A 72,089-nucleotide genomic window follows, 5' to 3' on the forward strand; every position below is an offset into this window, starting at 1 on the left:
ATTATTACAACATTGTATTATCATGCATTCATCTCCTGAGGTATATTCGAAGAGCCTCGGGTCTCGTGATAGGGGTCAATTTTTCATCATAGTCAATACTTTCTTGTTATGAATATCCTTTAACAATCATCCTTGATTTGTTTCGAACAACATTACCTTCTTTGTCAGTTTTATTTTAAAAAATCCATTATAAGCCTATGACCGAAACATCATCAGGTTTTGGAACTAGTCTCCAAACCTTATTTATTTCAAATTCATCAAGTTCATATTGCATAGAAACAATTCAATCAGGATCTTCCAAAGCAACCTTAACTATTTTCGGTTCTATTTTCAAAATGAAAACATTAAACATGCAATATTGTTGGTGCACATTCAGTACCTCATTTTTAGAACGAAGTTGAGCCATTGTAAAAACTATGGCTTGAGGATCACCAAGAACTTGTTCTTTAGGATGATTTTGTGTCCATCTGTCTAGTGGTGGATATGCAAGATCGAAATCTAAAGGTTCATCGTCGAACATTTCATCCATTTCAGAACCTTCACCTACATGGACACATTATCAGACATATCATGAAAAATGTCAGTTTGTGCACTAGAAACATTAGGTATGAATCCATTTTGCTCCCCCCTTAACAATTGGATCTGGATTGTGATGCTCCCCCTCGACATCAGCATTCGAATTTCCATTCTCCCCTCAACATCAGCATTAAAATATCAATACTCCCCATTGGATGAATGGTTAGTTGGACCATGCTCCCCCTCAACATTAGACTAATTAAAATGATTTTGTGATATTAAATTTAAGCGCTCCCCTTTCACTTGATCACCTTGTAACACAGGTTAACTTTCGACATGTACTTGAGAATTTGAGGTAGAATGAGAATCATCATCTTCCCTAGTCACCGTTGAACCATCAAAATGTTTTGATGCTTCAGGAGATGAAAAAATATGCACAATCCCAAGATCTGCCAAAAATGAATCAAGAACATGATTCTTGAATTCGAATCCATTATCGCTTATGATCCTTCTAACTTTCTTTTGCATAATAAGTTCAATCTGCTTGATGAAATCGATCATTACGTGAGTAGTTTCAGACTTGTGGAGAAGAAATTAAACCCAAGTAAATCATGAAAAATCATCAACAATGACAAATATGTATCTCTTCTTGTTGAGAGTCTCAACAACCGAAGGTCCACAAAGGTCAATGTGAAGAAGTTCTAGAGGTTCAATGATCTTCGAGTCAATGATGATAGAATGACCTTGATGATGTTGCTTGCCTTGTTCACATGCTACAGATAAAAATTGTTATCAAATTTCAAAATAGGTAAGCCTTGAATAAGATCATTCACCACCAATTTTTTTAGATTCTTGAAAATCAGTTGGTAAAGTCGTCATTGCCACAGCCAACTTAGTTCAGATGATGACTTCAAAAGTAAGCAAACAGAGGGAACTCCAACAACTAGCTTGATGTCAAGTCTAAACATATCACCTTTCCTCTTAGACTTAAGCATGACCTATTTTGTTTCTTTTTTCGAAATGAAACTACCCTCCTCATCGAAGACTACTTGATTACCAGTGCCCACAACAAGTTGTGACACACTTATCAAGTTGTGTTGAAGACCATCGATGTATGCCACCCGGTTGACCATAAATTTTCAATTTGTAACCTTCCCATAGTATTTAACCTTTCATTTTTGGTTATTTCCAAACTTCACAACTCCAACATTTTCCAAACTTCTAAAATCACATAAATTTTCCTTCCGACTTGTCATGAGACGAGAGCAACTACTGTCGATATACCAATGTTCATCGTATTGCTTATCACACAATACTTGTGATCAATAAAAATTTTAGGTCCCCAAGGATTTTTGGGTCCTTGGTTATTAGAGTGAAATAAATTGTGAAAAGAAGATCCTAACACCCAACTTCGAACCTTTGATTTCGGACTATCGTTTAAGTCAACTTCCACAGACTTAGGTATCGAAATGAAATCATTCATTGGACTGGATTCGACACTGACTTTCTTATTTCCATCATCAATTCATCGTGCCTCCATCATTGCTTTCAGTACTTCTTTCAATTTTCGAACTGAAGGATTCGATTCCAATGATGAAGAACTTCCAGTTTGTGACTCGTTCAAGTAGCTTTCGTAATTATACCTGATTTCCTCTTGAGAAAACTTCCCTGATTCGTATTGCTTTCCTTTGCCTTCGAGCCTATGGTTTATATTCTTCATTTCAATTTTCGCTTTGAAAAATGAAGCTTTGACTTTCTGCTTCGAATCCGGATTTGGAAAGTGAGGTTGTGTTGGCTTAAAAGGTTCATTTCTATTTCTTTTAACTTCCAACTTTACAAAATCTCTTTTTGGAAATGATGGTTTTTGAGGGGTTTGATATCGATTTTGAAAATGTTTGTTATAACCGACCGATGTTCGATTAAAAACGTGTTGTACATTCAAAAATCTTCTTTGACCATGAGATTGATGAAAATGTGTTTGTTCTTTATGTTGAAAACCATTTCTTTAAAAATTGTTTTGTGAAAACCTTTCATTTTGAAAATTGGGAATAAAACTCCTTGGACGTTGGTTTTGGGCAAAATTTTCATTTCTTTGTTTTTAAACAATTGGTTTTCTGGTTTTTGAACTTCAGATCGACCCTTTGACAAATCATTTTATTAGTGGTTTTATTTTGGTCAAATGTCTTATTTTGTGAAAAAATCTTAACTTGTTTAGTCGATTTTTGTTCAGATGATTTTTGTGAAAAAAACATTTTGTTTCTTAAAAGACTTGACATTTTTCCAATCGACTTTGTTTCGTGCTTTTGACATTGAAACTCCTTATTCTTTTGAAACTTTTGAATTTATTCATTGAAAATTTGTGCTTTTGTCTTTTGATTTTGAGAAATGGTTCATTTGTTTGTTCATCAGCTTTTGCTTTTTTTGTTTTTACTTCCCAGATTCTTTTTGGTTTTTTCCTTTGAAAAGTAAAAGAGTTCTTGTTTAGGGTATTTTCGACCGTGCATTGATTTGACAAAAACCCTTCTTTTGTTACTCTTTTATTGTCTTCATCAACAATTTTGTTGATTTCAAGATTCACTTTTTCTCCATTTCCTGTAGTGACAACACCTAATTGGGAAAGACCAAATCATCGGTGCATTTGAAAGACGGATATACGACTGAGTTTGATTCGAGATAATAAATACCTTTTTCTTTCATCAATTTTTTCAAATTTCTCTGTTTCATCATAAACTTGATCAACAACAACTCTGGGAATAGTTGGTTCGTCCTCATCATTATCATTGCCATAGTCTTTGACTTCCACATGATCATAATCATGAGCTTTCTATGTTTAGGGTTAGTCAGTGATAACCTTTGCCAACGAATCATTACAAATTTCTTTACCCTTAGCCATCGAAGAGACATTAATGATAGATAACTGACAACAGTCAACAGTTTACTCTTCCTTAATCTCACTGATATTGTCAAAATTATCTTCGATATCAGCAAAATTGTGTTGAGAGTCAAATGTCGAATTCTCAGTCTTTTTCAAAATTTTGATTTTTTCAGTCTTAGTTAACGTCTCATTTACAATATGTACCAAATTATTAGCATCTAACCATTCACCTATTTTAACAATCCCACATGCATAATAATCATTCGGAACTTTATCAAATTCAGAGATCTTTTACTCACAATCATAGGATGACGAATCTATTTTATCCATTTCGAATTCCAAGAAAGGAAATAGTTTCCTATGTTGTTCTATACTAATATCAGAAGAATGATGAAGATATTTTAGTTTATCATACAATCGTTTTGCACTATTGTAGTAAATATTATCTTGTTTTATTAACACGCAATTGTCTGCTCTAACATCATCCCTACATTTTTATGCTTCTAGCAACAAAGATTTTGATTTTTTAGGTTCGCTACCAACAGAAATAAGCATGTCATTAACATAAGATAGAATATCCTCGAAGTCAGATAAAACAGTATTATAAGAACCGAAAGGAATATCAAAGGATTCGAGAAGAGAATGTACCTTTGAAGTCATTGCAGATTTTTCTGCTCCAGTCAACACAAAGACCCTCCGGTCAATAATGTACTAAGCCCTTTAGTAAATAATGTACTAAGACCCTCTAGTTAATAGTGTAAACAAGACCTTCCGGTCAGTAACAAGAATAAGACCCTCCAGTCACACATAAATTACCTCACATGTAAGTATAGTAAGAATACTCACCTCAAATAACAAACATATCCTATAAATGTTGCTGCTGTACTCCGGCTTCTAACACTGAGCAAAATCCTCAAGTAATCCCCATTAGGATCTAAGACCAAACCTTCACATATTAGGTCTAAATATGTCCACCAACCCATCCCATAAATAACCCAAGCCTATTGGGCCCACTAAAGCCCAATACCAAATGGGTCCTCAAAGGTTCACTAATGGCCCAACTATGGCTCAATTTTCCAAATTGGGCCCAAACCCTCATATGGGCCTTAATTTAAAACCCATTTAAATATCCTAGTCCACATGACTGCTATTGGATGGCTCATCAGTGGCCCAAACACCAAAGCCCAATAGAAAGGCCCAACTCAAGGCCCAAGCAAAATTAGGGTTTTTGTATAAAATGACTATTATGGTTAAGTGTTCTCACTTAACCCATTAAGGAGTTAACTCCACTATGCCATTCACACATTGAAATCGTACACAATTCACAATATTAATTTAACAGTCTAACCATGGGTCCTGACAAAAATCCAAATTGACAAACCCAAAATTAGGGTTTTCTAACCCAATCACGAGCCATCCCAGCCCAAGATTAAATTTTTAGGTCCATTATGGTTCTACCAGGCCGGGCACCACACACTGCCACCTCGGGCGGTGGTGATCGGCGGTGGCTCATGGCGGCAGGCGGCGACAACCACCATTTCTAATGGTGGTGGTGGTGGTTCCTGTCCAAAAATTGCACATAAAACATCACACATCATTAACACACACACACACATAGCCACCTCCTACGGTGGCTGATGGTGGCAAAAGGTGGCAGAAATGGTGGCAGCCACCACCATGAGGTGATGACAGCGAGTCTCTTGCCAAAAACACACGCATATCCACGCACTCAGCTCGTAACAACCACACAACACACAAATGACACGAGACCTAAGCTCCCAACCACCGAATAGGAGGTTGTGGTCGTCGGAACAAGCAAAAATGGCGGTCCAAGGGTCGTCGGTATCCACAGCCGTCATACACGGCGTCAAACCACTGAAAAGAACGAAGGAGATGAGACAGAGAAGTGACAGATGACCTTACCAACAACTTCTCGGTAGCTCGCGACCACGGAATCGTTAATATTTGTAGTCACCAGAAACGACAGTGTGCAAGATTGGCCCCGGGCTTCCGGCTTCGTCGGCAGTGGGTGTCGCTGTAGGTACTCAACTGCTCATGGCGTCACCGGCAGCAGGTGTGGCGGTCGATCTATGTTAGGCGACGGCTGAAGAGGTTTGCAGCTGGAGGTTACGATCTTGGTTTAGGGTTTTTCTCATGATCATGCGACGAGGAATGGACGGCTTAGATGACGAGGGAGGGAGTACTAGGTATAACTCGCACTTCCTTCAAAAATTTGAGCCTCTTTACAAGATCAGTCCCTCCTCACCCAATCTTCTTCAACTTTAATCCAACATTTACCCTTTAGCCCCTGATTCCATAAACTTGTTTCATTTTAGTTCCAAAACTTACCAAACTACCCCTTAGGCTCCAAAATCTCTTCAAATTAAGTCCCAATAATTTACCAAGCAGCCCCCTGCCTTCATAAATATTTGCAAACCACTCCGGAACTTACATTTTTAACCCCCAACCTCCAAAATCATGAAATTTAACTCCTTGAGGCCAACACTTTGTTGTATTATTATTGATTTTAGGGTTTCTACTCATATTAACCCTTATCTATTTATTTATTTAATAAACGGGGTGTTACAACTCTCCCCCCACTTAAATTAGATTTTGTCCTCGAAATATTTCCTCACCATCCCCTACATGCTCGACAACTTGAACGACATGGCCACAAGCCCGAGCATAACCCCAACCATTCAATCCAACAGAGCTATCTCAACCAACCACATGCACATGCAACCATTAAGTTCGCTTTACTCCAAGCTATATTACAACCGATCTGTAGCCACACATCATTTCCGACCTCTGACATCTAATACTCACTAACTTCATGCATGTTGCGGTCCTTCTCAAACCAAACGAACCGACCCTCCAAGGTCCAGAACATCAGATGCAACCCATAACCACTCGAAAATGAAATCCACCGGAATCTGAAATCTCAACTCGTCTACCCTTTATACACATAGGGCCAGACTCAAACTCGAGAGTCTGGATCGACAACAGAACTGGAACCACTCATCTCCGATCTGATACTCAACTTATAACCCGCGATCCGCGAATCTACGTGTACATCACTACTCCAATTCCTTCGGATTGCGATAACCCTTCCCTAACTCGAGATAAAACGATTTCCGACCATCACGGAGACCTCAGTCTCGCCCCTAGTCCGACCAATACGTTACCAATGACTTAATTGGTAAGGCTACCCAAGCCTATGAACTCCTCTGCGCTATGCTCTGACTATGAAATACTACAGCTCCCCGTAGTTACAACCTTCTCTCTCTGACTCACCCCTAGGTTTTCCCCTGATAGTCCCAAGTGATTACTCCCACCGGATCCTTCCACTCTCTTATCACCCCATAATATTATCATTAAGCCATCACCATAATGCGTTCACTAAACTCATGCTCTACGACCCATCATGGAAAGGTGCACACACCCACCCAGATTAAGCATCACCACCCCTAACAACAATCGTTGATACAAAACACTTTCCCTTGATACAATTCACATTTTGGACAATCTCCATTCGATAACAATTACATGATGGGTTCCCACTGGAACAATTGTCACTCGATACTCCAATTGCCGTCTCACAAACCTCTGTCTCAAATAATCCAACAATTCAGGGCATCATACTCGAATACCTCGATACACCATCAAGAATCTCAGGCTAGCTTGCCATTACCTCGGATCTTCAGCTTCCACCACTGGGAACCCTTGAAGCACTTTAACTCATACTTGAAGCACGGAGGAATCGTTGGTGACTGAGAACGTGTGGACGATAATCCAAAATCATATACTCTAATGATCAATCCCATGCGAAACAACTCATATTGAAGCTGAAGTTGATTGACAAATCAACTGCTGCCCCTCCTAGAGTATAGATTACAATCTATACATCATACTAGAAAATCTCAACTATCGGAAATAGATCTCAATGAACCAACTGCCTTGAACTCAACCCTTGAAAACCCAAAGAGTCCCTGACCAACGGCTACTCATCGTGAATACACTCGTTCTTTCCTGAACACATACAATATGCATCACCTCGCTCTGCACCTTACCCCGTCAACCAATAAACCCAAATCTCATATGTCCGTACCACAGATTACCGACACCCAATCCTCTAATCCCGACTTGAGTAGATTGATGATCCTCCCAACAAAATACCTTGTTCTCCTCCACTTAGGGTTCGAACCATCGCTCAATGCCATACCCAAACAACCACACTATGGACTGGCTCTCCATATATACCATTCCCGACTCAGGGGATGTACCACGCAACACTCGATGATTTCTGGAAAATGACCCAATAACTCCAAGTACCCCGAATCCCATATGAAAGCCTTGGAATCCTACCAATGTGACTATCTCTTAGTCACCCAAAATCTCATACCGACACACCACCAGACATCCCGGCTGTCTCGTATTAGTTACGACCCTCAATCTGAAAATAGTGAACTATTATACACACGTCATCCCAGATTCCTCTACCAAAATTCCATCGCCCGAACTATCATAGAAGCCCGAACTATCATAGTGAACTATTATACACACGTCTTTTCTATCTCTTTTACTCACACTTCTTATTCTGATATAACATATTACAATCTTTCTTCGAAGCAAGTCTTTTGTAACTTAATCACTAAGTTTTATCTCACTTATTAACTTGGCTTGAATGCATTCCTTGTTATGAATCAACTTATGTGTATACTTGATATAACAATTGTTGTCATTTCATTTCTTTACTTTTCCGCAACTAACTCTCTAACTATCTAACTCTAAATATTATTGTTGAGCTTTAGATCCTTCGAGATTAACTATTCCGCAATATACTTGTTCTAACATTTGTTCAAGTGTGTCTCAAAGTTTTTCTCTCAACAAAAGTCAATATTATAGATTTCTTTTAGCGTTGTGTGTAACTATGAGGCATGTTATGCTTCAATATAAGCTACATTTATTTTTAGGGAAATTGAGTAATCTAACCCTTATAAATAACCATTTTAATTAAAATAACCAACAATATTTTTTATTGGAAAAATGACCACTTGATTCGGAATACCATATTCTCGAGCACGATGTTTTGTTCCGGAGGTGTATTCCAGAATATGATATTCCAGAGTATTTATGATATTCTTCCGGAGGGGTTGCCAGTTGGTGGAGATGAGGTTTGGAATCTGACACTTCGTATATTTCGGAGTGGTGTTCTGGAGAGATAGAATTAGGGTTTTTCTATGTTTTTCTTCCAAATATGCATTACATTCATGTTCTTAATATATTTGTGTGTTCGATACTTTCAAAAGACGTTCCAGAATGAGTACATATATGGGTTTTTTCTAAGTTCAAGTTTCTAATGGAGGGTAATGGCAGTGTATCGACGTATGTATGTAGTATCTTACTCCAGATTACACATGCTTTGGTGTAGATATAACCAACGATATCAACATTGTTGGGTTAGTTACATTGGCTGATTCCAATTCTAGGTTACACACAAATCAAATTCATTTATCTTTTCAATGTCTTGGATCAAATATAGTTATGCAAATTTTTGATGATAGTGATGTTAGATAATTTTTTTAGTTTTGTTACTACTACGGCTCCTAACATAGTATAATTCTTTGTTGTTAATAATGTTATGAATAGTGGTACTAATCAATTTCCCGAGGAAAACGTTCTGGAAATGGTTCATTCGGTGTTGGAAGTAACCAAATTTGTAATTTATTACCTATGACAACAAACCATGTTCCTTCTTACATGGTCCCTATATATAGGGGTGATTATAGGTCTAAAGGTAAGGTTGTTGTTCAAGATGAACTTACTGTTGATGTTGATGAATCTACAGATGATAAGGCAAAACTAAGGATGTTGGTTGATGATGGTAATATAGTTCCACATGGAGAGCCAGTGGAACATTTTAGAGTTGCAATAAATTTAATGGGGATGGTCATGAAGATGGAGAAGATGAAACTGATCCCTTGCCACAACCCCAAACAGCACAACACGAAAAATTCTGAAGAAACACAACCCACCCATTAGGGTATCCCTAATCCTTTACCACTGCCCAAATTGGCTAAAAAATTGTAAAGGGGTCACAACACACAACCATTATTCCCATGTTAAGTTATTCCAACTCTTCAAAAACAAAGAACTTAAGCTTAATTTAAGAAAGAAAAGTGTTGGTGAAGCTTTCCAATAAAAAGTGAAAAAAATCTATAAAAGATAGGTTTGAAGCTGTTTGCTATATGGATAATTGTGACTGGAAGATTAGGGTAACAAAACATAATACTACTGATTCATTTCAAGTGGTTAAACTATCAAATAAACACACTTTCTCAAACACACAACTACATCCCCATCACCGACAAGCCAACAAAAAGTTATTGGTTCACTTCTTCAAGGGCATATTAGCTGATAATACCAGTAATATGTTGACGGGGAAACAGATTCAACCAACTTTAAATGACCATATTTGTGTACATGATTCATACTGGCAAGCATGGAATGCTAAAATGTATTCTCTAAATGTATTGAGAGGGACCCCTAAAGAAAGCTTTATTAGACTACCTGTATATTGTTACAACTTGGAGAAGAAGAATCCAGGTACGGTTACACATATAAAGACCAGTGATGACAAACAATTTGAATACTTTTTCATGTCTATAGGTTGCGTGGTAATATATTTTATATACCTACTTCTTTATATTTAATGTCCATACACAAGCGTTTGATTTAATTAGATTATTAATTACTTTTTAGATTCGAGGGTTTCAAAGATGTTTGCGTCCTATTATTATCATTGATGTCGCACACCTTAAAGGAAAATACTTACGCACCATGTTCCTAGCAATAGGCATGGATGGTAATAATTAAATACTTCTTGTTAGATTTGGTGTTGGAAAAACTAGGGACATGCCATCTTTGGCTATCATATAAGATAGAGCCAATTCAATTAAAATGGTCATTCAAGCCGTGTTCTTGAATGCATATCACGGACTATGTTGTCGCCATTTGTTGATGAATATGAGAACACATATCGGCAAGTAAGAAAGAACAAAGATTTTGTTTTAGGAGGATGCAAAGGCATACCGAGAGTCTGATTTCAAAGAAAGCTTGAGTAGGCTACGTCGTGCACTAAACATTGATTGTCAGACATGGCTAGACAGAATCAGTAACAAGAGATGGGCAAGGTCGTGTTTCCCCATGGTTCAGTACAATATTATGACATCAAACAGTGCCAAGTCTATCAATGCATTATCAAGAGACGCAAGGAAACTACCAATAACAATGTTGATCGATATCTTTCAAACAAGTATGAAACAATGGTGGTGCAAGCGACATAATGTTGGAGGTAAGTGTTTCCCTATATTGTAATAGTTCAATGATGATTATAGTGTAATTTACTATGCATAACAACGTATACGTAATTTTTTGTTATAGCTGAAAGAAAAAAGATGTTACTGAGTATGCTGATAAGGTCATCGTTAAGAGGATCAACAAATCACTGGTTTTAGGATATACCACATTGATCAAAGAAGATATGAGGTGACTGACCAAATGAAAATGGTATAATAAGCTTGGAAAGTCGTTACCACACGTATGGGAAATGGAAATTGTCGAGTATACCTTGTACTCATGTTATGGCGGTATTCAGGAACTGAGATATCAGCACTATAGTGCATGGGTGTCATCGTAATTCATAATGGAAACATATCGTTCAACATATGTAGAGGTTGTGTTTCTTGTCCCAGTCCCAGCTGAATACGAAGAACCGGATGAAGTCATGGTTGTTTTGCCACCATTGATGGACAAATGACAAACCGGATGACCTAAAAACCATAACAGTATTCCATCCTAAGGTGAAGGTCCGATTTAGAAAAAAAAAATGTAGTTGTTGCCAAAGGATCGGTCACACAAGCAGAAACTCTAACGCTCTATTTCCCACAGAGTCAACAAAATGTGAATCTTCAATTAGGACCAAGTCAAGTGACAAAAATAATGTTCGGTCTATGAGTAAACATACTAGTTAAAAAGGTAGCCAACAGTATGATATTGTTGATTTAAAAACTCGTAGTGATGTATGTGTGATATCATAATATTCTACAAAATGTTGTTCGGAAGGATAAAAGTGCTTTTGCTACATCTTCAAAAGACAATTGTTTAAAACATTAACAAAGAAAACAATAACTCAAATATTAGCGTAATATGCAACATCTATCAACTGGACACTCTCAATCCACCAACTAGCAGCACATTCATGCATAGTAGGCTGAAACAACTCTTGGGGGGGGGGGGGACGTTGCATTATATATATATATATATATATATATATATATATATATATATATATACACACACACACACACACAAAGGTTAATTGTAAGTTATTTTTGTCATATCAACTTATAAAATATAAGGTGGACTAAACTACATACATTAGTAGCATCGAGAATACGTTCACAATCAGGTGCATGCAAACGCCTCATCCTAGGGTATGCAATTGCCCGAGGGATAACACCGGATATAGGGGAACCAATAATACTATTGTTGGAAAATGTCTCGAAGATCTAAATCTATAAAATTAAGATGACAAACAACTTACCAAGTTAACAAATTTACAATACTTGTTATTTAAAAAACTCTTATTAAATATAGTGTACAAATACATAGACAAATCCCTGCAGAGTATATGTGTGTCTAATGTCGATTCTTGCCGCAATTGGGTTCAAATGGTCCTTAATCTTATCAAACACAATAAACAGTTGTTTGTAAGTGAAATCACATATCAATATGCCCCATGGGTACCTAGTTAAAAAATTACACTTAATAAGTATATGTATCATTTTGATATAATGTGGGTAAAAAACTCTTATACCTGTTAAATTCTTGTATATTAGAGATGAGTGTCATACGTTCATTAGTAACTCGATGTTGCGGGTATTTCTCCAAAAATCTGTTATAGCATATACAACAGGGAGACTCTCACCACGTCTTCATTGCTTAATTGATGAAGTGAATTATTGAACACGTTTGTAAGGTCATCCATACTCACCGAACGTGAAAGCGGCACAAATGGAAAGACACGTGTTCTCTGAATGCTACAAAATTATAATTGGGATGGAAATAATCTCCGAACCGCAAGTCGGTGACCAAGCATAATGCTTTCCTGTGAAAGCAAACCTGATAGTCGCCAACCAAAAATAGAAGTTCTTCTAGGTCAATTGAATCAAAAGTAGTAACTTTTTTGCACATAAGATAGTGGCATAGTAAAGGGTGACATTCAATACTCATCGGCGTGTTCACGTAATCACCAAAACATGATTGCCTAAACATTGCCGCACAAATTCGTCGGTTTTGTAAGCGTATCATGATTTCGCGCCTAAGTTCAAGTCTACAGGTTGTAGTAACAGTCGTTGTGTATGTTCTATCGTGCTACAATCAAAATAATTATTAGTTAGAGATTTTTTATGTATGTTTCAGAGCGGAATTAGGGTTTTTGATTTTATTCCGGAATTAGAGTTTTTTTATTGTATTCCAGAATTAGGATTTGTATATGTATGTTCTGGAATCCGAAAATCAAATACGGTATTTCAGACCAAAATTCCAGACCCAGTTCAATGTATTCCGGATATGATTTTTGGATTCTGGACTTGATTTTCAAATTCCAAACATGTTTCGGACTAACAAAAATTAGGGTTTTTGATTACGATGTATCATGTATAAAGTTCACAGAAACCTCTATAATATCTATATAATTGCGTAAACTATTTTTTTTAACGTATAATAAAAAATAATTGCATTTAATTAGAAAAAAAATTTAAACTTACAAATAAAAATTGTATTTCTTCACTTTCGGAAAACATTTTCAGTTGTAGATTTGTCCGTAATTGAATATCGAAGTGTGATCCGAAAGAAGGGATGTTAAAGTGTAGACTGAAACATGTTAAATTGTATTTATAGAAGAACTAGATTACTAGATTACCTGGTCAGAATTTATCTACCCGTTTATCCGAATTTAAAATTGGATCCGAAACAACCAATTACGGACTAAGGGTCAGTTTGCAAAAATAATAATAATAATAATAATAATTAGATTATTCAATTTCAGTATTGTGTTGATCGATCGATCGATCGATCTATCGATCATTCTCCCATTATTAAAATAACATGTACACCCCTCCCTTATCAGTTATCACTCAGTGACTACCACTGGAATCTGCTGCTATTCCTTTTACATCTTTTCTCTTTGCTCTTTACTTGACTTCCTGTTTGGGAAGAAAAAGCAAAACAAAAAGAAATTTTGAATTCACACTCCATTACACCCACCCAGTTTGTAAATGCTGAGAATTTGGTTGTGGGTTTTATTCCTCCACAAATAATAGAAGGGAATGAATCAATTCCAAGTCGCCTGGCTTCCCCCTCAAGTTTTCATCTTTCTTCCGTTGCTTATTTGACCACTTCCCTGGCCTCAAGTAAAAAGAAAATCCAAAGATTCCTATTCTTCTCTTGAGCTGCTAAACTAAACATACCCCTCCCTTTCCACAGTACTGATGCTTTGGTAACTCGGCATTTTCTTGGATTAATGTTTTCAACTGTTTCTGTTTGTTATCAAGCCTCTCGTTGTTTCTTCTTCTGCTTCTTCTCTCTCTGAAGAGCATTTTTCCCTCGTAGCTTGTTTGCATCTGTATTCTGATGAAAAATGGAATCTTTGAGCAGGTTTTCAGATTTTTCTTTTTAGGTCCTACTGACCGACTGACTGACCGAGAGCTCCAGGGCTTGATAGACTTGTATGCTTATTAGTTTCCATGGAGAAGAAGAGCAGTGTATATATAGTATTCGTGAAGCTTGTGTTTGTGTTGTCGTATTGTGTGGAATGCCATGGTGCAACGATAAAGCGAATCCCGGCGGCGCCTCCGGCCTCAGAGCGGAGTCCAGAATTTAGGGGCAAGTTACAAAGAGTTGTGTTGAGCATCTTGTTGGGAAGCATAACCGGATTAGTTTGTGCTGTTGTTTGTGCTTGCCTTGTAAGATGCGTGTTCATATATATGAAAAGAGTTCCTATCCTCAAGGGCCCGGTTGTATTTTCACCTGAAATCTCTCCGAAGACCCTACAATCAGCTGTAGCAAATGAAAATGAAAGCCAGGTGCTTGGTTCGAATCCAAATGGAAAATACTATATGGCCGTACTCGACAATGGGTTGAGAATTGCAGTGAAGAAGGTTGAGCCTTTTGTAATCGGGTCCGGGTCCGGGTCCCCAGAAGCTCATAGACGGATACAGAGGGAGCTGGAGATACTGGCGAACTTGAGGCACAGGCATTTGATGATGTTAAGGGCATATCTTTGTGAATCTGTTAGGTTTTGTTTGATTTATGATTACATTCCGACGGGTAGCCTTGAGGATGCCATGAAGAGAGCAAGGGAAAATGAGTTGCAACTTGGGTGGGATGCCAGGCTACGAATTGCAGTAGGCATTATCAAAGGCCTTCAGTATCTTCATTTTACTTGCACGCCTAGAATCTTGCACTATAACTTGAAGCCTTCAAATGTGATGTTAGATGCTGACTTTGAACCCAGACTCGGGGATTGTGGTTTGGCTAGGATCATGCACACTTTTGATGGAAGGTCATCAGCCTATAATGCCCCTGAATCTTGGCCAAATTTCAGGTATTTCAAGTCTTCAAGTGTGTGTTTAATGTTTTATCTTTTGATGCTTGTGTGTAGCTAGGGTGGGGTTGCTGACAGAAGTAGCTGTTGTGAATGTGTTTGTTGTATTGGGCAATTGATACTGTTATTCTAATAACCAGGTTGTGAATGGTTGGGTTGTGCAGTATATACACGGAGAAGAGTGACATCTTCAGCTTTGGGGTGATATTGGGGATTCTGTTAACAGGTAAAGATCCAAGCGATCCCTTGTTTGGGGAAGCTGCAACAAGTACAGGTAGTGGTGATATGGGGATGTGGTTCAGACAGCTGCTTGAGAATGGGGATGATGCTCGTGAAGCGCTTGATAAGAGTCTCCTTGGAGAAGAAATGGAGGAAGACGAGATGTTGATGGCTGTAAGAATAGCTGCAGTTTGTCTCTCAGATATGCCTGCTGATCGACCTTCCAGTGATGAACTTGTTCCCATGCTCACCCAACTCCACAGTTTTTGAATTTTTGATTTTTTTTGATTTTTTTTGATTTTTTTTTATTTTTTAAATTTGATGCTATCGCTCTCTGTACATGGAAAGCAACCAAAATGGCTTCCCCCTAATGATTTGTTTTTGTTCATGCTACTTACTAGTGATTCACGGGAGATGTTGTATGCAATTCAATTATGGATGGATTGGTGGTGGTGCCTGTGTTAGGTTTTGCTTATTTTCATTACATTTCAACTTTTCCTATTCACACCAGATTCTCTTTACCTTACAATCAAAAGTCTGTCTGTGTCTTTTCTTGATTGCTTTCTTGACCAAACCATTCCTTGCATCCTATTTATAGGAGCATACAATTTTCCTTGCTAATATATAAAAGACTTAGTGGAATTTGATTCACCCTTTGACGCTATAGCCGCTAGGACTGGATCAAAGGAGAGCCGTCTTTAGTTCCTTTTTCTGTTGGTGTTTTTGGGCTTGGCATCATTGACCCTAGGTTTTAGGTTAACTTACTAGTATATATATATATATATATATATATATATATACTAGCCGCCTACCCTCGTAAAGCGGCGGGCGGCGAATAATTTAATCTCTTTAGAGTTAAAACCATTTTGCGTTCACTTTAAGAAATGAATATTATATGACATCTATTTTTCAAGAGCATTACCATACCATATTAAGGGGGTGTTTGACTAAGCTTTTCTAAAACAGCTTATTAGGTTCCACATCACTATAAGTTAAAAAAGTGTTTGGATTAAAATAACTTATTCCGGTGGGGAACCTCTAATACGTTATTTTTTCATAAGTTACTCTACACTTACTTATTAACTTATAAGCTAATAAACTAATAAGCAATAAGTTTTTTTGCCAAACACCCCCTAAATGGTTATTACTTCCATTTATACATACCCAAACCATTTGTAGTGTTTATCGTTATTTTTTTTTTTTTTTTCGTTTTCCTTAATTCCTTTATTAATTTAATGTCCTACTAAGTAAAATGTTAAAATATATAAATAATAGTTTATAAAAATAAACCTTTAGAATATCAGGTGTTATGATTTAAAAGTCGATAAATAGGCCTTTAAGAATGCCAAAATACTCAGGTATCAACTTGTTCATTGTGATTTTAAACAAAGTTTGGTCACAAATTAAAACATTTTCAACGATGGTATGTAATTCAAGGATTCATATTGATTTAGGTTCTCGAAACCTTAAAATATTGAACAAAATCTATACAGAACCTTATAATAAGGACAATAATCACCGTAATCAGGAAGTCTATATGATGAAACTTGATATTATAAGGACCAATGATGTAAAAGGTTTCATTTTTAGACTAAACAAGATGAAAAATATACAAACTACCTTAATCATGTCAAATCTTGTGTTTAACCGTTCTTTATTGCAAAAGATCCAAAATATACAAACAAATGATAATACAATACTCTAACTGGCTCTCTTGGTTGAGTTCTTTGAACCTGCAAAACCAACACATTAAAGAAACATAGTAAAAACCTTATTAGGAACAAACCTGATGTAATAAAGCCTTCACCCAATATATTTATAAGATAAAAATACAAAAAGTTAAAAATGATGAAATCAATTACAAGTAAGGATTAAAATAAAAACCTGTTAAGAAAGAACCATCTGCAGGAGGGATATTTGAATCCACATGTATTTTCTAATGGTTTAAAATTTTGAATCATCCGAAATTCAAGGAAGGAGATAGAATTTGTTGAGAAATATAAGGATTCAAAACACAAGTTAAAATTTAATATTATTTTATTGATGACTCCTTGTACTATTAGCTTAATGAGTTGAACGTCTTAAAAAATAATATTATTATATTCAATTTATTTTTAGAAATAGTAAGATTTCTTTTATAAGATAGTAAAGATATATATATATATATATATATATATATATATATATATATATATATATATATATATTTTTTAAATTCTGTTGGTAAGTTAGTACTAGGTCTATTTACTAGTATATATATTTTTTAAAATTCGTGTAATCTGTTGGTAAATTAGTACTAGGTCAACTTACTACACAAAATTATCCAATTGGTCCATATGGTTTGTTAAAACATGCATGGTGATGACAATTATGATATTCCTAACCTCGAAGTATTTGGTTTCCGTGGTTTGATTTCATGTGTGGTTTGTTTTTATCATTTTTATATATTTTTAACTAAATTAAATTCTTAAAAAAATAATTAATAAACGTTAACATCCCTACCCAACACGGCAACACCTTCGAGCCCACTTACCCTCTATCCCACTTATGCCACTTACCTCTTTTATCAGCCTCTCATTCTTCTTCCCTTGCATCATAGTCACCAGCAGCATGACCGAGTTTCGGCCGTTGTCGCTGGAGTAGAAGAAATTGGTATTGTTCTCCTTCACCACCACCAATGTCATGGTCCTCCGATGAAAACAACTAGTGTCGATCTATAGGACATTGATCAAGGGCTTCACAATGCATCACTAACATCATCCTCCTTTCCCAAATCATAACACACATGCATTAGTTCTAAACAAGAAGTATACATTATCTCTCTCTCTCTCTCTCTCTCTCTCTCTCTCTCTCTCTCTCTCTCTCTCTCTCTCTCTCTGTGTATCTATCTCTCAAATCGGAATTGGCATAGTCTTTCTTCAAATTCATAAGGTGTGTGGTATTTGAATCTAGGTTTGAAATCACTTGAGAGGTATGTGTGAATATGAAATCAAATTCGTAAGGTGTGTGATATCTAAATCTAGGTTTGAAATCACTTCAGATGTATGTGTAAATATGAAATCGTGTTTGTGTGTGTATTATGGCTTGAAATCAGTTCAAGGTCTATTTGTGAAGCTAGTGACAGTGGGGGTGGAGGAGGGTTTTTTTTTAATTTAATAATGTTAAAATTAATAAAAAATAAATTACAAAAAAGATAAATACCATGTTTCAAACATAAATGACTAAATCAAACAATAAATAAAACGACAACAACCAAACACATAAATAATTAAATATTATCGTGATAAGAAATTAAATATCCTTCTAACCAAAAGTGATATTTTTTTTTTTCTTATTCATATAAAATGGTAACAAGTTTTATATTTTAACTAGGGAAGGTTCCCGCTTTGCGGGATTGGATCCGCCATAGGAATGCACAAAAGGAAAGCATTTTGTCTTGTCTTGTATTTACTTGTTTTTTTTAACTGACAAATCATACCAATTTGAAGTTCATTGTCAGGAGTTTCAAGTTCACTGTCAGCAGGTAATTATTTTTAGGATGTTAAAGTTGATACCCTTAGGAACAGTGATTTGTTCCTAATGGACCACTTATACTTTTCTTTTAATCCTTTGCTACGTGTTATGTTCTGCCACATAGAATTGGTACGTGTCATCTTATGCTGCCACCTTTCACCGCCTCCGCATCTTTGAAGTTGAAACAAAGCATGATCTAACTATAAGTATAGTGTGTTTCAGATAAAGATGCTTGTAAGTAAATTGATTTGAGATCTAGATACCTGAAAATTAGAAATCAATGGGAAATTGTTACACTTTTCAGCTGTGAGTGAGAGATTAGGAGAAATGAACATATACTTACAGGTAAGTCAACGTTGGTATCTGAGCATGTCTAAATGGAAGTATCCCAGACATTTTATTGGATTGAAAATATATATATATATATATATATATATATATATATATATATATATATATATATATATATATATATATATATACACAAATGAACATATACTTACAGGTAAGTCAACGTTGGTATCTGAGCATGTCTAAATGGAAGTATCCCAGACATTTTATTGGATTGAAAAAATATATATATATATATATATATATATATATATATATATATATATATATACACACACACACATTACAATTTGTTTTAAAAAATACCTTTTGTTTATGAAAAATTGAAAATAAGTATCAACATTGAATACTCACAGAATATCCAGATGTTTGGGCAACTAAAGAACACTAAAATATTAAAAATTGATGTTACAGAAAACCCTAATCCAAATTCTACAAATTGGGATAATGAAGCAGAAAGGTAATCAGAGGAAAGATAACAACTTATCGCAACATAGCTACCCTCCTTTTGTTCTTGTTCCGTATCTGTGAACAGTACGTCGGTCATCAATCGAAAGTCATGTAGGATTCTTACCTGATTTTGTTAAAAGGGTACATGTTAGCTGAAGATTCAGACAACGATGAGCAGAGAGTGCCCGGAAACATTGTTACTCAATTAATAGGATCTATTACATGATTGGATGGAATTTCATCATGGGGAATTGTATTGAACATGGTTACATCAAGTCTGGAAACATAATGTTCCATTACCTGATCATTTAAAATTTCAAGGATATTAATGAAATTGATGACAATTTATTTCATTCATTTCAGTAGCATCAACAACTATTTATCTTCTAAAAAAGTCATCCGAACTTGCCATTCTTGCCAAAAATGAGAGGCAACCACATTCATGCCCCCCTGCACGAACAGGACAAACTCTCTTGAAAGCATCATGAAGAGCATTTTGACATAGATTAGTGGAAAAGTCTCCATGTAACTTTGCATTTGCTTCATTTGTAAGCATTTTAGGATTCAAAGTCTGCACCCACATCCATAAGATCACAAGAACTTACTAACAACCTTAATGCCAATTTTGTCACAAATTATTGTATATAATGAAAAAAGACTTTGTACCTGGCACCAAATAGACTCAATGATTCGTGAAAAGATCCCTGACTCGATTTTCTCAAGTTGAGATGTGAATGTTCTTGTTTCTTGTCAATCGTCAACTAAATTCGTGACATCCGACTTATTGGATTGTTTATTTCCAAAGGCTTGGGTAATCATATCCCTCAGTACAACAATGTTTGACCACCAAAAAGTCAACCTGCAAATGCAAAGTAGGTACTCGATATGAATCCACAATATCAAGAAGCAAAGATAACAAATCAACGCAAAGTGAAGTAAGTACCTTGAAACATCATTCCCACAAGACATGGAAATCATATTAAGCCCTGATACAATGTTTCTAGCAACAGACAACCGCTTGCTTGCATACCAACATCTGAAAAGTGGGATTCCCTAATTGCCCCAGTGAAACACGCCTTTTTCCAATTACCTACTCATAAAAATGATCAAATTAAAATAAACTTCAAAATAGAAGTTTCTTCTGTGTAAACCTTACAGAAAACATGAACCAACCGATAGTAGTTTTTTTGAAAATTCGTAGGGGCATTCCATCGAACACCTAGACTGCGTTGCTCTAGCAATGATATGAAAACACTTACAACTTCAAACCAAACCTTCACCCATTCAATTGAACATAAAATATGACATAACAATCAGACTAAAGCTTTAAAAAAAGACCAATACTCAGAATTAGAAGATGCTTCATATATGTATTAAAATCGGGTTAAATTTACATAGAACATGAGAAGAAATCTACTGGTGGTTAACTAAAATTTAGAATTATGGAATTAGGGTTGGATTTGTGTGTCTAATTGAACAGGTTGGAACATAATACACACAAATCTTAGTGGATCCGTACCTACACTGATTCCAGAAACAACACTGATGTCGATCTCTTTCATCAGCCTCAACCGACCGCCTCAACTGGTCAACTAAAGCAATCAAGCAGCTCTCGTCGCTGATTTTTGTTCGGTTGGTAAACAATCCCGATACACCTGAAATTGAAAAATCCTAGCACTTGTTGAGGTAGTTACCTGGAAAGATTAGAATTAGCAGTGAACGGTCCATCATGTAAGAACGAAAATAACAAATGGTTTGTCGCCTCTGGTAGTATTCGACATATGACAGGACTTTGGAAGAAGCTGGTAGCATGAGTGAACCGGAGATGAAGCAGTGGAGAAATCAATTGATTACTTGAATGCTTTTGGGAGCGGCTAACCAATTTAGGGAAATTAGAATGCGAATGTTTACCTTTGATTTGGAATTGTCGATTCCATGCATACGATTGCGATGAACAACAACGTCAAGCCCATCCCCCTAAATCAAACCCTAGAACCCATCGACTGAGGCGGTAGAAGAGAAAGAAGATGAAATGGAAGGGAGGATAAAGATCTTATTTCCGAAGCGTTCGTCACCAACAGGAGGAATGAGATCGGGCAGAGCCTGGGTAACAGTGGTTCGTCGTAAGGAAGAGGAGCCGGCTTGAGAGAAAATTAGAGCAAAAGGCAGAGAAGAATGTAGAACGGTGGATTATAGAATGGGAGGCGTTGGAAACATAGAAAAAAGTGTCATGGGGGCGGTGAGTTGTCTATGGGGGTGGTAAGTTGTCTGAGGAGGAGATAACACGTAGTAGTGTGCCCTGGCCTTCACGTGGAAACCACACTCTTAAAGAACGGAAAAGGATAAAAAAAAATCGAAAAAAAACCCATAAAACCAAAAAGAAAAAAGAAAAAAAAATCTCTACCGATCATAAAAGAGTACTATTCATCTTGTACTTTAAAATTAGTATATATATAAATAAATAAGATAATATTCTAAGACACCATTTTATCTTTTAACATGGATAAAAAATAAATAGGAACAAAAATATATCATAATTGTCCTCAAGATATCGCATCATACTCGTTTTGTCAAACTACAAGGACCCATTACATAATTTTATCAAAAAATATCTTCACTAGAATCCAAATCAAACTTCATCCTTATCCCATTAAAAAAAAAAAAAAAAAACCTTAGCCATGAGGCCCCGGCTATATATCTGGAACCACTACTATATCATCCTCCATTCCATCAACACATACACAATTCAATCAACCAAAATGCAGGCTTCCATCTACTTGCCTTCAACATCGTTCCTCTCATTGCCATCTACCAAAGCCTCAAGTTTCTCAAAGACATTATTGCATACTACTACACTTACCAAACGTCAACTTCGTCAAACATCATCATCTCTCTCAAATTCAATCAAAGCAGCACCATCTGACAATAATTCTCAGTTCGATTACAGCTCCATGGCCTCATCGTACGTATGCTGCCTCCCTATCCCTCAATTTGTTAAATAGTAATGAATCCATATGGATTTATGTTTCTTCAATGCACAGAGTTTTCCCAGCAGAAGCATGCGAGACTCTAGGTGGTGATGCTTGTGATGTTGAGATGTTCCCGGAGACCAAGATCAAACAACAACCCGACCCCAAGCTTGATCCTCCCACTTCAGAACAAGTTGATAGAGAGTATCTCGAGTACAACAGTCCCAACACGTAACATCGATCTGTGATTCTCAACTCTTTAATTGTGTCAATGTTTATATATAAATGGACCTTAATATTCTTTTTCTACAGGGTGTTTATTGCAGAGGCTTGCGATGATCTTGGAGGGGAGTTCTGTGACCCGGCGTATCAGAGTGGAGTTAACTAACTAAATCAACATCAGTATTTAATTCTCAATATTGTAAATTATATAATCAACTGTGGGATTTGTCATCTTTTGATCGGTAGATTCGACTTGCCTTCATTTTCATTATACATTTTTAGAAGTGCAATGCTGGGCGGAATCGATCAGTTGAAAAAAGAGTTCACAAAACCAACTAATATTTTAGTTCAGCAGATTACTGTTCTAACTGGGTTCTTTATAGGTGTAATATTAATCCAAAGAAGTTTGGAGAAAAAAAGAACCAAGGGGTGTTTGGCTAAACTTATCAAGTGGCTTATCTTGCCAGCTTATTTTTTATAAGTTTTTCAGGAGATGGGTTTTTCAACCTTAATTTTTTTAAGTTATAAGTTTTGCATGAGATGGGTTTATTTTTAAGTCATAATAAGTCTTAAATTGAAAAATAAGTCTGAGCTTATAAGAAATAAGCTTAGCCAAACACACCTAAATAATAAGTAAATCCGATAGAATCGTTCATTCCCAAAAGGAGTTCAATAAATTCCCAAAAAAATGAATTCGATAGAATTGTGCCACAGAAGGAGTTCAATAAATTCTCAAAAAATTACCCCAGAAGGAATTTAATAAATTTCCAAAAAAGTTATATACAATGTGGATTGTAGTTCACGGAGTAGATGTTGCACAAAATATTAAAAATAGACGTGAATCAAATTGGTAAAAACATAAAATCGAGAAGACTGCAAACTCGAAGAATCAAAAAGCCATAAGCGTCAAAGGGCTAGACCATTTTCGACTCTCTGTTCACTGTACAGCTACTTCTCAGCCACCACTCGTCTTCAGTCTCTCCTCAATTGTGCTGTGTTGCGCCACCGCCTCATGGCGTTCGCCCTCTTCGGCTCTCGTCTGTCATCACATTGCTTGCCGACGGTTAGCTCTCGGCGTCTCCCAACCTTATTTCATGTTTGTGTTCTTGCCCACCTTTTTAACTTTCTCCACCGACCGGCTCATAACTTTGAAATTGGGTGATTTATCGCTTTTGTTAACCTAAATTTTTTATATGAATATATTTTGCTTTATTTTATATCATATGTTGTTTATTATAGGGTAAATTACACCATTCGTCCCTCGTGTACATGTCAGAAAGCGTGTTTAGTCCCTATTTTCAAAAATTAACTCGGACCATCCCTTGTTTGTTTTAACCTTACACGCTTCATCCCTGAAAGACGATTTTGTTGCAAACTTAGTCCATGCCTAATTTAAAATGACCATAATACCCTTATATTTTATTTTTTAAATTAATTTAATGTTTTTATTATGAATTTCAATTAAAAAAATAAAATAAACCCCCTCCCCTTCATTTTCCCCAACCCATCCATCCCTTCATTGTTACTGATCGGAAAGAAGCACCCAAACACAACATACAAACTGCAGACCACCACCACCGTCTCCACCATATGACGAACATTCATCACCCCTTTCTGATGGGTGGTTGTGGTCTTCGTTCTAGAGCTTTTTCATCGGAATCTAGTGCTCGTCTTCTCTAGCAGAAACGACGGGATCTAACGGAGGCTCCTGCGATGGTCTTCGACCTCTTTCTCTACCCTCTTTCTTAATCTAAATCTGACAGAGGCTCCTTTCGACGCCCACCCTCATCGTCACCGGCTCACATGTGTGCCGCTATTAACGTCGGTTAGGGTTTCGACAGATCTTCGTTTAAAACATCTATCTCTACAGTCATAATCGAAGCTCCACAGTTGAGTCTACATTTGTTCAACTGAAAACCTTCGTCTTCGTCACCACCTGTTCGCCGAAGATGGAGCGTTCATCGCCACTGGTTGTGTTTTACACCGGTTTGGGCTAGGTATTTGAGAGTTACAGGTCGGATTTGCAGATGCGTGATCGGCTGATCGCCAGTGGAGTTACAGAAAATAGGAGAAGGTTTCTGAGCGAAACTACGATGGTGATGCTTTATCGGAAGTCGACGATCACCTTCTTCACCGGTGCCCCACCATCAGAAGTCGTCGATGAAGTGTTAGATGGAGGGTTTTAGATCGAGGTGTTACCAGAGAAATAAGGAGGTGAGAAGAGGGGAGAACGGAAGTGTCGTAAGGAGGGGTGTGGATTTTTAGTTTATTTTCTTTTTTATTGTTTAAAACAAATAAGGAAATAAAAGAAAATCTAAAAAGAATTAATCCAGGGTAAAACAATCATTTCATGTCAATAGGGACTAAGCGTGCAAGAAAAATCAAACCTAGGGACGGTCCAAGTTAATTTTGAAAATAGGGACTAAACATGCTTTCTGGCATATACACAAGGGACTATTGGTGTAATTTACCCTTTATTATATATTATTTTGTTGTTATTGATAATTATTTTTATTTCCATAATACATATATGAATTCGATGATATTTAATATGGTTTGTTTAGTATATTTATATGATTTGTCTAGTGTATAAAACATGTAATCAATTCTAATTTTTTAAATCATATTTTTGAAAAAATTAAAAAAATCAAAATATTCATTATCATTAACTAGAAAAAAGATAAGTATATATGTTCCCGTTACCTTTAGTGTTCGTGTTCTGTCTTTGATGTAAAACTTGTCTTTTCAAACAGAAAACGATCAAACCAACATTAAATTAAATCAATAAGTGTGTAAACCGGGGGAAACACATCCATTCATGTACTATAAGAATATCTAGACCATATTGGCCTTATGTATATTTAGACCATCTACAATTTATTATATCATTATCTGTTGACAAAACCTATAAACGGTCTATGTGGTTTTCACAAATCTAGGATATAATGGTTAAGTTTAAAATGGTCAATCTGGTTTCAAAACTATTAATAGTCATTATGGTTTCCAGAAGACCGCAAAACCCCTGAAGAATAGCCTACGGGAGTTGGGAAGAAAGGACGCTACCTTGTTCACTAATCGCTGCCTCGTCTTCACTCTTCCGATTTCAATTCTTCATTCGTCGGTCGGAAGTTGGAACTCAGATTGTCGCTCTCGGTCGGAACTCGGTCACTCGGAACCTAGTCGTCTTCACAGCTTCACTCTTCAGACTTCAATTCTTCATTCGTATAAGGAGTAATCGTCTAATCGAGTTATGGAGTAATTATGTAATTGAGTATTGTGTTGTGTATTGATGAAAGTTGGAACTTGGAACACAGAAAAGTTCAAGTCGTGTCAAGGGGTCTGCGGTCAAGCTCAAGCACTCAAGCCCTACTTGCCAAAATTTCTTATTTTAAATTAAATATATATTTTTTTATTTAAATATAAACGGGGCCCCCGCGGGAGTACGGGACGGTAATACTCACTCCCGGTCCCGGTCCCGAAAATAAATGGGAGTTAATATCGCCCCCACTCCCGCTCCTGAATTGTTTTAAAAATTAGTCCCGTACGGTATCGGGGTCCCACGGGGATTTTTGACATCCCTAATCGTACCATCTTTAAATATCGACTCATGATTCCAGTATTCCCAGCTGACAAGATATGTCCAGTGTGCCTCAAGATATGTTTGGACTCTTTTGGAGAGAATGCAATTCATTGCAAACAACTCCTAGGATTCAAATACAGGCACGATATGATTAAGGAATGTTTTGGCCGACATATTAAAGCGTGTCGGGGTTTCTAGGGATGTCAAAAAGTCCCGTAGGGGCCTCGTCCCGTATGGGGGCATTTGTCGAAAAAAATCGGGGATCGGGGCGGGGGCGGGGGCAAGGTTAACCCCCGTTTTAATTTCAGGGGCGGGGGTGGGGGTTGGTAGTCCCGTCCTGAAACCCCCGTGGGGACCCCGTTAACAAATTGTATAAATCGACGTATATTAATTATATAAATATAATAAACAATAAGATGATTTTTAAGTACAAAAATTCAACAAAAAACATGTTTTTAAGTTGTTTGTAACATGTAAAATTATGTTATAAATATCTATGTGTTACCCCAAAAATAATTTCTTTTAGCCCAAACAAGAATTTATTTTAGCCCAAATAAGTTAGCCCAAAATCAATCGGGGGCGGGGACGGGGGTCAGAAGGGAATTCGGGGATGGGGGCGGGTGGAAAGGATGGAGATTTCGGGGGCGGGGGAATGGGAAAATTTTGGGGGCGGGGGCGGGGGATGCAATCCCCGTCCCGTTTGCCCCCGTTGACATCCCTAGGGGTTTCCGCTAAGAAAGAGGCTGCTGTGAATTTTCTGACTGATTCGACAGAAGGAAGGTCAACCCTTAGACCGACTGACGTTTTGATTTTTGGATGGGTTGGAGGGGAACGCGTATGTGTGGATGTTACGGGGGTATCCCCTCTCGTAGGCTTAAGGACTAAGGGTTTCATGGCGGGACATGTTGCATTAAAAGCTGTTACATGCAAGGTCACCAAATATGAGAAACCGTGCATAGAAAATCAACACGTGTTCATACAATTTGCATTTGATACGTTTGGTTTTCTTGCGCCGGATGTGGTGAAGCTCCTTATTAGAATAACAATGCTATATCCCTTAGATCTCTGGATGTAGTCTTAAAAAAAAATTGATTTTACCATACAAAAAAGCATAACTGCACAACTTGTCTTCTGTTTACCTTCTCATTATTAAATCACAAATCAGAAAAATAAATAAAACAAATGAAATCGCTTCCTTTTTAACTCACGACTATATTAAATAGCAAATAAGGAAAATATATAAAATAGAGCTATGGTTCGAAGTCGCTTCTTTTCAAATTCACGACTTCCACATCTAGGGTTCCCTGCCCTCGGTGTTCTCTCAAAGAATCACCGTTACCAATAACATCCCCGGTGAATAGGTAAGATCTCCATATCACCGATAGCGTCCTCCCCCACGTCTCCCATCCTGTTAACGTTTCGGTTCTTCACGGGCTTGTCTACAGGAGTTATATATTCGTGCCCGGCGTGATTCGACATATACTATCATGTATGCCCTAAATTATTTTGGGTACTAAACTCGGAAGGTGTTGCAGTTAGAGTTAGAGGTTTGAGTAGTAGTATTAGTTATTCACACAAGGCTCGGTCCGACGTCTCTAGGGTACTATTACCATCGTCCTCCCCCACGACTGCCGCGGCCGCCATGAGCAGCAGCAGAGTAAGAAACTTCCGTCGTCGAGCAGAGGAGGATGACAACGACGATGAAGATAAAGAAAAAACCACCACCACCATCAGCAAAAAACCACAATCAAAACCCGCCACAGCCACTCCAAAACCTAAGAAACCTAGTCTCCTTAGCTTTGCGGATGACGAATCTACGGACATCGCTACTCCGATCTCTCGAAACCGCCCTTCTAGTCAAAATAAACATCCTAGTTCTTCCCGTTTATCAAAACCCTCATCTCTGTCATCATCGTCAAGTCACAAACTAACATCCGCGAAAGACAGAGGTTCGGCTTCGTATCTTCCCTCTAACGTACAGCCACAAGCCGGCGTTTACACGAAAGAAGCGCTCCTTGAATTACAAAAGAACACCAAAACCCTAGGTAGCAGCACCCCTCGCCCTCGGCCACCACCATCTGAACCGATTATTGTGTTAAAAGGTATGGTGAAGCCGGTTGTTGAGGATTCATTAAAGAATACAAAAGGAGACGATGAAGAATCAAATAGGATAGGATTAGGTGGAAAAGGGGGAAATTTAGATGGGGGCTTGATACCGGATCAAGCCATGATAGATGCAATTAGGGCAAAGAGGGAGAGATTGCGACAATCACGGGCTGCTGCTCCTGATTACATAGCATTGGATGGAGGGAGTAATCATGGTGAAGCCGAAGGTCTGAGTGATGAGGAGCCTGAATTTCAAGGAAGAATTGCCTTGATTGGGGAGAAAAGTGAGGCTAAAAAGGGTGTTTTTGAGGATGTTGTTGTTGATGTGAGAAAGGAGAATTCAGAAGGTGATGGCAGTGATGAGGGTGTTGTAGATGAAGAAGACGAGGAGGATAAGATGTGGGAAGAGGAACAGTTTAGAAAAGGTTTAGGTAAAAGGATGGATGAAGGGGTGGCAGTTAGAGGTATGGGTAGTAGCAGCAGTATTCCAACCGTTGCTCAAAATGTTCAGAAAAAAGTTGTGTATCCAACTGTTCCAGTTGCTTCATATCCCTCAATTAATGGTGGTCCAAGTATTGGGGGATGGTCATCAGGTTCCGATACAATATCCATATCACAACAGGCTGAGCTTTCTAAGAAAGCCTTGCATGAGAGTGTTCGTAGGCTTAAGGTGTGTTTCTGTTTTCTATCTTATCAATTATCATACATACACTACTTGCATCTCAAATGTTAAGGTAAACAGTTGTAGAAACAGAAATTAGCATTATACACTACTTCCTTTCTTCTATGTAGGTAGTAGCCCTCTCTTTACTAATTGAGCAAGCAAGCAAGCAAAGAAAGAAAAAAAAGTAATAACCATACAAATGCTGGCATAAATCAACTAAACTGCCTCAATCTCTAAGTTACCAATTTGATGTCATATAAGCTGCAGATGGATCCATTTGTTTGTTTGTTTGTTTTTTTTTTTTTTACCCCCAGCCAGCCAAGCTTTTGATTCGTTTAAAAATCAAATTTTATTCAAATTAATAAAAAACAGCTAATTCATTCATATTAATTGTTCAAAATTTAAGATACAAACATGTACATGTGGGGTGGGGGTGATAATTCAGAATATGTCTTGTCAGGAAACTCATGGACGGACATTAACTTCATTGACAAAAACTGATGAAAAGTTGTCAGACTCATTGGCCAAAGTTATAGCTCTTGAAAATGCTCTTACAGTCACCGGTGAGAAGTTCATCTTTATGCAAAAGCTTCGCGACTATGTTTCTGCTATATGTGAGTTTTTGCAGGTAAGCTTAGCTTGATTTTATTCGTTTGCTAACAGATAGAAATTTATAATTTAGGAATTTTGGTATTTCAGGATAAAGCTCCGTTCATCGAGGAGCTGGAATACCAAATGCAGAAACTTCACAAAGAACGCGCAGAAGCCATTTTTGAAAGAAGAGCAGCTGATAGCAGCGATGAATTAATGGAGGCGGAAGCATCAGTGAATGCAGCAATGGTGGTCTTCAATAAAGGTGGAAACACAAATTCCATGGTTGAATTAACTGTCTCCCAGGAATTACGAAACCTTCCGGTGAAGTTGGACGAATTCGGGCGTGACATCAATCTACAAAAGCGTATGGACATAAAACGAAGGGCGGAATCACGACAACGGCGGAAAGCCCGATCGGATTCCAAAAGAATCCAATCCATGGATCCTGATTCCGATTCCCATTTAGTAGAAGGGGAATCCAGCACGGATGAGAGCGATAGTGAGAGTAGGGCTGCTTACGAATCCAACCGCGATCAGTTGCTTCAAATTGCGGGACAGATTTTTAGCGACGCGGATGAAAATTTCTCTCAGCTTTCATCTGTTAAAGAAAGATTTGAAATTTGGAAAAAGGAGTATGCATCTAGCTACCAAGATGCATACATGTCGTTGAGTATACCTGCCATCTTCTCTCCTTATGTAAGGTTGGAGCTTTTGAAGTGGGACCCACTTCATCAAGATTCAGATTTTATTGATATGCAGTGGTACGTACATGTACATGCTTCTTGAAAAGACAGATGAATAGCCCAGCAGTTGAGTTAAGTGGGTGAGTAATCTGCTGCTGGCAAGGTCAAATGGTCAAATGGTCAATAGGTCATGTCATCGGATTGATTCATAAAAAACAGTTAAATAAAAAAAAAAAGAATAATTATTCTCTTCCTTTTGTTAATTACTGTAATGCAAAACGACTATTTTCTTTCATCTAATATTTTTAAAATTTTAATATGTATGTATGTTTTCAGGCATGAATTGCTGTTCAATTACGGTCAACCGGAGGAGGAAAGTAAAATTGACCCGGATGATGCAGATGTGAACCTTGTACCTGATCTGATTGAAAAGGTTGCGATTCCTATATTACAGCATGAGATAGGGCAGTGTTGGGATACCTTGAGTACAATGGAGACAAAAAATGCTGTTTCTGCTACAAATCTGGTGTTTAGATACGTCCCCCTTTCCAGTAAGCCCGTCACTGACCTTGTTGCTGTTCTCCGTGACCGCCTCTCTCATGCCGTCGCTGATCTCATGGTATTTTAATTTTTTTTTTTTTTTTTTTTTTTTTTTTAAAGCTGTATGGTTTTCATTTTCATTTGGTTTTAATGCACAAAATTAATTGATTGGGTTGGATGTTTAACAAACAAAACAGGTCCCCACATGGAATTCTGTGGTGCTAAAGGCAGTACCAAATGCAGCTCGATTTGCAGCATATAGATTTGGAATGTCTGTACGCTTAATGAAAAACATATGTTTATGGAATAATGTTTTATCAACCTCCATTATTGAAAGGCTTGCTCTTGATGAGCTTTTGAGTGGAAAAATTCTCCCTCATCTTCGAAGCATTCAGTCCAATATTCATGACGCCATCACAAGGGCTGAAAGACTTGTCGCCTCCATGTCTGGTGTCTGGACAGGTCCAACTGTTACCGCTGCTGCTGACCGCAGGTATATATATATATATATATATATATATATATATATATATACATATATGTTAATTCGAAAATGTTTTTGGTTTTGGTGTGACAACATTTTCATTTTGTGGGTGCAGCCTGCGGTTGCAACCCTTGGTGGATTATTTGGTGGTTCTTGGAAGAACATTGGAGAAGAGGCGGCAAGGAGAGACAGATGGAGTGTTTGCTCGCAGGTTGAAGAAGATGCTGGTTGAACTCAATCAATATGATCATGCACGCCATATTTCAACAACCTTTAATCTTAAAGAAGCCCTTTGATATTGTATAATTCAAACTCATTCTTCTTAATCTTCGCCCTTGTTATTCTTTAACTCAATTATTGTCGTCCTATGTGATTTTCCGTAACTTTTACTCAAACACAACTCTCTCTCTCTCTCTCTCTCTCTCTCTCTCTCTCTCCTGTTATATATATATATATATATATATATATATATATATATATATATATATATATATATATATATATATATATATATATATATATATATATATATATTAACTAGAATTTGTGAAATCATGTTTGGAAATTCTCTATTTGTTAAAGATAATTCTAGAAAAAATTGGTGGTTGCATTTCTTCTCTGATTTATTCTTTTTAAAAAAATACTTCATATTCAAATTTGAAAATGTAAAACAGGTTGGAACTTGTGATCACTCTTTGCAGCTCACATGTTACATGTTATTGACTTGAAACTGTCTTGTGGTCGTGGTCTCTAATGGCACCTCTTAAGTCTTAACTTAATGACGACTTTTAATTTGCTGAATACTCTGTGGCTAGACCTGGAAAACTATCATAAAGTTCCAAAGTTCAAAAATTTTAAAAAAGAAAAAACACCAGTAAATTTACTAATAACAAGACTAGATTTTTTTTTGGACAAATTTGAAATTCCAAACTCTTACCATTTTCAGAAAAGATAGTTGAAAATCTTTATAAAGTTTGAAAGTTCAAAAATGTTAGTAAATTACAGTTTTAGTCATTGTGGTTTGGTTAGATTCTCACTTTCAGAAATGGAAATAAGACTAATTAAGGTAATTAACTTTTCGGTTTGTTTACATCTAGGTAACTATCTTTTTTTTGTAAACATCTAGGTAACAAACTTTTTGAAACTGTTCACATATGACCATTATGATCTGTTGTAGCAGGTTACCTCCGGCTACAGTAGCTCATAATGGTTACATGTGAACACTTTCAACAAGTTCGTTACCTAGATGTGTACAAAAGAAAAATAGTTACCCAAATATGAACAAAACCAAAAGTAAGAGTAAATTACACGAATGGTCCGTGTGGTTTGGGAGAATTTATGTGTTTGATCCCTAACTTATTTTTTTAATTCGGATGGTCCTTACTGTTTTGTTTTGTTGCGTTTGGTCCATGTCTTAACTAAAAAGACTAGTGTGTACTTATTAATTTAATTTTTTTAAATTAATTTTCTTATTTATGTATTTTTTTTATATGTTTAAAAAAACTAATAGACCTCATATATATATATATATATATATATATATATATATATATATATATATATATATATATATATATATATATCCTTACCATCCTATCTTTCATCATCCTAAACTTTTATTTCTTTTCCATATTTAATGACAACGAAGTCTTGACCATCTATTCTTTTTCGGTCCTTCAACTTCAGCGAACCAACACCACAACCCAATAAAGTGAAGAGACCGTGGGTTATGATGTTTGTTCGTCAGAGTTGAAGGACCAAAAACAAGGATGGTGAAGACTTTCATGTCACTAAAGATTGAAAGAAAATAGAGGTTGAAGAGGATGTGAGATGGGATGGTGACCGGTGGGACCCAAATTAAATTTCTCAAATGTGGTTTCAGATTTACGGTGAGGAGATACAAATATGTGGGGTCTATTAATTTTTTTAAACATATAAAAAAACATAAATAAGAAAATTAATTAAAAAAATAAATTAATAAGGGCATAATAGTCTTTTTAGGTAAGACAATGACTAAGCGTGCAACAAATATAAACAGTAGAGACCATCCGAGTTAAAAAGAATAAGTTAGGAACCAAATGCACAAATTCCCCTATACCATAGGGACCATTCATGTAATTTACTCTTACTTTTGGTTTTGTTCATATTTAGGTAACTATTTCTTTTGTACAAATCTAGGTAACGAACTTGATGAAAATGTTCACATATAACCATTATGACCTGCTGTAGCTGGATGTAACCTGCTACAGCAGATCATAATGGTCCTATGTGAACAGTTCTAAAAAGTTTGTTACCTAGATGTGTACAAAAAAAAGATAGTTACCTATATGTGAAAAACCCGAAAAGTTAATTACCTTAACAAGTCCTATTCCCTTCAGAAATTGCACTACACACAGAATGTTCAATTAAAAAGATCATTTTACCCTTATGTATTTTTGTTTTTCTTATATATATATATTACCCGCACCAAGCAACATGTGTTAATTGTTTTTTTTTTTTTTTTTTTTTTTTTTTTTTGTAGAAATTCGCTTCCAAATACAGTTAGTTCAGCTAGCAATGAATAGTTTTAAATGATCAATTAGTTTGTTTTAGAAAACATGTCATATTAAAGTTTGAACTCAATGTACTCCGATGAACAATGTATTATTTTCCGTCAAACAATGTATCGGGGTTTAGTGTGTTCGGGAAAGTTAAGTGATGCAACATATAAACACATGTTGTTTTGGTTTAAAATTGAATTATGTAGTTGTTTTGGTTAATTATTAAAGTTGGTTGACCGCAATAAGTTCTGTTTTTACAAAAAAAAATATATCCTAAATTCGAAAAATCTCAAACATTTCATTATTAATTTGTTACAAGGCCATGAAATACGAAAAAAATAACATTTAATGCTCATGTCAAATTATAAATGAAAATCTTTTCAAATTTTGCTTCTTAACACTCTCTATGATGCAATTAATAATTATATAACAATTGAAGATAATTAAAAAATATAAGTTCAAAGCTAAACAAACATGAATTTTTGGACAAAGTGTTTTTTCAACCAATAAAAATCTCGTTTACTGCATTCACAAAAGGTGAAAAAATAAGAATCCGTAACACATACTCGACAAAATCAATATATCTCTACATTAGCTCTCCTACAATATCAGGAGGATTCACTTGTCAAATGTGAGATGTATCATTGCATGGTGTTAAATAGAAGGAAAGAACATCACATCATTTCACCTAAAGAAATCATTATTCTCCAAAAAGAATACCATTATTTTGCATACTAATAACATTGTTTTTTTAATTTCAAGACCATTTTATGATTTCCAACAAACGCCTCCTGTCATTTAGACCCCACAAATGCTTGTTTATGGAACCAGTTGATGGTGGTATTAATCTTTCTTTCAAAGTGTAATATTAGTATTATTAGAATATTTAAGCTTATGCATATTTCATACAATTAAAATTTAAATGCATTGTAATCTTTTGTTCTGTTTATTGATGAACATCATTGAATAGATAACCATTCCGTTAGTTAGTATGACATGAAATAAAAACTCATGATATAAATTGAATAACATTTTTAGGGTATGATCTTATAAAAAAAAGATTATGTGACCAGGTTGCAATACTACTTACACACGTACGATCAAGAAACTAAGAAGGGCATTTATGTCTTTTACAGTATGTCTTTCATTAACTTCCTGCAGATGTCTTCGTGACTCATATGCTCAACCACCTCACGTGTCTTTTCCTTCTAACCCTGGACAACAAAAAGACTATAACACTAATTTGGGTTTTGGTAAAAAAGTCAATCGAAATGCCATATAAAAGCCACCAAGTGCCAAGAGGTATGAAACTTTGGATAGCCGATTTAAGACGTCCATACAAACCAACTCAGTTTTATGGAAAAATTGATCATTAAGAATAAAAAAATTGTTTTTAAATTTACCTGTTGGAAGGTACTTAATGAAGCAAGATTTGGTCCTGAAATCCAGACATTGTACTTCTTTATAGGGGTGCATCCAACTTGATTTTCAAACATATAGGAGCAAGAGCAATGATTTCCTAATAACAGGAAACATAGTCAAACCACCACATATTACAACGTTACCTTAAGATCCTCACATGTAAAAAAAAGTTCTGCAGCCTTATTTTAAAACCCCGATAAAAGATGGTACAAAAGTCCTGCAAATGTGCTTTGTTGATGGCCACAGGTACCACCTTCGAGCTATAGTGTATCTTACAGTTCACTGACCATAGAACTTTTTCATTAAAATCAATACAAAGACCCAATAAGAAGCTTAAGTAATATACATGAAATGAAACACAATCTGATTTTGTTTGCAGGTCCTATTTGGGAAAAGTATACTTAAACGAAATGCTAAAAAAGTCATTGGTGAAGAGCCAACCATTATAAATCACTGGATTGCAAACAGGCATTTCACTAAAAAGAGACTCATACTTAGTTCTTAATTAAAAAAGTGTTAATATATGAATGTAGTAAGTAACACAATACCAAGTACCAACACAAAACTCAGACATTAAGCAAGCTACAAGACTCAAATAGAGGTTATAAAACCAAAAGTAACAGTTTAAACCATTCATGGGGTATTTTATCCTTGTTCCCTTATCAACTAAATCAACGAACATTATCACCATTTCAAGCAACAGGCATCTCAACCCAAAGAAGCAACAAAACCGCAACCAATGACCCTTGCAAACCCTAAAAAACAGAATGACAATAATAATATTAACAATTAATAGATCTATAAACCATAAAAACCCAAAATTTGTTGTACCAACCCCCTTCTTCTTCCCCCCCACAACATATTAAACCTGAAAACCACCAAAGATATGAATATAGTTATTTTCATTAAACTAAATTTGAAGTCGAAACAGAGTACCTTCACCCTTTTATTGAAACTACATTGATGAATAACAGAAAAATGGTTTCCATACTTAAAAGGACAAATTAAGGAAGCCGTTGACAGATTTTCGTATCTGTACCTGGATGAGAAAACTAAGAATATAAACAATCTTTTTGAGTTACTTATAAAAAAGTTCATTTACTAATGTTTCAGCTGAAGTTTAAAGAGAAAAATAAGCATAAACATTCACATATCTAAGAAGTACGTGCGTCACAATCTTGGATTTCTTTTTCTGGAAGTACATCTCAAATGACCATCAATTCACATTGTCACCTACAAATTATATACCACCAAATGTTAATTAATAAGTGTAAAGAAGTTGAACAAATCTTTCGCTTAAAGAAGATATGGATGCAAGCAAACAAAACGTGAAAATATTGATTATTTTTATTGGCGGCGGAGGCCCAGTTGAAGAAGACGCAACTAATGGTCGATCTCTTGGGTTTCAGTGAGTCTGTTTTTTTACAGAGAGTGGGAAGACGGGATACTGGATAGTGGATACTGATGCTGAGGCGGAGGATATGATACCAAAAAACCCTAGCTTTATGTCATATAGAGCAAACTAATTAACCAAGAACCAGATATAACTTAAAGGATGAAAGAAAGTGCGAAATATAAAACGAATAAGTACTAAGAACTGTTGACCATTGTACATCCTCAATGTACCAGGGGTCGAGAGATTACGAGATGTGAATACCTAAATCTATAATTTACCCCACACACACACAATTAAAGAGTGAGATAGAAGGTAGCAACGATGAAGGTGATGATTAAATGCCTAAATCATCTGTATGTGAAGTAACAAATCCCCTTTATTCCTTCCGTATTTATTGTTATTTTGGTTTGAATGAGTTTTGCTAAAATTTAGAGATATATCTCGGAGGGGGTATTATTATTGTTAGACTTTTTCAGCTTAAGAAGATAAGATCTATTTTTCTGTAATGCACAGAGTAGTTGTATATAATTTTTTAATTGTTGTACCTTTTAAAATTTAACATTTTAGACTAAATGCTTAGGCCGGACAGAGCGGATGCGGGGAAAGGCAACGGGATCCTTCCCGCCCGGCGGAACACCGCACCGTCGGTGCGGGTAAGGTGGGTGCGGGAAACGGAGAGGGGAGCCTCTCCCGCTCTCTCTCTCCTACTGAGATTGACCCATTTACATTTTTTTTTGAAAAAATACCGTTGTATAGCGGTAGAAAAGTAATTTTTGTTTTCTAATGGCTATTAACGGCTACTTTTTATTTAATTTAATTTTTTTTACAACTACTATAAATACATACACATAACTTTTATACATATCAAATATTCTCTATACTCTCTACTTCATATCAACCAAAAAAAAAAAAAAGAATCCCAACAAACAAATCCCAAGTTTCGATCGACAGAAAAAAAGTCATGGTTCGAGTATAAACATCCCTCCTCGCAACATTTTTGCTATCGATTCATCCCAGCAAGGAGTTTACCGCCCCCAACTCGATTCTCCCATTCAATCGCCACTACAATTCCAATACCAAAATGTTCCATCGCAAATGTTTTCAAACTTTGTTGTGTTTCCGGATCAACAATCGCCAAATCAACCTCAACCCCAAACTCAAACTGAAACTCAAACCCAAACCCAACACCACTACCAACTTGTCGATGAATTGAATGCCGCGGAAGAAGAAGACATGGTTCCCGAAACTCAACCAACACCACCACCACAAAGACGTAAAGGGAAAAACAAGTGCGTGAGGGTGTCGCACAACCGGGAAGACAAAAGTCGACACTATGGGTTCCACATGAAGAGCTAGTTTTGGTCAAAGCTTGGGTTGATATTTCTGAAGATTCGATTCAGGGAAACGCACAACCGGGAGAACATTTTTGGTTTCGCATTTTATAACGATTTCGAGAGGAGCTAGGCAAATGTGATGACTACCGTACTAAACATCAACTTAACTCAAAGTTTCGAGAAATAGCAAGGGGGGGGGGGTTCAAAAATTAACGGATTGTACAACAACCTAAAAACCCAACGGAAAAGCGGCCAAGGCGACGAATACATACTTCAAGAAGCATTGCAGTTTTACCTTCAGGAAGTCGGAAAACCATTCAAGTGGCACGATTGTTGGAAATTATTGGTCTGAAGTCCTAGGTGGATAACATACGAGCGGGATTTTATTTTTGGAGTCCAACAATCAAAGCGAACGAAAATGGGCTCTAGTGGTTACACAACCTCCTCCGATGCTCGGGTCGGTGCAGATTTAAATCAGGACGACAAACTCGAGCTAGAAGAAATTGTCCGCCTAATGGGTAGGGATAAAGCGGAGAGAAAGGGAAAAGGAACTTCTTCGAGTGCATCTGATTTCAGCGTGGACATTGAGGAAATGCGGAAGATAACATCGTCGTTTGATCAATATAATCTTAATTTCTCCGAACGTTTGGCTTTCGACAAAAAAAAAGAAGAAACAAGGAAAAAGGAGCGGGCGAAGAGACAAGAAATGGGAGACATGAAGTTTTTGATGGAAAACGTCGATCATCTCTCGGGATCGGCTCTCGAGCTCGTAATGAAGAAGAGGGAAAAAATTCTAAAAAAATATTTTCCGTAGGTCGTTGGTGGGTTGTTTGATTTTTAGTTTATGTGTGTGTGTGTGTGTGTGTTTTTTTTTTTTATTTATAATTTTCTACTTTTTTATATTTTAGGTTTAATGTAAGTTTTATTTTAATTAATGAAATGCTTTTGATTATTAATTAGGTTTTATGTTTAATATTAATTTAAAAATTATAATTCATAACAAAAAAAATTAATTTTATTTATATAAAAAAAAGGGTGAGGGAAGGGCTTCCCACCCACTCATTGGCTTTTAGGTGAAGGAAAGGAGAGTGAGGGAAAGAAGGGTATGACCCACCAAAAGTGAGGGAACCATCCCTCCCACTCCTTCCAGTCTTATTAAGGTGTATATATATATATATATATATATATATATATATATATATATATATATATATATATATATATATATATATATATATATATATATATATATATATATATATATAAGAAAATCAGAACTATAAATGTAACGTCTGGTTCCTGGTATGTATTTAAATTATAATTATTCACTTTCATATAGAAACTTGACAAGATGGAGGCCCTAAACTAGTCGAGTAGAGATGAATTAAACCACGGATTTGGAAACCTACTTGACGAGTTGGGAGGCCTAAACTCAACGAGTAGGCTGGCAGAAATGAAACCCTAATTCCGGGGTTTTGCACCCTATTTAAACACCTTAACCCCTAGGTGTTGGACTCATCTCCAAGCTCTACTGTCCAAAACCCTGATCTTGAAACCCTAAGCCATTTGTGATGATTGTTAGCTAATATTATGCATTGTTGGTGAGTTTGAGGAAGAAGAATGTAACGCCCACAGATCTGGGATAGTCAATTTAGAGATAATAAGCATCAAAAAATGAGTTTTTGATGGAAGATTATTTAGAAGGATTAATCTTTTCCATGTGTTAGTATATGTTACAAGGGTTCCGTACATACAAAGAACGCCGAAATCCGAGTTATAACGAAAAAGTTATGACCCATCAAAGTTTTTCGGCAAAATCGGCACGAAACTAGGAGACGCAAATAGTGAATTTTTTATGGAGGAATTTTTAGCCTTATAAATCTAAGAAAAAGTTTTAGTATACGTTAAACCGAGAACATACAAAAAAAAAAAAAACGCCCAAATCTGACTTCGTATGAGGAAGTTATGAATTTTCTAAGATTTGGCATAGCAGTGCACGACCCAAAACTTGAATTTTAGTTTGAGCGGTTTTTGGCCTACGCGACCTAAATGAGAGTTGAATATCTCATTAATACGAACTCAACGATAAAAAGACAGAAGAAAACGGAGTCTGTAGGTAGAAGTTATGAATTTTACGCAGACATTTAACAATATAATCTCCTCCTACTATTAAATTTAAGATCGGTCGAGCGTTAGCCAATGGATTCTAAATGAAAGTTGTATATCTTGTTTTTACCTATGCGTGGATATAAAGAACGTCGAAAATGGAGATCGTATGGGCAAGTTATGGATTTTTGAAAATCGGCTGATTTCCACCTTGTGTGCGATGCCACGTGTCAGCACCAGACTGTGCCTGGGTGTCTCCAGATGGATCACGACGTGAGCATCATAAAACTCACGATGTGAGTGACCCACCATCCCTTTATAAATAAGAGGTGAAGCCTCAATTCTTCCTCACACCTCCCATCACTTCCCCCTCTCTCTAGAACTTCTCTCTAGCCCCGAAACCCACCGAAAAGTCTAGGGAACCTCCCTAGCACGAGAAGGAAGCCCCGGAGTGCCCGACGGCTCCGAGAAGAAGAGCCTTTTGGCTTGGGAACTCTACTCCAACGGAGCCTGGTTTTGAGAAAAACCCGCTGTAAGTAAGCTACACCTACCTTATCGTTAGTATATCTTATGTTTCAATATAGTAATGTTCTTAGGACCTTATAATAAGTATTTGGGCTATTATTATGAGTTATATAAGTGTCGTTATAATATCTTTTAACACTCGTGGTACAAAGAATCTGGTTTAAAGGGCCGCATAGGGTTGTTGGATTTCAGAAGTGCTATATGCCAAAATGGTCTTGCCCTCCGATGTTTTATGTCTAGCCCCTGTCTGTATATAGTGGTTGAGAAATATTATTTTGTGCTTATATAATAGTAATAATAGCAATACTATTAATTAGTATCGGTGAATATTAGACTAAACTCTAGTGGTAATGATACTAGGATTTGTCAAAGGAAAATTGTGTTAAGAGTAACGAAGTGTTGTCTGAGTGCTGAGTCACCATCTTTTCAAGTGAGTGCATAGTTACTTTCATCTTTCACATAGATATGAAGTATTTAATATAAATTACATGCTATGTGTGCATATTATATGTATACTTGCAATCTATGCTGGGCGAAAGGTTTTTATACATGTTTTAAATGATTTAAAATGTATATGTATTTTATATCTACAAAACGTGTTGGGTAAAACATGGGTAGATGAAATAGTTGCTAACAAAAAAAATGATGAGAGGTGATATAGACCATGAGATAAGGGTGAGAGGTGAACCATGAGAGAAGCCTTTTACCCAAGTGTTGTCCCCGTCATCTAGCAGAGTATGGATGACAACCATAAACTATTCTAGATAGTCCAGTGGAACACTAGCAGGCTCACAACCTATAGGTGTTATTTGAACAGTGTGTTCACCAGGTGTACTCTTAAAACCCATTGACATGTATTTCGAGTGGATTCTCAGAAACGATACTGTCGATAAATGAGATAACCCTGGCAGCTATGGATTTAGTACCTGTTGAGCAAACCCTGACAACGATAGATTTCATGCCTATTCCTTAAGATAATCCTTAGGAAAGAAGCAACGAGGAATAGCTAATTCTTAGGGTAAATCCTTAAGAGTAAAGAAGATAATAGGGATGAGTAATTGGGTTAATTGTTTGATGATTAAACATAATAATTATATTATTGTGGGTTTAAAACTGTATGTACTCACCAGGTTTCCCAACCTGACCCACTCAGTTTATTTGTATCACATGTGTTGATATGAAGTCACATTACACTGAGAGATTAAGAAGATATAAATCACTAGTGATAATGAATGTAAGTCTTGTTTATGCTTATGTTTCTGTATTGACAATAACATCCTAAATGTTTTAAAATGAATAAAAATACTTTTCTTCGGAAATGATTTGATAACGTATTTATCATGTTTTACTGGGAACAAATTCCACAACATTTTTATTAAAAGAGGTACTCTGATTTTTATAAAGCATAAACAAAATCGGACTTTTCTGGCCATAAAAATGGGGATGTCACAAAGAAGCTTGAAGGAGGAGCAAGAACACGTGGGAGGAGAGTAGATCCAGAAGTTGGGCTTCATTTATGGTTCATCTGAGGTATAAAGCTTCAACCTTGTCCATGATATGCTTAGATCTAGTCTTAGGATGTTTTGCTTCATGTTTTGGTCCAAGTATGTTGATGGTTGGAATTTGGATGTCCTATTTTGGCAAACCCTTCAGATAGGGTCTTGAGGGGACTTCATGGCATAAAAGTGCCAAATTTATGTCCATGGAAGTCCCATGCAACTTCTAGACCATCTTTTTGGTCTTTTAAGCCCTAGTAGGTCATGCATGCGAGTAAAGATGGGAGCTTTACACGAACAAATTGTCCCTAGAGTCCAGATCTATGACCTCATGGTCTATCTTGAAGTTTTGATGGCTTTTGGATTCATATCTAAGCCATTTTGGGTTAGGATTTGAGTTTATGCCTTGGGGAGAGGTTCTTAATGGTTAAAGTTGAAAACTTTACCATCATAGACGCATTTCCATCTTGGATCCAAAAGATAGGGCCTTGGTTTGAAGAATAAGGACTTAATGTTGGGTTTTGAGCATTCTAACACTCCTAAGTGTACATGCAACCCTAAATACCTTGGATCTATGTTTTCTCTATTATACATGCAAATAAGAACATCCAAGGTATTATCCTAATCTAGCATACAAAACAATGAGTGTAACAAGATAGAATACATACCTCTTTGATGTAAAAAGTCTTCATGAAGCTTGAGTGCCTAGCCCCAATAGTGTGGAAGCCTCAAATGGAATCACAATCATCAAAACACTTAGAATAACTTGAGAGAGTTCTACACTTCATGAAATCGGCTAGCCCTCTTCTTCACTTTCTAATGTGATTCTAGTGTGATACTAGTGGCCGATTTTTGTCAAGAATAAGATCTTTATATAGTGTTACAATTAGGGTAAATCCTTAATTGTCATGGCTTTCCATTTCCTTGGATCCATGGGTTCAAATACACCATGGAGCATCCATGGACCATCCTATGGGTTTTAGCCCAACTTGATTATCCATGGAGCATTAGCCCACTATATACGTATGGATGATTTACACAATCAACCCATATATTTAATTAGTCTTCTTTTGATCACTTAATTAATCCTAGATTAATTCTTGATCAATACTAATTAAATAATCTTATTATTCTTATTATTAATATACTAGAACTTATAATATATTAATAACCATAAGTGTCTTATTTCTCTCATTATAGTCTATCCAAGTGCATGATGGTATGCAACCCAAATGGACCATGCCGGGTCGGGCCAAGTCTTACCAATTATAGTTATGGACTTAGACATTAATCCAACAGTCTCCCACTTGGATAAGTCTAAAACTATTTATTGTGTATGACTTCAGGAACCAACTGGCAATCGTAGCTCTCAAAAGCTTCTGTCGAACTCTGACCTTGTAGATGAACTCTGACCTTGTCAATGACTTGTCCATTAGATAAGGGATCATATAATCCTCTATTCTCATGATATCAGCCGGACAAATACATGGAACAACATCGTACTTATTGACCAACAGTTTGTTTCCTGATTTTCGATTTGTTTGACAAAGAACTTAATCGAACACATCAATTCAGTTCTGACCGGCCGGTACATAGGTCACAACAAAATCATCGAGGGGCCTAGATATCGCTTCTATTTCTAGAAGGAACAGATAAACTTCGACTCATATACTTGTTCTACTACTTGTTGAATTGTACACAAAGGCACGTTTTATAACATCAAGTTACTGATGCGTTTACGTGCAATCAATGCACAACCAACTCATAGGTAACAACTCATATCTCTAGGTTTGAAGATTTATATGATATTACCGTCTCACGATCACTCGAGATAAATTCCATGAAGTGATACAAGTGAGTGTGGGTTTATTCCAATACTCATAACTTATAAGCACTCATGAATGTTGTAGCAACCATTGCCATGACTAAACCCATTTAGCCATCTACAAACCCGATTCATGACAGTCTTGATTCATACCTACTTCCAACATATGAACGACTGTGGAGTGTTTAAATAACTTATTCATTCGAAAAGAATAACCTAGCTATTTTGGAAGTCAAAACATGCAAAGTGAAACACAATAATAATCGAATCCAATATGGTCTCAGAACCCTTTTGAATATATATATAAAACCACTTTTTATTTATCACCATATTGATTACACATTATTCAATGTTTCAAATAATCAACTTAAAACTCGAATAAAAACAACAGTCGTCCCATGCTCCTAGCATGTACACTTTGTTTTCTAAACAATAGTTATGCCATACCCCAAGTATGCACACTATGTTTGTCTATGATCCTTACATTGTGATGTAGATCAATTGAACATGATTCCATTGATACTCATTTCACAATCCCAAATCCTTATTGTAAATGCAAGAATTCCAAATTCATGTCATTTACTGAAATCTGTTAGATTCTAAACTTATATGCATTGATCCTCTTGTAATGATTATGCACGAAGTCAGAAAGACTTGACAACAACCATTACAGAGCATTCCAAAGGAGATCAGCTCCTTGGGAACATCCTTCTTGCATTAAGTTTCCTAATCTTACATAGATTGAATAATTTCTAACTTTGAAACATTTCCAGATCCCATTTTGACTATCACTTCTGAACAAGAGTTACCTCCTTACAGATTATGTCAATATGGTCCTTCCAGAATTATCACTATACTTCCAATTGTCCTTGAGAAACCAATCTTTGGTAAACCTTAGATTGTCCTCGACAATTGTTTAATCACTTTAGTCATATCCAGTTCTAGACTTTTCCCTTCTCAATGCCTTAAGCATTTGGAAAATTTAGAAAGGATGAATATTATAGCACGTGAAATCGATCCTATATCCGAAGCATATGGGATACGATTCATGATGTTTGACATAAAGGCATGATACTAGACCAGTCCTTTGCTACAATATTTTTATTTGCCATGTTTTTCAAAATTTAACTATGAAGTGGGATGCCGTAATCATAATCGAATTTGAAAACGCAATATATATAGAATTTTTTCAAGTTGAACCATTCCAAGACAAAATTCATATATATTCTTGACTAAAGATGATTAAAATCTCAATCTAAGCTTTAGAATTGAAATGAAGTATAATTTCCTCTCCCTTAATTATAACAAAACAACTTTTCAACCCCTGCAACTTCACGGATTGAAAATTTGTTTTCTATAATTAACATTGCTAGCTTGCAATACTAATCATAATAATCATGCTCCCACTAACATGATGATTATCAACATAACACTTATGCTCCCACTAGCTCTGACATATTTTCAGAAATCTGCTGGACTTCTGAAATTTAGATTCATACACCTTTCCGTAGATAGCTCAGCTGTGTGTCTAAGCAATTTCAAGAACTATGAAAAGGGATGTCGTAATCATAGTCTCAATTGCTTAGGCATTTTCCATTTCTCACAAGTCCATGTTAGTGTGCCGGTTAACCACACGCGCTCCACTAACGACTTTTGAAAATGCAAATAATACAATTGATATCTACGTAAAATCTACTTAGTGAAAGTGTTTCCTCACCATCATTTTCATGAATCGGAGAGAAACCTTATGACACTTAGATTTTATAGTGTATGAGTTCCTATCCATGTGAATTTGTCAAAACCATAATCACAAGATAAGGTTAGTGACAAATTCAGCCTTACATGGATTAAACTTATTCAATCTTACTTTCTTGTCACCTTGGTAGCACAAGGCCCACCAATGCTTCCAAGTTGAACTCTGATAACTCACATGCAAATCCAACTTATTTGAAGTAGGTACAAAAATAAGAATTATGTCAACACGATAGGTTGCAAACCTTAAGTCGTGTGCTAGTGATAAATTACAGGTTTCACCCTTGATTAAATCTTGAAACTCTTTCAGGATCTTTAAGGCTCCCACTGTCCCCTTGACATATAAGTTTCCCCAGTCAAGAATCATTCCTTGACAAAACAAATATTCAAGGGATAGTGCGGATTCTTATCAAGACTAACACTTCACACAATTGGTCTTAGTTGGTCTTTGTTTCATCCAAGACATCACAACTTACCAATCTCAAATGTACAAGAGTAGAAACATTTCACACTACATTTGATAAGTGTTTTAAACCTTACTTTATGTCACTCAATGTTACAATCTTGGAGTATGACTCTAAGAATTGTTTTGGAACGAAGTATGACTCATCTTCTTGATCTTAACCAATCCAACAATTCATGACCTCTCTTCTTAGCCATAACAATGCACTAAGACGTCCTTAGAGTATGAATTTTTGATATGGTTTCTAAATCATTAAGATGATCATAAAACTAATACTAAAGTACTCTCCCATCTTTTCAGATTTGAGAAACTTTTATCCTTCTGCCTAATTTGATTCTTCTTATTCGCTCTGCCATACATTGGAACCTTTTCAATGTTACAGAATTATACTTAACCTTATAAGTATAATCATATTTACTAATCTTTAGTAAATCATGACAAATCAATCTTTGTGGTGGACCTTGACCAGTGCACACCCATTGTACCTAATTCCTTAGTCCTTCAATTGACTCACATATACATGTGATCAAAGAATTAGTCTTAATTTTCAAAGATGAAAATTCTCATTCATCATACAATACAACTTGTATGATTCCAAGTTTCTGTCCAATTGAAACTTGGGTGATGAAAAACTTTCTTCAATTGGTAAATTCAGACACTACCACAAATAAAAGAATCAAATCCACTTTCCAATATTGCTATTACTGGAAACATATAAGCAACAATTTTCCACAGATGTCATTGTAAGGATATTTTTTTTAAAATAAATAAAATTAAAACCCCTTTTTTTTATTTTATTTTAAAACTTTGCGGAAAAACTTATCCTTACAATCCACATGAAAACCTTGTTGTTATCTATTCACAAGCAATATATTATAACTCTTAAGCAACAGCTCAAAATTCTGATTACCGAACCATGCGATCGAAACCCATCTTCGCAATCAAAATCAGCATATACTTCTTTAAGCTTCCTATCTTTTCTTTGATTCTTAAAAGACATCAGCATGTGACCCATTCACATTATGTAATAAGAATCTCCAAACAGAAACTTAGCAGAGTTAGATAGTGGACTTTACCTGAAGTAGAGTCAAACTTATCGACCTTAGGTAAATTATGGCAGCTTTGCAACCAATGCCCCTTTCTTTGGCAATATAAACATCTGGACCCTTTGATAATGGTACACGGGACTATCACAGACTTAGTTTTTCTCTTTACCATTTGGTCAACCGAGTTGACTATGGACGGTCCCTTTCCATTGGGAAGAGAATGCTTTTTCTGGATTTCCTGTGTCACTATTGTCAATGTCCATCAAGTTTTGAGGAAGTTGATCTTAACAAATAGATAAAATCATTAAGGGTCTTGTCATAGTCTTTTTCATAGGTGTTCCAAAAGAACTCACTATGTGACTTAGAAAGTGATTGAACCACCAACTTTCTCAAGACTTTGACACCCAACTCTCCCGGCTTGTCAATATATGACTACATCTCCAAGATGTGACCACACCAAGACCTTTACTTGCCAATAGGGCTCGAGTGACTTTAAACTTTTCAAGAACTTGTGGGTGAGGGAGAATAATTGGAGGAGATAGAGGAAGTGAAGCATGATGTTGAAGAACATCATCTTCAAGAGATTTGGGAAGATCATAAATGTCTAAACCAGACATGTTTTAGGAGATATTCAAGATAGTTGATTTAAAGTCCTTAATATAACACCCAATATGAAATATTAAGGCTAGGACCCAACACAATATTTTATAATTTGGAAGAGGGATGCCGTAATCCAAGCTATAAAATATTTGAAGGTAGGCGAATGACGATTCACCAATTTCCACCATGAAAAACGAAATAATTTATTAGGTTTTAATTGGATTTGAAATTCCTAGATCTTTTGAGATTCATTGAACTTTTCAATGGCATGTTTCAATCTCGAGTGTGCCCTCTCAAATTTTGTGATTGGGATGCCGAGGATCACAAAACAAGGTGTGAATAACCATACCAATTCACTTGGTACCCTTAATATTATCACCTAATCAATGTGCCGGTTAACCACACACGCTCCATTGATCTATGACAAACATTAAGTCACCCTTCGTGGTCCTTACTAGTCCAAGTTAGTGTGCCGGTTAACCACACATGCTCCACCAACGACTTGGTAAGGTACAAAGCATGAATTCCATGGGCTAGCACCAAATTCACATTTTTCCTAAAGTAACTAAGATTGGGAATTATTAAGATTTTAGTTACTTAGTATTTATCATTAATACTTTTAATGAAGGGAGAATTTAAAGTCATTGTCCTACCCGTTCGGCTAACGACCCTCCACTAGTCAAGCAAGCGGTGGGTGAGAGTGGACACCCATTAAGTCGCCATTTTATAGGCAACAACCTTATACCCACCTTATAGATCGGCTTCGTGAATGAGGCCTACTAACGGTAAAACGACTTGTTCTTATACATATATATAATAATTAACCATTAATGTTATAAATAGTGTAAGCGTTGAATTTTAACTCTTTAGAATTCTAAGGGCTAACTTGGAATTCAAATATTCATAAGTGAAAACTTTTCAAATTCCAAAACTTGAGGGCAAGTTTTGAAACTATTCAAAACTAATTAATTCCATAACTTATGTGTTTAAAGTAGCTTTAATCCAAAAAACTCTTCAAGTTCCATAACTTATGGATGACTTTAAACTAATAAAAGAATTAACTTTTCTTTATTTTTATAACTTATGGAATTAATTAAGGTTACACTTTTACTCTTTAATGAAGTGACTCTTGAACTTCCATAACTTGAGGACAAGTTATGGAGTCATAAAAAAAAATTCAATGACACAAGACTCTTCATTTTGTAACCAATACCAACTTTTATGAGTTTTATGAGTCTTTAATGTGACTCTTCATGTAACTTGAGGACAAGTTACACAAACACATTTTATACTCAACTCTTAGATTAAAATGGATTGAAAACAACTATTTCAATTAACTTTTCTATTAATCTAAGCAACAAATAAGAACAAGATAATTCAAATCAAACTTTCTCATGTAATTAGTCTAAACCTTAAACTAATACAAAACATGAATCTATTGACAATTATCTTTGAAAATGGATTAGCATGAACATTACCACATTAAAAAACAAGTTTAAAAGTTCAAAAACAACTTAGGGTAATGTTCCTAGTCCATTTCTAGCCAAAAACCTCAAAAATGTGCTGTCTGGGGGTCCAACTCGTTGAGTGCATGAACCAACTCGGCGAGTTGGATCGAATTGATCAATTTTTAGGCATGGACTCGCCGAGTCCCTTGATGGACTCGCCGAGTCTGATGATCAAACAGCAACAAAGTTCGTTTTTTCAGCTTCTATTGCAGGTATAACAAGAAAACAAGCCTAGGCTCTGATACCACTGTTGGGTTTTGAGCATTCTAACACTCCTAAGTGTACATACAACCCTAAATACCTTGGATCTATGTTTTCTCTATTATACATGCAAATAAGAACATCCAAGGTATTATCCTAATCTAGCATACAAAACAATGAGTGTAACAAGATAGAATACATACCTCTTTGATGTAGAAAGTCTTCATGAAGCTTGAGTGCCTAGCCCCAATAGTGTGGAAGCCTCAAATGGAATCACAATCATCAAAACACTTAGAATAACTTGAGAGAGTTCTACACTTCATGAAATCGGCTAGCCCTCTTCTTCACTTTCTAATGTGATTCTAGTGTGATACTAGTGGCCGATTTTTGTCAAGAATAAGATCTTTATATAGTGTTACAATTAGGGTAAATCCTTAATTGTCATGGCTTTCCATTTCCTTGGATCCATGGGTTCAAATACACCATGGAGCATCCATGGACCATCCTATGGGTTTTAGCCCAACTTGATTATCCATGGAGCATTAGCCCACTATATACGTATGGATGATTTACACAATCAACCCATATATTTAATTAGTCTTCTTTTGATCACTTAATTAATCCTAGATTAATTCTTGATCAATACTAATTAAATAATCTTATTATTCTTATTATTAATATACTAGAACTTATAATATATTAATAACCATAAGTGTCTTATTTCTCTCATTATAGTCTATTCAAGTGCATGATGGTATGCAACCCAAATGGACCATGCCGGGTCGGGTCAAGTCTTACCAGTTATAGTTATGGACTTAGACATTAATCCAACACTTAATGCATTAAGAAGCTTAACAGACTGAAGAACTCGAAGAGTTGATTGGAAGTGTCCCAATTGTTGTTATAAAGGACGAACTCGGCGAGTTGGGGGAAAACTCGACGAGTTGACCCGAGATATCACAATTTTATGAGTTAAGGAGGAACTCGACGAGTTGGAGGAAAACTCAACAAGTTGGATCGTGATTTCATGATTTTATGATTTTTGAGAGCTCGGCGAATTGAAAGGCAAACTCGACGAGTTGAGGCAACTCGGAGTGTTGACTTTGACTTTGACTTTGACTTAGACCAAAGTTGACCCTTGAGGGGTTATGAGTATGAAAGGGTAATTAAGGAAATATTTTATGTGTAGGGGTTTGAATTGGGTTGATATTCAGATCCGAGGATTTTCAGCTACTTTCTAGTATTCGAAGTGAGTTACCTTCCCGGTATAAGTGGGTCGAAGGCACCAATGCCAACCCACTAGTAGTTGTTTACAGTAGAGATGATTGTCTTTATGATAATTTTCTGGTATGCCATTATTTGTTGAGATTTATGTGCTTGTATGCTATGTTATTACGTGTTAGTGGTAGGGGTGAAATAGTTTCCGTAATCGGTCGAAAGGACCGAAGGGGTAGGCCAACACCCGAATATGCTAGGCAGTATGTGATTTATGTGTTTATATGCTAGGATATTATGTGGTAGTGGTAGGGGTTAAAATAGTTCAAAGATCACAAAAAAATTGGGTGAAATATTTGATTCAAGCATTTTAGCAAACAATTGGCGAGCAAAACCGAATGCTCATATCTTTATACTACATTTGATGAAACATACAACATATGTAATTAAAAATACATGAATGTGACAAAATTTATAATAAAAGAGTGTATACCTTCAAATACTAACGAGTAATTTGAGATTTCATGCCATAAAATCGAGATTCCATTATGACAGAATTAGAACATGATCTTCCATTCCGGCAGAATTGCCGTCAGATACACCCATAATAAAAAATTTGTGGTAATTATCCAATCAAGACCACTGCTTTGTACATAAAAAGTTTGACAATTGCAAAGTTAATCTAATTTTTAAATTTTTTTGGTTAATCTTGATACTAACAAATGAAAAATAAATTTATATATATATATATATATATATATATATATATATATATATATATATATATATATATATATATATTCCGTGTGTCACATATACAAAAACCAAAAACAAAAACAAAAACACATATAATATGTTTTGCTTCTCTTGGGTAGGAATAGGAAAGCCACATCAAATCACAAAAATATGTTTTTAAACCCATTGGTGTAAAAATCAAATCAACACATTGATATATATATATATATATATATATATATATATATATATATATATATATATATATATATATATATATATATATATATATATATGTTAAACAACATATTCAAAGTCGAAATGTTTTTAGATTTATGTGTAGGATCAAATATCAAATCAAAGAAATTAGAAGAAAACCTAAATCAATAAAAGTGGAGATGAAATTTTTGATTTAACTTACCCTTGTACTACGAGATCCAATTCTTGATTTAACTCCAACTTCGCATTTTGTTGTGATAATAACTCTACCACTCATGAGTAAAGCTCTCTCCCAGCAAGGAAATCGTAGATCTAGAGAGAGAATCGGTGTTCCAAGAGTTACGAAGGAGGCCATGGTTGGAGGAGTTGAAGGGGACTTCAAGGAGGCGAACGCCGGAGGTGGGGAAATAGACAATACGATGGATTTTGATAAAGGGGCCTGCTGGTGGTTTAATAGGATTTATAAATTGATTTTTCTTTTCCAGATTTAAAGGTTATTTAAGATTCCAATTAATTACCATAATTAATCATACCGGGATTACAAATATATCCTTATTAATTTTATTAATTATTTAATTATTTGTTAATTTATGATTGGTGAATTTAAAAACACAATAATTAGTAGAAACATTTGAACATAGTCTCTCTCACTTTATATATATATATATATATATATATATATATATATATATATATATATATATATATATATATATATATATATATATATATATCAATGTTATAAGATTTTGAGGTGAGATACCTTTTTGAGTGTACTAGTTTGTGTTAGAAACACAATCCATTACACTATATTAGGGCATTGGAATCCAACACCAACCTTATTCTTATTAATTTTATATTAAATGGTGTAAATTTTTTTTCTAACTCCCCTTCATTTTTACACTATTTTGATTATTTGTTTACATAAAAATGATGTCAAAGTTTTATGTTCTATTTTTTAGACCCCTAAGTTTAATTTTATTAATTGTAGTTTATTAAATATTATTTGGTTATAAATTTGTAATAGTATATTTTATAAAATATTTACAACCAAAAAGATGTAATATATATATATATATATATATATATATATATATATATATATATATATATATATATGAAAACTAAATAAGTTTAAGGGTGTTTTTACAAACTACAAGGCTAAAAAAGAAATATCTTAGATGATATACTTAAAAAATCTTATAAGATTAGTTTTGAGACGTGTATATTATACGATTTGACTAAAACAAAAAGTTATATATATGAAGTTCTAGACATTAAATATTTCTAAAATAAAATTTCGAAATAAATACAATATAAATAATATGTAAGTACTTAAATTAAATAATAAAAGAAAAGTGTTTTCATATAACATACAATTATAGGTACATAATACACTCATATAATTCGTTAGCATATACTCATGATTTGTGTAATGCTCAGTTCACGGTATGTATTTTAAATAAAAATTTATTCACTTTTGTATGAAAATGGAATTTGGACGCGAAATGTAAAGTCTACTCGATGAGTTGAGAGCCTCAACTCGACGAGTAGGGCTAGCAGAGTGAAACCCTAATTTTTTGGTTTTGCATCCTATTTAAACACCTTAACCTCCAAAGGCTAGCCTCATTTACAACCTCCAAGTCCCTAAATGTAACAGCCCGAATCCAGGTATTCTTCTATTTTGGATTAAGTTGTAAAATTTAGGGTTTCCATGGTAGGCGAGTATGCTGGGCGTACAAGGTGTACGCTGCGCGTACTCGCGCGCCTCCTTTGGACGCGTTCCCCCTCAGGTACGCGGGGCGTACCCAAGGTTACGCTCGGCGTAACTCATTCAGACCCAAACCCTAATTTCTTTGTTGAGGCTATAAAAGGAATGTGTGGCTAGACTTCTCAGCCACCACCCCTCAGAGTGAAACCCTAAATAGTGTGTGCCATCACCCTTAAGCCTTTGTGTGTGCATTCTAAGATTTGTAGTGCCATTTTAAGGTTGCAAAGGAGAAGAAGAACTTGTTGGAGAGGCTAGAAGTGGTGCTCAAGTGTAGATCTGAGCTTTGCAAGGGTTAAAGCTTCAATTTCAGGTAAAAAGTTTGGATCTTGACACTTGGTTCTTGTTGTATGCTTTAGATGTCATTTTATAGGGTTTAAGTCCCAAAGGTGGAGACTTTTGTGCAAATGGCCTCCATAAGCTTAGATGCTTCATGTTTCTGATCTATTGGAGTTGTAGACTCATAAAAATGGCAACTTGGTCGTGGATATTACACCATGCATGAGATCTAGATCCTTGAGTTTGAATAAAAGGTTGTTATGTGATGTTGGAGCCTTTACAGCCATGCCAAGGCTTAAAGGTCTCGACTTTATGGGTTTAGACACACTAAAAGAGTCGGATCTAGAAGTTGTAGTAATGGCTTAACCGATTAAGACCAGATATGGAGGGTGGCTGATTCTGGTGGTTACGCAGGGCGTAACTTCCAGTACGTGTCGCGTACTGGGTGGAGACCCCGATCCAGGGGGAGTTGGCAATGTACGCCCCGCGTACATCTAGAGTACGCCCCGCGTACTCGCAGGGTTTGACTTTTGTTGACTTTTAGGGTTTTTGGTCAACATAAGGACTTTAGGTCAAGGAAGGGTAAAATGGTCTTTTACCTTATGAGGAATGATGATAAGGGGTAAATTTTTAGTGGTGGAAGTCTTTGTGTATTAAATGATATTTTTATGTTTAGGCGAGGTTGAGCCATCTTTCGGGTTAGGTGATAGCAAGGACATGAGATCTTAGACTTTCCACGAGGTGAGTCTTCTCACTATACTGTACCCGGAAGGGTTTGACTGTGTGACCGGAAGGTCGAATATGATATGAGATATATGCATTATGTGTGATAAGTTAATCGTTATATGTGCCATGTATGATATGCTTGATATGGGCCGGAAGGCATTATGTTATGGGTCGGAAGGCGAATATGTTATGGGCCGGAAGGCGTTGTAATATGGACCGTAAGGTTGACGTGGGTAGGACCGGAAGGTTTACCCAGTCGGGACGGAAGTCCCTTGAGACACATGGACCGGAAGGTCAGAGCCTGGAAGGGCGTATGTGCGTAGGTTGTATTTTGGGGAACTCACTAAGAAATTATGCTTACAGTTGTTGTGTTATGTGTTTTAGGTACTAGCGAGGACCGTGGGAAGGCGCCGGCGTGATCGTACACATTATCGGGGAAAACTATTTTTATGATCTTGTGATGTATTCGGTTGTGACAATATTGTTTACGTTGGAATTTGAAATATTAATAGATGTTTTTGATGTTTTCAAAAATGAAAAATTGGTTTTAAAATTTACGTCTTTACACTAAACCCTAGCCACAAAACCCTAGGGCCTTGTGTGAGCTTGTGAGTTATTTTTGAAAGACAACTTGTGCATTTGAAGCTTGTGGAAGAAGAAGATGCTTGAGGGTTCAAGAAGAAGAGGGTAGATCCAGAAACTTCAATCCATTTGCAGCATTTTCTGGTAAGCAAGTCTCAAAATTGCTTAATGATTTCTTAGATCTCTTCATTTCACTTTTATGGGGTTTTTAGTCCAAGAATGTTAGCTTTTGGGAAATGGACGTCCCAGGTGGGTATACTTCCAGATCTAGGATCTTGAATGGATTTTATGGCATAAAGGTGCAAACGTTATGGTCATTGAATCCCCATGCAAGCTCTAGGATGTCATTTTGGTCTTTTAAGCCCCAAAATGCCATGCATAGAGAGAAAGGCAAAGACTTTATGTGTTTAAATGGTGTCTAGGGGTATATATATCAGTTTGTATGCTTTAGTTGAAGTATATATGGATTTTGGATCAAGATCTAGATCTTAAAGAATTAGGGTTTGAGCTAAACCCAGTAAGGCAGGCTATTAATGGGTAAAATTGGAAACTTTACCCTTAAAAGGACATTTTCAGTATGTGGATGAAGTATGGAGCCTAGATCTGAAGGATATGAGCTTAATCTATTAGGTTGGCTTTACAGACTGAACAAATCGTCGAGTCCATAGAGAAACTCGATGAGTTGGGTTGAAATGTCCCGATTCTGTAAAGGGAAGAAAACTCGACGAGTTCAAGGACGGACTCAACGAGTAGAATGGGAAAGGATCGATTTTGTGGATAGGAGGAACTCGATAAGTTGTAAAAGAACTCGATGAGTTGGATCATGGTTTTAGAGTTTTATGATTTATGTAACTCGACGAGTTGATGGGTCAACTTGGAACGTTGACTTTGATCAGACGTTGACTTTGACAAGATGTTGACTTTGACTAGAGGTTGAATTTCACCAGGGTGTTGACCTTGACTTTGAATTTGACCAAAGTTGACCCTTAAGGGGTTATGAGCATGTAAGGGTAATTAAAGGAAATCTTTATGTGTAGGAGTTTAAGTGGGGCGGGTTTCAGAGCCGAGGACAGTTCAGCTACTTCACAATATTTAAGGTGAGTTACCTTCCAGTAGAAGTGGTTCAAAGGCACCAAGGTCGTCCCACTAGTAGTTGATTATAGTTAAGATGATTGTCTTTGTGATAATTGTCTGGTATACCACTATCTGTTATGCGTTATGTGCTAGTATGCTATGATATTATGTGATAGTGGTAGGAGGAGTGAGATAGACCCCATTATCGGTTGTAAGGACCGACAAGGTAGACCGGGAAACTAGATATGCCTGATAGTATGTTTATGCTATGTATTATGTGGTAGTGGTAGGGGTGAAATAGTCCCCGTAGCCGGTTGAGATACACTAGAGGGTAGGTCGGGCACGCAGATATGCGTGACAGGATAGGTCGAACACCCATATTGTAACAACGCAAATTTTCAAATAAAATTTTCATTTAAAATAAAGTGATTTCATTCAACCAAAAGTATTTATTCCATGTTCCATATCAAATACATATATAAAAATCCCCAAGATCTCAAATAGTAGCAGTGTGTATGCATCATGCCGGCGCCTTCCCACGGTCGTCGCTAGTACCTGAAACACATACATAACAACTTGTAAGCATAAATGCTTAGTGAGTTCCCCAGTATACGACTTACACATATACGCCTTTCCAGGCCCTGACCTTCCGGTCCACAACACTTCGCCTTCCGGCCCGTAACATAATCGCCTTCCGGCCCATAACATATTGCCTTCCGGCCCGTATCATATTGCCTTCCGGCCCATAACATTTACAACATATAATACATTTAATATAACACACATAGCACATATATCATACATCATACCTGACCTTTCTGTCACATAACATATCGCCTTCCGGCCCGTATAAACATACATATCATGCATATCAACTACCTTTCTATTTATAGCATAAATAACACATATCATATACGACCTTCCGGTCTCACAGTCAAACCCTTCCGGGTGAAGTATAGTGAGAAGACTCACCTCGTGGTAATGTAAGCTATCAACTCTTGAAACTACTCGCACTCGATCCGCCGATCTGCAGACTCCCTATAATACCATATACCCTTATTAATACTCTTATCATTCAAGACAACTGACCCTAAGAATTTACATGCAGGTCAACTCTGGTCAACGGTCAACTTGACCGGACTCGTCGAGTGCAAAGGCGACTCGGCAAGTCTAGACGTCCTCCCCAACTTTCCCTGTTGTTCCCCTTTCTACTCGTCGAGTATCCCTCTTGACTCGACGAGATCCTCGTGGAAGAATCGCGGGGCCACCCCGACTCCACTAGCCGAGTCTGAAGAACAACTCGGCGAGTCCCAGTGAATCTTCAAGCTACTCGCCGAGTCTGAAGAACAACTCGGCGAGTCCCAGTGGATCTTCAAGCTACTCGCCGAGTCTGATCATTGGACTCGGCGAGTCCATGCCATGCAGTCGATCAACTGCTTCCTGAAATACGCATGGTCCCGAAATACGCAATCATGGGACTTTCTGGACCTCTAAACATCCTATTACTGGGGTATAAACGTTTGGGTAACAACATTATAATCTATCTAATCACCAAATGGGTTTCATAAACCCTAGATTCGTGTACACATCAAAATAACAGAAATGGTCCGAGTATTACCTGAAAACGCACTCTCTGTGTCTCCAAACCTCAGGACTTGATCCTCCTTGATATTCCTTTGGCCAAAACTCTTCTTCTTCTTGCCTAACAAATTCCTCAAAGTTCCAATAACTTTCCCTCCTGCTCTAGACGTCCACAAACGATTAGGGTTCTTCTCAATCGGCCAAAAGACGAACAATGACGGCCTAAGAGGCGTTATATACGATCCAAACCAAACGGCTAGGGTTTCTGCTGAACAGCGACGACTCGCCGAGTCCATATCTGGACTCGTCGAGTCCAGTCGCGAACCCGCGACCAAGCCTGTGGTCCTACTCGGCGAGTCAGACACCAACTCGCCGAGTCCCTTCCTAAAATGCCCCAAAAATAGTTTTAAAGCAATACCTGAAATTCCGGGCTGTTACAACTCTCCCCCACTAGAACTAGACTTCGCCCTCGAAGTCTCACTCTGCGAATAACTCCGGATGTTGCTCCCGCATCTCACGCTCCGGCTCCCAAGTCATCTCCGATCCCTTCCGGTGTTGCCACTGAACCAACACCAGAGGTACTTCCTTGTTCCGCAGAACCTTGATCTTCCGATCCCTGATAGCTACTGGTCTCTCGGCGTAATTCAGGCTCGCATCCACCTGAATATCCTCTAACGGAACCACTACCGATTCATCGGCTATACACTTCCTCAACTGTGATACATGAAAGGTATTGTGAATCTGTCCCAACTCTGCTGGCAACTCCAACCGATAAGCTACCCGACCTACCCTTGCAATTACACGATATGGACCTATGAACCGGGGCCCCAACTTGCCCCTCTTTCTGAACCGGATCACTCCTTTCCAAGGAGAAACCTTTAGGAGAACGAAGTCGCCAACCTGGAATTCGAGCTCGGACCGGCGTCTGTCTGCATAACTATTCTGTCGGCTCTGGGCGGTCAATAACCTCTGCCTAACCTGCTGAATTTGCTCGATCGTCTGAAGTACGATCTCTGTACTGCCCATCACTCTCTGTCCCACCTCTCCCCAGCAAATGGGAGTCCGACACCTCCTACCATACAACAACTCAAAAGGTGGCATACCAATGCTCGAATGATGGCTGTTGTTGTAGGAAAACTCAGCCAAGGGTAAATACGCATCCCAACTACCCCCGAAGTCTAACACACACGCTCTAAGCATGTCTTCCAGTGTCTGAATTGTCCGCTCGCTCTGACCGTCTGTCTGGGGGTGATATACGGTACTAAAATGTAGTTTAGTACCCAGCTCTTCATGGAATTTCTTCCAGAACCTGGAAGTGAAGCGTACATCACGGTCTGAAACAATCGAGATCGGCACTCCATGCCGAGATACTACCTCTCTCACGTATAACTCCGCCAACCTCTCCGCTGACGAACTCTCGCTAATGGCAAGGAAGTGTGCACTCTTCGTCAATCTATCCACAATCACCCAAATTGCGTCGACTCCCCTGGCAGTTCTCGGCAATTTGGTGATGAAATCCATAGTAATCTGTTCCCACTTCCACTCAGGAATCTCCAAGGGCTGCAACTTACCATGTGGTCTCTGGTGCTCGGCCTTAACCCTACGGCAAGTCAAACACCTCTCAACGAACCAAGCGACGTCTCTCTTCATGCAAGGCCACCAATATTCCTTCCTCAAGTCCAAATACATCTTCGTAGCACCGGGATGGATCGAGAATTTCGATCTATGAGCCTCCTCCATCAAAATAGTACGCGTACCGCCCACGAATGGTACCCAAATCCGACCCTGAAACGTCAGAAGTCCTCGTCCATCCTTAACGAACTCTGAAATTAACCCAACGACCCTCTCTTTCTTCTGCATCTCGGATCTCACAACCTCGGCCTGTGCCCCACGAATAACATCCAATACCGGGGTCATCACCGTCAGTCTCAGACATACATCTCGCAATGGAATGCTCTCCCCCCTACGACTCAATGCATCGACTACCACATTAGCCTTGCCTGGGTGGTATAGGATCTCATAGTCATAATCCTTAACCACGTCCAACCATCTCCTCTGACGCATATTTAGGTTGGGTTGATCCATCAAATACTTCAAACTCTTATGGTCCGTGTATATAGTACAACGAACCCCGTACAGGTAGTGACGCCAAATCTTGAGAGCGAACACTACTGCCCCCAACTCTAAGTCATGCGTGGTATATCTCGCCTCGTGAGGCTTTAGCTGCCTCGATGCATAAGCTATCACATGGCCCCTCTGCATCAACACTGCACCCAGTCCCGAAATTGATGCGTCGCAATATACGACAAAGTCCTCCATCCCTTCCGGGACAGCTAATACCGGGGCTTCGCACAGTCTCTGACGAAGTGTCTCGAAGGAAGTCTACTGCTCGGGTCCACATGAGAATGTAACACCCTTCCGGGTCAATCTGGTGAGCGGTACCGCGATCTTGGAGAAGTCCCTAATAAACCTCCGATAGTACCCCGCCAACCCAAGGAAACTCCTGATCTCGGAAGGTGACTTCGGTGCCTCCCAACTCATCACTGCTGCCACCTTGGCCGGATCGACCAATATCCCTGCCTGATTAACAACATGTCCAAGAAATTGGACCTCCCACAACCAGAAGTCACATTTGGAGAATTTTGCATATAGCTTCTCCGACCTCAGTACCTCAAGGACCTCCCTCAAATGTCCCTCATGCTGCTCTCTAGTTCGCGAATACACTAGGATGTCGTCGATAAATACAATCACAGACCGACCCTGTTCATGAGGTCCATGAACACTGCCGGGGCATTGGTGAGCCCGAAAGGCATCACCACGAACTCGTAATGCCCATACCGCATCCTGAATGCTATCTTCTGGACGTCCTCATCCCGCACTCTTACCTGATGGTACCCTGATCTCAAATCGATCTTGGAAAACCAAGATGCCCCTTGCAACTGATCGAATAGATCATCGATCCTCGGTAACGGATAGCGGTTCTTGACCGTCACCTTGTTCAACTCCCGGTAATCAATACACATCCGGTGTGAACCATCCATCTTCTTGACGAACAGAATCGGTGCTCCCCACGGCGAGCTACTCGGCCAAATAAATCCCTTCCCCAGCAACTCCTGGAGTTGCGAGGACAACTCTTGCATCTCTGGAGGTGCAAGACGATAAGGCACCTTCGCAATAGGTGCAGCCCCCGGAATCAGGTCGATACCAAACTCTACTTGCCTCGCAGGAGGTACTCCCGGCAACTCCTCGGGAAAAACATCTGGAAACTCGCGCACCACTGGAACCTCCTCCACTGTTCTCGGTCTCTCGGAAGCCTCCCGCGTATCCATCACATACGCCACAAAACCTTTACATCCCTGCTGTAGACATTGCCTCGCCCTAGCGGCCTAACAAAAAGCTGATCCCGAACGGGTACCCTCGCCGTATACCGTAAGAACTCCCCCACTAGGGTCTCGTATAGTCACCAGTTGACGCTCGCAGTCGATGACAGCGCTGAATCGGCTCAACCAGTCCATGCCCACGATGACATAGACATCCCCCATCGCAATAGGAATTAGGTCAATCGGAAACGCAACCCCGAAAATCTCTAGTACGCATCCCCGAAGAACCTCCGTGGCACAAACCACCCTCTCGGCCGCTATAGAAACGCTCAGAGGCCGACTTAACGGCTCACGACTAATGCTGATATGCTGACTAAAAGCTAAAGATACAAAGGATCTACTCGCACCCGAATCAAATAACACTAGAGCAGGCATAGAGTTCACAAGAAAAGTACCTACACATACATTAACATAAGCATAACATTTCGACTTTAAAGTAAATACGTGAATTACAGCATACCTGCCACAACATCGGGCGCAGCGCGGACCTCCTCCGCAGTCAGCTGAAAGGCTCTCCCGCGAGCCCTCGGGGCCTCGACCTTCGCCGGTCGGGTCTCAGTAGTCCTGGTAGTAGGTGTAGATCCCTGACGAAGCTGCGGGCACTCGGCCTTCCGATGGCCTGTTTGGTTGCAGTGAAAGCAAACCATAAACCCCTTAGGGCAATCCCTGGCAATGTGTCCCTCCTTGCCACACTTGTAGCAACCACCAACTCGACACGCCCCCTCATGACCCTTGCCGCACTTTCCGCAAGTACAACCCTTCGGACCTCCCATCCTCGAATCAGCGGACTTGATCCGCTTGGCTGCCGGCTGAGACTGAGCCGGCCGCCGATCCACCTGCCGAGACTCGGCCTCCTCCCTGGCCTGGGTCTCCAACTCGATCTCGCGCTTCCTGGCGTTCGCCTGAAGCTCAGTGAAAGTACGATAGGTGGAGTTTGACACAAACTCCCGGATATCCCTCCTCAGAAGGCCCAAATACCGGCTCATCCGTGACTGCTCTGTAGATACCAGCTCGGGGCAGAACATCGCCCTCTCATGAAACTTCCGTGTGACCACTGCAACGGAATCAGTACCCTGCTTAAGGTTCAAGAACTCCTGAATCAATCGTTCCCTCTCCACTGGGGGAACGTACTCGTCCCTGAACATCTCGGTAAACCTCTCCCATGTCACTGCTGTAATCTCCGCTAGAGTGAAGTTCGCCGTCACGAACTTCCACCAATCCTTCGCTCCCAGACGGAGCTGGTTCAAGGCGAACCGTACCCTCAAGTGCTCCGGGCATGAGCAAGTGTAGAAGCACCCCTCAATGTCGGCAATCCACCTCATCGCAGCAATCGGATCCTGCGTCCCATCAAACTCAGGGGGTTTCGTGTTGCTGAATTCCCGGAACAACAACGAATCGCCCCCTTGCGGCCTGGCAGCGGCCACAGCTGCGGTAGCGGCAGCGGCTGCAGCATCAGTCAGTGCGGCGTACCGCTCCTCGAACGTCTCCATCAGTGTGGTCTTAATAGACCCAAACATCTCCGGGATCTCAGCCCGGATCGCTGCAGCTACCTCCTCCTGGATCATCTGACGAATATCCTCGTCACTCACACTGCTCGAACTCGCCCCATGACGTGTGGTAACCATGATGTCTCTCAAATACAACATAAAATTATCAGAGACTCCATCAAGTACAATTGTACTCGATAACGCAACCCTACTCAGTCTCCGATATCCAGGGATTCTTACTTGGGTCTTCCACCGACCCGGTGTCTTCGGTAGTACGGGCCCAATACTACCGACCACACCGTGTCAGTATTCGTCCCAAATCTTCCTCCCCAAACTCCGAATAGTGAGTACTCTACTTCTCGTATGCACTATCTACCTGCACGCTACCGAATATCTCATACAAGCAACCTCCCTAGACTAAGGCATCACAAAACAGGCCATTCTAGTCCTATCATGAATACCTAGTCTTCTAGCATGCATAACAATTCATAACTCAGTGCATATCGTAACATTGTAAGGTATTCTGGGGATCTTTACCGTTCGGGCGCTGGCTGATCGTACACACTGCTCCGTTCTTGTTTACCACTTTACCCTTTATAAAAATTTATGTCTTTATTATTTTTAAAAGATTTTTTCCTCAAATCCTCGGTTTGAGTTCAGTTACACCCGAAGGTACACCCGAATCTCTCAAACCAAGGCTCTGATACCAATTGTAACAACGCAAATTTTCAAATAAAATTTTCATTTAAAATAAAGTGATTTCGTTCAACCAAAAGTATTTATTCCATGTTCCATATCAAATACATATATAAAAATCCCCAAGATCTCAAATAGCAGCAGTGTGTATGCATCATGCCGGCGCCTTCCCACGGTCCTCGCTAGTACCTGAAACACATACATAACAACTTGTAAGCATAAATGCTTAGTGAGTTCCCCAGTATACGACTTACACATATACGCCTTTCCAGGCCCTGACCTTCCGGTCCACAACACTTCGCCTTCCGGCTCGTAACATAATCGCCTTCCGGCCCATAACATATTGCCTTCCGGCCCGTATCATATTGCCTTCCGGCCCATAGTATATTGCCTTCTGGCCCATAACATTTACAACATATAATACATTTAATATAACACACATAGCACATATATCATACATCATACCTGACCTTTCTGTCACATAACATATCACCTTCCGGCCCGTATAAACATACATATCATGCATATCAACTACCTTTCTATTTATAGCATAAATAACACATATCATATACGACCTTCCGGTCTCACAGTCAAACCCTTCCGGGTGAAGTATAGTGAGAAGACTCACCTCGTGGTAATGTAAGCTATCAACTCTTGAAACTACTCGCACTCGATCCGCCGATCTGCAGACTCCCTATAATACCATATACCCTTATTAATACTCTTATCATTCAAGACAACTGACCCTAAGATTTTACATGCAGGTCAATTCTGGTCAACGGTCAACTTGACCGGACTCGTCGAGTGCAAAGGCGACTCGGCGAGTCTAGACGTCCTCCCCAACTTTCCCTGTTGTTCCCCTTTCTACTCGTCGAGTATCCCTCTTGACTCGACGAGATCCTCGTGGAAGAATCGCGGGGCCACCCCGACTCCACTCGCCGAGTCTGAAGAACAACTCGGCGAGTCCCAGTGAATCTTCAAGCTACTCGCCGAGTCTGAAGAAAAACTCGGCGAGTCCCAGTGGATCTTCAAGCTACTCGCCGAGTCTGATCATTGGACTAGGCGAGTCCATGCCATGCAGTCGATCAACTGCTTCCTGAAATACGCATGGTCCCGAAATACGCAATCATGGGACTTTCTGGACCTCTAAACATCCTATTACTGGGGTATAAATGTTTGGGTAACAACATTATAATCTATCTAATCACCAAATGGGTTTCATAAACCCTAGATTCGTGTACACATCAAAATAACAGAAATGGTCCGAGTATTACCTGAAAACGCACTCTCTGTGTCTCCAAACCTCAGGACTCGATCCTCCTTGATATTCCTTTGGCCAAAACTCTTCTTCTTCTTGCCTAACAAATTCCTCAAAGTTCAATAACTTTCCCTCCTGCTCTAGACGTCCACAAACGATTAGGGTTCTTCTCAATCGGCCAAAAGACGAACAATGACGGCCTAAGAGGCGTTATATACGATCCAAATCAAATGGCTAGGGTTTCTGCTGAACAGCGTTGACTCGCCGAGTCCATATCTGGACTCGTCGAGTCTAGTCGCGAACCCGCGACCAAGCCTGTGGTCCTACTCGGCGAGTCAGGCACCAACTCGCCGAGTCCCTTCCTAAAATGCCCCAAAAATAGTTTTAAAGCAATACCTGAAATTCCGGGCTGTTACACATATATGCTTAACAGGGTAGGTTGAGCACCCATATTTGCTTGACAGGGTAGGTTGGGCACCCATATATGCCCGATAGGGAAGGTCAGGCAGCCAGATATACCCGACATGGTAGGTCAGGCACCCAGATATGCCTAAAAGTATGTGATTATGTGGTATGATGGGGGAACTCACTAAGCTTTGTGCTTACAGTTTTCAGTTTTGGTTTCAAGTACTTCCTCTTCGAAGGGAAAGGAGCCGGCATGATCGCAACGCATCACACTGTATTTTCCACACTGGAGATCTTTAGGATTGTTACTTTGATGTTGTTTTTATCATGACATATTTTGATTATTGATAATTTGGATTTGATATGAGTTGATACTATGATTGTTTTCAGACAAATGGTTTTGTAATTGTTTATTTAAAAATGAAATTTCTGGTCGTAATTTTTGGGATGTTGGTATGAGAACCTTGGTTTGAGGGATTCGGGTGTATCTGAACTCAAACTGAGGACTTGGAATAATTTTTTTTTAGAGAAAAATCATTTTTACAAAAAGATTTTGAAAAGTGAAAGAACAAGGAGTGTGATGCGTGCAATCGGCCAAGCTCAAGTAAGTTTTACCCGAGATATCCATACATGTTTATTATGATATATGATATGATTATGAGAACTGAATGCTAGATTAGGATAAGGATCTCGGAAGGATGCCTTATATGCCTACTATATGTGTATGAGAATTGCATGCTAGATTAGGGCTGAGGATGTAGGAAGATGCCTTATGTTCCTGTTATATATGTTTATCTAACTATATGATAATACTGACTAGTTAGTGATATGATAGCCTGAATAGGATATGCTTGGTTTGGGTTACTCAATGCCCGAATGCTGCTTGCTTTGTGATTTTAGGAGTACTAGTTATCTTTAACTAACTAGTAAAAAAATATGTTAAGTTACATATTATGAGGATTAAATAATTTCAAAAGGTTAGGTTTAGTCCTATTTCGCAGCTCTCGTCTGATTCTAACCATTGTAGGGATAGACCTCTCATTCGAAGAATTATCTAGTCTTAGTAATATGTAATAGTATTCGTAAGCTAAATTAAGGAAAGGTAGCAAGGGTTTCTTATGCAGCTGATGACGGAGAGTGGGTTGGAGATTACCCTAAGGTAAGCTTAAGATGAGATTAGAATGGAGAGTAGTAGTAGCGAAAGGGACTTGGTGGAGTCAAGTAAATTCTTGAGGAAGGTAAAAATAGATGTGGAAGGTAGTATGAGCCCGTACTACTGAAAGAAGAGGATCCATACTCAAATCAAGGAAAGATGAGATTAAAACAGGGAACTTATGTGAGTATGAAGTCTCTTGATATTATGTATGATTCTGATGATTGTGTGGTTTGTTTTAGAATGGTGGTGACACATCACGGAGCAGGAGGTTCAGGGTCTGGGTCAGGTTCGGGTACATGTTCCGAGCCAGTTAACGACGAACTGCGCGAGTTAATTGCATCTGAGATTACGAGAGGCATCCTTGAGGAGACCCCAATGATTTTTAGGTCGATCAAGGAAGGGATGATCGAGCTGATGGAGGATCTCCTTAGGGCATTCAGGAGTGACATGGCACCTAGCCAGTCGGGGACTCGCATGCTCTCCTTCAAGAATTTCAAGGGATGCGGAGCTCTAGACTTTAGCGGGGTGAAGGACCCCATTTTGGAGAGATGATGGATCATGGACATTGAGTCTATGCAGGTGACAAGCCTGTTCCCTGAGGAGTCGAAGGTCATGTTTGCTGCTGGTTTTTTGAGAGAGAGGGCCAGAGACTGGTGGGAGGTAGCCAATGATTCTTTGGGAGTTCCAGCCATTGAGGCTATGAACTGGCCGGACTTTGTGACCTGATTTCGATCCGAGTTTGCACCACCTGTGGAGATCTAGTAGCTAGCTAGGGAGTTATTGGATATGAGACAAACTACTGAGTTAGTGGCGGAGATTACTGCCAAGTTCAGTGAGAGGGCCTTACTGGTGCCTCGATACGCGGGTGATGAGGAGATGAAGAAAACCCGGTACCATGATATGTTGAGAGCTGCCATTCAGAAATATGTCAGCTACTCGACATGCTTGACATTGGAAAACATTATAATGAAGGCGAGGGAGATAGAGGTTAACATAGAGCACATCAGGAAGAGGAAGGCTGAGACTGGGAAGGGAATGGGTTCTTAGGAAGTAACCCAAAGGATTCAACTCGAGGTCGAAGGGCCAGCAGGGCTGGAGCCGCTGTGGGGAAATGAGGCAGGCCAAACAAGGGAGTTTGCAGAGCTGGGGGATCGGGCTGCTACAAGTGCGGCAAGTCTGGGCACTTTAGCAAGGATTGCACAGGCCCTACCCCCACCATTCAGATATTAGACCTAATTTGTTTTCATTGCAATCAGAGGGGCCATAAAAAGGCCAACTGCCCGAGATTGACATCAGGAGTGCCAGTGGCAGGACCATCTCCAGCGACCCTACGCATCATAGATGGCCGACAAGGCAAGATAGATGCTGCAGTGGTGAGGAGCCGAGCTTTCCAGCTGACCACCGAGGAGGCACGTGCCACATCGGATGTGGTGATGGGTGTCTTCTTCTCCCTAAATCTTATTACATGTCATTTATGATATTTATGTTTTTTGTTTAGGATCTTTCCATGTGAACGGTATCCCAATATAGGTGTTATTTTATTCGGGGGCTACCCGATCATTAGTATTTCTTGCACTCAACAAGAGGCTTTCTGATTCTTTGGGTATGTTGGGTTGTCCTCTAGAGGTTGAGATTGCTAAGGATTGGTCTGTCCGAGCATCGAAGGTTTACAAAGATTGTTTCTTGAGGATGTATGATGAGCGTTACCTCATGGATTTGGTCCCCATACCTTTGCGTGGGAACAAGGTCATCATAGGCATTGATTGGTTGATCCCCAATAGGGTCGTGATCGACTGTGAGCAGCATTTGGTTTGTGTCAGGACCTCAAGTGGGGGAGAGTTGGTGATTTAGGGAAAGGGGACGCATCGTAGGCCAACTTTATGTTCAGCGACGAGGGCTAGATGCTACCTTCATCAGGGATGCACAGGTTATGTCGCCTATCTTGTGGATACCCGGGAGAAGGGTAAGGAGACTGTGGATGATGTGCCAGTGGTGTGTGGGAGTATCCCGATGTTTTCACGAAGGATTTTCCCAGGATACCTCTGGAGAGATAGGTGGAGTTCATGATTGACCTAGTTTCGGGTGCAACTCCGATAGACAAGGCACCATATTGGTTGGCTCCTCCCGAGATGCATGACTTGTCTACACAATTGTAGGATCTGTTAGACAATGTATTTATCATGCCGAGGATTTCTCCTTGCGAAGGCCCGATCCTATTTGTAAAGAAGAAGGACAGGTCACATCGGGATGTGTATAGATTACCGGGAGTTGAATAAGGTAACAGTGAAGAACCGTTACCTACTCCCGTGGATTGACGATCTCTTCGAACAACTTTAGGGAGCGTCTTGGTTTTCCAAGATTGATTTGCGATCAGACTACCATCAGATAAGATTCAGAGATGAGGATGTGTAGAAGACAGCGTTTCAGACTCTCTATGGCCACTAAGAGATCATGGTGATGCCATTTAGGCTCACCAATGTTCTTGCCGCGTTCACGGATCTCATGAACCGCGTATGCAGACCGATGATGGATCGATCTATGATAGTTTTTATCGATGATATCTTGGTTTATTCCAAGATGCAGGAGCAACACGGGGAGAACTTGCGAGAGGTTTTGGATACCCTAAGGAGGGAGAGCTTGTATGCCAAGTTCTCTAAGTGCGAGTTCTGGTTGCGCGAGGTGCAGTTTCTGGGGCACCTTGTCAACCAAAATGATATTCTAGTCGACCTGGCCAAGGTGGAGGCAATGATGAGATGGGAGGTTCCGAAGTCTCCATCTGAGATTCAGACCCTCGGTTTAGCAGGCTATTATCAGAGATTCATCCAGGATTTCTCCAATATAGCGGTTCCCCTGACTCGACTGACGAAGAAGGTTGTTGTCTTTCACTAAGGGCCTGAGCAGTAGGCAACGCTCAAGAATTTGAGGCAAATATTATGCGAGGCGCCGATCTTATCCCTGCCAGAGGGCGTTGAGAACTTTTTAGTGTATTGTGATGCATCCTTTCGGGATTGGACACAATGTTGATGTAGAGGGGGCACGTCATTAACTATGACTTGAGGCAGCTAAATCCTTATGAGGTGAATTACCCAAAACACGAACTGGAGTTGGGGACGGTTGTTTTTGCTCTCAAGATTTGGTGGCATTACCTCTATGGGGTTTGTTGTACTATTTACACGGACCAAAAGATCTTTAGGTTCCTTATGGATCAGGCGAATCTGAACATGAGGCATCATCGGTGGTTAGATGTGGTGAAAGATTATGAGTATAAGATCCTTTACCACTCAGGGAAGGCCAATGTTATGGCTGATGCACTTAGCCACAAGGCATTCATAGCCCCAATTAGAGACATCTGCTTGAGGATGACAATAGTGACTCCATTTTTGGAGCAGATCCGAGAGGCGCAGGCCGAGGGTATGAAGGAGGAGTGCTGGAAGTGTGAGCGGATCATAGGCCAGGTGGCCTCATTTGATTATGAAATTCTTGGGTTGTTGAACTTGCATCTAAGGGTTTGGGTTCCGTACTGGGGTAGGGTGCACCGAGTTTTGATGGATGAGGCCCACAAGTTGAGGTTCTTCATCCATCCTGGGGCGACGAAGATGTATCGGGATCTTCACCCTGATTATTGGCGGCCCTCCATGAAGAGGGATATAGCTTGGTACATGGAGCGGTGCTTGACCTGTAGGAAGGTCAAGGTCGAGCACCAGAGACCTCATGACAAGACACATCCGTTGGATATCCTTGTGTGGAAGTGGGAGGATATTACTATGGATTTTATCATGAAGCTTCCTAGGACCGCACGGGGAGTGTTGGATATTTAGTGTTGCGTCTTTTGGGCTTTTGTATAGTCTTTTGTGTATTCGGGTTGGGCCTGTCTACCCTTGATTAATGATTAGCGTTTTACTATTTAAGGTGCATGCATGCATCGTGTATTTATTAATCTTGTCATTGTAAACCCTACATAGCTTCTACAATAGCAGTTCTTTATCGAACTCTTCTGAGGTTATAAAATTTAATCATTCGACACATTCTTGATTCATATTCTATGCTTGATTGTTTTTACCTATTTGAATCTATTCGATCTATAGAGTTTCAATCTCAGCAATTGGTATCAGAGCAAGAGATTGTGTAATCTATACGCATCTCTTCTATTGAAAGAGTTTTTAGAATTTCCGCTATTACTGGATCTGGTTTAGTCGTCATCATTGTTATTAATGCTAATCTTTGATCTTTATATTACCTAAAAACCATTTTAGTTTACACATCTAATTCATACAGGTTTTAATCGATCTTTAAACATGTCAGACGATTCTCACGTTAACTCCATAAATATTTCAAGCAACGTTAGATCAAAAGCCAGAATCCATATTCTTTTCCCCAATGATTATGAAGTGTGGGTGTTTCATTTTGAAGATTACGTCCTAGGGCTTGAAGACAATGACTATTTGATATGGGAAGCCATTACTGTCCAGACGTTTACTCATACAGGAACAAGAAGAGAAATTAAAACTCAAGCCGACTACAACAAGCTTCTTCTTGATGTAAAAGACATATCACAAGATGAAAAGGATAGGCTGATAAGCAACATTAAAGTAATGAGGATCGTCAGGTTTGCTTTGCCACCAGAAACTTTTTTTTTTGTTAGTTCATGTGACATAGCAAAAGGCATTTGAGATAGGCTTAAGGAACCACACTCAACTGATGCTGATCTTTAGCATTCTACTTAAACTCTACTGCTTTCGGAGTTTGGAGAATTTGTACAAAATCTTGAAGAGAGTCTAGATCAAACTTTCAACCGCTATAATCATCTTATTAGTAGGATGATGAAACAAAAGATTTTTTACATCCCAAAAATCAAGTCCAATAATTTCATTTTTAATTAACTAGTTTATAAAATAACTTATCAAGACATTGCCAAAATTACATAAAATTGTAGTGTTATGCCTTAAAACCATAGCATCAAAAGTAATGAAAAACCAGAGTACAATCCTAGAAACCAAAGCGGAAACCATGTATGTGTGTGATGCGCTGCTACACCGCTGACTCTTTCCCCTTCGATGAAGAGGTACCTGAAACCAAAACCAAAAACTGTAAGCACAAAGCTTAGTGAGTTCCCCCATCATACCTCATAACTTATTATATTGTCAGTATCTTTCAACTGGTAGCCGCCATCAGTGTCTTTCAACCGGTAACTATCATCGGTATGTTTCAACCTGTAACCGCCATCGGTATCTTTCAACCGATAACTGCCATCGGTATCTTTCAACCGGTAATTGCCATCGGTATCTTTTAACCAGTAACTGGAGACTATTTCACCCCCTACCACTAGCATACAATAACAAGATATAAACATAAAGTCAGGTATATCAGGGTACTGACCTACCCTTGGTCCTAACGACCTATGCCAAGGAAAGACTATTGCCTGTCACTACTACTGGCACAAATGTCATATCACATGCATATCTCATGACCAAATCACATAACCAAACCAAGATAATTATCACAAAGACCATTATCTACTAAATACCCGTGTTGGTGGGTCGGCATTGTGGCCTTAGACCCACCCATACTGGAAGGTAACTCACCTTGATGTTGTGTAGTATCTGAACCGTCCTCTGCGCAAAGATCGACTTTCTTCGACTCTTCAATCCCTATACGACAATCCTCAAGTCATCAAATAGAACATATGACCATAGCCTGGGTCAAAACCATAACCAGTCAAAGTTAACACCTAGTTAACCAGACTCGTCGAGTTGGTCTACCAACTCATCGATTCCATGCTCCACTAACCCTATCCAACCCCGACTCCACTTGTCGAGTCTAGCAAGAACTCGTTGAGTTCTTCTTCATTTAAACCATCAAGACCATCTTCATCCGACTCGC

The 72,089-nt window shown here is 38.2% G+C and overlaps 3 protein-coding genes and 2 long non-coding RNA genes across 15 annotated transcripts; 3 read left to right on the forward strand and 2 right to left on the reverse strand.

The window, feature by feature from the left end:
- The first annotated feature begins 13,571 nt into the window (after positions 1–13,571).
- Positions 13,572–15,717, forward strand: CRN (Protein kinase superfamily protein). Its single transcript, XM_078988894.1, has 2 exons — positions 13,572–15,059; positions 15,224–15,717. The coding sequence occupies exons 1-2, from the start codon at positions 14,200–14,202 to the stop codon at positions 15,546–15,548; spliced, it is 1,185 nt and encodes a 394-aa protein (XP_078845020.1). The 5' UTR covers positions 13,572–14,199; the 3' UTR covers positions 15,549–15,717.
- A 2,777-nt stretch (positions 15,718–18,494) lies between these two features.
- LOC145041010 (uncharacterized) lies at positions 18,495–21,900 on the reverse strand. Of its 10 annotated transcripts, none has more exons than XR_013679923.1 (6): positions 21,504–21,898; positions 20,536–21,394; positions 20,259–20,451; positions 20,002–20,163; positions 19,815–19,892; positions 18,495–19,716 (listed from the first exon to the last, which is right to left on the reverse strand). It is a non-coding gene; the product is annotated as an uncharacterized LOC145041010 (long non-coding RNA). The 10 variants fall into 10 exon arrangements; XR_013679921.1 differs by having other exon boundaries at positions 18,495–20,163; positions 20,536–20,682; positions 20,766–20,866; positions 21,112–21,394; positions 21,504–21,897; XR_013679916.1 differs by having other exon boundaries at positions 18,495–19,054; positions 19,135–20,163; positions 21,504–21,900.
- Positions 21,901–22,298: 398 nt separating this feature from the next.
- On the forward strand, positions 22,299–23,151 carry CCL (CCR-like protein). The gene is made up of 3 exons (XM_078988895.1): positions 22,299–22,554; positions 22,634–22,792; positions 22,874–23,151. Exons 1-3 carry the CDS (start codon positions 22,352–22,354, stop codon positions 22,947–22,949), a joined length of 438 nt encoding a protein of 145 aa, XP_078845021.1. The 5' UTR covers positions 22,299–22,351; the 3' UTR covers positions 22,950–23,151.
- Positions 23,152–27,622: 4,471 nt separating this feature from the next.
- ILP1 (GC-rich sequence DNA-binding factor-like protein) lies at positions 27,623–31,834 on the forward strand. Of its 2 annotated transcripts, none has more exons than XM_078988897.1 (6): positions 27,623–29,139; positions 29,594–29,761; positions 29,833–30,488; positions 30,747–31,029; positions 31,148–31,443; positions 31,550–31,834. In XM_078988897.1, the coding sequence occupies exons 1-6, from the start codon at positions 28,006–28,008 to the stop codon at positions 31,728–31,730; spliced, it is 2,718 nt and encodes a 905-aa protein (XP_078845023.1). In that variant the 5' UTR covers positions 27,623–28,005; the 3' UTR covers positions 31,731–31,834. The 2 variants fall into 2 exon arrangements, with proteins under 2 accessions (XP_078845023.1, XP_078845025.1); XM_078988899.1 differs by having other exon boundaries at positions 31,148–31,412.
- A 3,132-nt stretch (positions 31,835–34,966) lies between these two features.
- Positions 34,967–37,224, reverse strand: LOC145041013 (uncharacterized). The gene is made up of 2 exons (XR_013679925.1): positions 35,378–37,224; positions 34,967–35,188 (listed from the first exon to the last, which is right to left on the reverse strand). It is a non-coding gene; the product is annotated as an uncharacterized LOC145041013 (long non-coding RNA).
- Between the last annotated feature and the right edge of the window lie 34,865 nt (positions 37,225–72,089).

This window comes from Lactuca saligna, chromosome 4, assembly GCF_052625555.1.
Source record: "Lactuca saligna cultivar CGN05327 chromosome 4, ASM5262555v1, whole genome shotgun sequence".
NCBI classification, from domain to species: Eukaryota; Viridiplantae; Streptophyta; class Magnoliopsida; order Asterales; family Asteraceae; genus Lactuca; species Lactuca saligna.

Bases quoted from the DNA above. Each gene is read 5' to 3' on its own strand.
- CRN (XM_078988894.1), top strand. From the start codon at position 14,200: ATGGAGAAGAAGAGCAGTGTATATATAGTATTCGTGAAGCTTGTGTTT. The intron at 15,060-15,223 runs GTATTTCAAGTC...TGGGTTGTGCAG, and splicing joins GAATCTTGGCCAAATTTCAG to TATATACACGGAGAAGAGTG.
- CCL (XM_078988895.1), top strand. From the start codon at position 22,352: ATGCAGGCTTCCATCTACTTGCCTTCAACATCGTTCCTCTCATTGCCA. The intron at 22,555-22,633 runs GTACGTATGCTG...TTCAATGCACAG, and splicing joins TACAGCTCCATGGCCTCATC to AGTTTTCCCAGCAGAAGCAT. The intron at 22,793-22,873 runs GTAACATCGATC...CTTTTTCTACAG, and splicing joins GAGTACAACAGTCCCAACAC to GGTGTTTATTGCAGAGGCTT.
- ILP1 (XM_078988897.1), top strand. From the start codon at position 28,006: ATGAGCAGCAGCAGAGTAAGAAACTTCCGTCGTCGAGCAGAGGAGGAT. The intron at 29,762-29,832 runs GTAAGCTTAGCT...TTGGTATTTCAG, and splicing joins CTATATGTGAGTTTTTGCAG to GATAAAGCTCCGTTCATCGA. The intron at 31,030-31,147 runs GTATTTTAATTT...CAAACAAAACAG, and splicing joins ATGCCGTCGCTGATCTCATG to GTCCCCACATGGAATTCTGT.